This window comes from Cephus cinctus, unplaced genomic scaffold (genome assembly GCF_000341935.2).
Source record: "Cephus cinctus unplaced genomic scaffold, Ccin1 Ccin1_scaffold0007, whole genome shotgun sequence".
In the NCBI taxonomy this organism is placed as follows: domain Eukaryota; kingdom Metazoa; phylum Arthropoda; class Insecta; order Hymenoptera; family Cephidae; genus Cephus; species Cephus cinctus.
The window spans coordinates 19,975-92,063 of NW_014332758.1; the positions used below are offsets into that span (position 1 = coordinate 19,975).

General features: G+C 34.6%; 4 protein-coding genes and 1 non-coding gene across 12 annotated transcripts in view; 2 read left to right on the forward strand and 3 right to left on the reverse strand.

Moving 5' to 3' along the window:
• The first annotated feature begins 12,953 nt into the window (after positions 1-12,953).
• On the forward strand, positions 12,954-21,308 carry LOC107267857. Its single transcript, XM_025085005.1, has 6 exons — positions 12,954-13,900; positions 16,305-16,437; positions 17,414-17,603; positions 17,661-17,827; positions 20,411-21,094; positions 21,166-21,308. The coding sequence occupies exons 1-6, from the start codon at positions 12,954-12,956 to the stop codon at positions 21,277-21,279; spliced, it is 2,235 nt and encodes a 744-aa protein (XP_024940773.1). The 3' UTR covers positions 21,280-21,308.
• A 168-nt stretch (positions 21,309-21,476) lies between these two features.
• On the reverse strand, positions 21,477-24,290 carry LOC107267922 (MAPK regulated corepressor interacting protein 2). Of its 2 annotated transcripts, none has more exons than XM_015740166.2 (4): positions 24,065-24,290; positions 23,346-23,458; positions 23,143-23,268; positions 21,477-22,865 (listed from the first exon to the last, which is right to left on the reverse strand). In XM_015740166.2, exons 1-4 carry the CDS (start codon positions 24,067-24,069, stop codon positions 22,789-22,791), a joined length of 321 nt encoding a protein of 106 aa, XP_015595652.1. In that variant the 5' UTR covers positions 24,070-24,290; the 3' UTR covers positions 21,477-22,788. The 2 variants fall into 2 exon arrangements, with proteins under 2 accessions (XP_015595652.1, XP_015595737.1); XM_015740251.2 differs by lacking the exon at positions 24,065-24,290 and adding an exon at positions 23,663-23,842.
• Positions 24,291-29,014: 4,724 nt separating this feature from the next.
• On the reverse strand, positions 29,015-52,538 carry LOC107268367. 6 transcript variants are annotated; one of them, XM_025084761.1, is made up of 6 exons: positions 52,255-52,538; positions 51,735-52,046; positions 40,799-41,095; positions 32,064-32,164; positions 31,335-31,483; positions 29,015-30,964 (listed from the first exon to the last, which is right to left on the reverse strand). In XM_025084761.1, the coding sequence occupies exons 3-6, from the start codon at positions 40,881-40,883 to the stop codon at positions 29,029-29,031; spliced, it is 2,271 nt and encodes a 756-aa protein (XP_024940529.1). In that variant the 5' UTR covers positions 40,884-41,095; positions 51,735-52,046; positions 52,255-52,538; the 3' UTR covers positions 29,015-29,028. The 6 variants fall into 6 exon arrangements, with proteins under 6 accessions (XP_024940529.1, XP_024940603.1, XP_015596600.1 ...); XM_025084835.1 differs by having other exon boundaries at positions 29,015-30,367; positions 30,473-30,964; positions 51,735-52,538; XM_015741114.2 differs by having other exon boundaries at positions 51,735-52,538.
• On the reverse strand, positions 36,001-36,072 carry Trnam-cau. The gene has a single exon. It is a non-coding gene; the product is annotated as a tRNA-Met (tRNA).
• A 19,356-nt stretch (positions 52,539-71,894) lies between the features above and the next one.
• The window catches only part of LOC107268017 (poly(A)-specific ribonuclease PARN), a 20,835-nt gene continuing 20,640 nt past the window's right edge, over positions 71,895-72,089 (forward strand). The window contains exon 1 of one of the 2 annotated variants that reach the window (XM_015740389.2): positions 71,895-72,030. In XM_015740389.2, coding sequence (XP_015595875.2) covers positions 72,012-72,030 — 19 coding nt within the window. In that variant the 5' untranslated portion in view covers positions 71,895-72,011. Of the gene's footprint in view, positions 72,031-72,066 lie in introns of those variants that run through there. The other variant, XM_025084056.1, reaches the window with a different exon arrangement.

A 72,089-nucleotide genomic window follows, 5' to 3' on the forward strand; every position in this document is an offset into this window, starting at 1 on the left:
CAAGAGATACGCAATTTTGAGAATTAAATAACTCTTCTAAAAATTATTACTTAATAACATACTTTTTCTCACGATCGTGCATAGAAAATATATATTATACAAATTTAATGAAAAGTATGTCGATACAAAATTATTACGCATTCTCCGCAACGTTATATTTGATAATTTACTAATCTGTGTGACGCAGGAACGGTCTTGATGTGAGTTTAAAAATAGAAGAGTTTTTAGTTCCTACAATTTACTAGCGAATAGAGAATACTAGAGTTAATTTGGTTTACATAACAAAGATGCTTACATACTTCCACAATTTAAATCGTCAGCATCGAGTATTAAAATATAAGTTGAAGCGTTCTTACGTTACATCAAACAACGTTGAAACAAAAGCATGGAGGCAGAAGTTTAAATATTTGACGCGAAAATAGAAACAAAACGAGAGGCTTACAGTGGAAAGATACATAGAATATAAGCAACTACTAAACAACTCTATAAATAGATGGGCGCTGAGATTGTTGAGATACAAAAGTAAGTAGATAAAAGATTCGTCAACTCCCGCGAGCCGTTGCCATGAAAACATCCATTTTATCGTTCATCATCGTGCCTGAAGCTATCGGTTATCAGATACTTCCTCGCCATGAATTGCTTTCGTTACGAGCGCCCCGGTGTCGCATTATGTAAACCCATTCTGAGAACTACGTAACCGTAACAGCATCGATAAAGGGAAGGAAATACTAGAGCTAACATAAGACGTAGACATATAGTACGATCACTGCAACATGTCTCGTTAGGTCATATAAAACCGTAAAAGTTTTGCGTCTATCCTATATGACTATTACGAATTCTTGAAATCTACGTAAAACTTCATCCAATTCTTACCAAATACATGCGGGATTAATTTCGGTTCGATCATGCGGTTATTGCAACGTCAAGAACGTCAGTCGGGAGCCGTTTGTGAGATAACCATTTGCGAGAAAGGAAGTAAATAGAAGCCATAATCCTCTGTAATTTAATTTCAAATTGGGTTACAGCAGAACCTACATGATTTAGTGAAAAAGCAAAAGAACAGTTAAGAAAACGCTTATTAATATTATGCTTAACAAAAGATTACTAACGTTCACTAAACAAATTATTAAGTTTGAGAATAATAAATGTATTTTTGGTACGTCGTTATCTTGCGAAGACAAAGGTGGTTTTTGCAGGGTACAGCATAGTTAACGCGAAAATCTCATTAATATGTATAGACTTTACGGAACCATAAAATAATTGTTCATTAGATATACAACAGGTTGCGTAGAGTTTTGGAAGCACAATGTATTATTAATGCCAGTTTGGGTACACCTGGTTATGAGAAATAATAGTTTGCGAACAATCTGATATCACCTCATGCACGCCCTTTGACTCGTATTATCGAATTCTTTAATTATTCGAATTTCACACACCTGTGTTTCACAATTTATCTGTCGATATTGATATTGAAACTACGAGCGGGAACAGCTTGACCTATTTTTTCTGAAATTTTCTCGGTTGGTAGAATGCCTCACAATTCCTGTAATTTTTAATTAAAAAGTAACGTTGACATTTAACCAAAGCACTAATGATACAGCTATTCTTTTTATAACGTAACGCTATCGCACAGTAATCTATTTTTTAATTTCTTATAGTAATCTAAATTTTTGACGAGTTTAATCCAAGGTAATTAGTTACAAACCAGTATATCTGCATTAAGGTCAACTAATAATTTTATAAATCTGCACGATCATAAAGTAGTTTAATTAAATTATATTAACACGTGTTTTGTATATACCTGGAAGTAGAATTCCGTGATTACAAATCAATTGGTAAAAAATAAATACTTCCGCGTATGCTAGGAAATAAACATAACATATCTTTCGATGACAGTAACTGTAATTATAATGATTTAATGCAAATCATTTATAAGACAATGGACGTAGAGACAAGACCAATTTAATAAAAAACAAGCAAACTAAGCTGAACCAACTTTATTGTTGCTGATTTAACATACACACCTATCTAATTATTATTTAACCTTTTTCCTGAAGACTCATACTGATCCAATATTTTATTCAAACTAATTTACCAAATTGTTTAAACATATTTATAACATATGTATATAAATATATTTCCACGGAACGTGGCTACGTATTGGTGATTAATAGAATAAAAAAGTTCTTAAAGTAAAAACAGATTACCTACAAGAAGAATTCGCCAACGGAATCCAATATGGTTGCCAATATTGATCTCCTTTTTTATAACTCATGGGAACAATTCCTCAACGTGAAGTTTGATAAAAGGGATCTTTGCCGTTTTTGGCATTTTCAATAGTAAAAAAGTAGAAAACTGAAATACACGTAGGTATACTGCTCTGAGGGTAATTCATTTATCTAATAGACGGAGGAACATGATTTATTAATATTATCTTGCGTTGTTTTATGTGAAAAAAAGCTTGAATATTCGTCTTTCAATTTATAGCTTTTTATCAAGATCAATCGAGCATGTACCTTGCATTTTGTACACTTCAGAATTCAGTGCTTGAATTCGATTCGTACTCGAACTAAAAGTAAGAATGTATTTTAAGTTTTCCACTGAATTTGTCGTGTATCGTTTGTCTCACTGCACACAGTTCTAAAAAGATACATGATAACAATATAATATTTATGTCACATTTCGGAACTTTATATACTTGCAAAAACAAATTTATAATAAGTATGTTTTAACAAAAGTTTGAACATTTAAATCAATTTCCAATTAGCCATTAAATCCAATTTTGACAATTGAAAGTGTTCAACTCGCTATGCACGAATCACAAGTTAATACCATGCAGAATTCAGACTATAGTTTCGTGACATATCTATAGTTAACCCTAGAACGGTGAGACAGAATTTCTGTACGTGTAATTACAATGTACGTAGCTGACGTTCCCGCTGACGTCATCTCATCGTATTAGTCTTAATATTACTGTAGTATTATCATTTGACTAATAGCAAAGTATGTTAACTGTTATACAGGCATGACTGCTCGTTACATTAACGAATATCCAAACAAATTAAACCTTTCAACGCCTGAACGCCATCGCTCGCTACAGAGGGTGTTGCTTAGAGCTGATAGCATATTAGGTACCTTATGGTACTGAGACTGTGTTCGTGCGTTATTGAGAGTTTAGATACTGCTACTTTATGCTTTCAACGAACCCGTAGTGTGCCAAGCGATAGTGTAACACGAAGTAGTTACATAGGTGAAAATGGGGAAAAGCTTATTTCGAAACTAATTGTAAATAGTGTAGCACTCTAGAATGTTCAGGCCCATGTAATAACCTTCTCGCAGCCTTGTGCGTAAGCTTATCATTTTTCCTTTGCTCTGCCTTGCCGCAAAGTGGGAAAAATGCCCAGGTATCAAAGAGTTAATGACGCAACTCAACTTAAATACTACGAAAACCAGAGGTAAAATACCAGAAGTTGAAGAAAAAATCGTAAATATTATTTATTCCTCTTATAAAATAGTGAAATACATTTTTCCTTTGCTAGTAAGACATTATCACCACGTAGAAGTCAATATGCTCCATGTTTCCACATGATATTTACATTGTTTCGTTCGAAATGAAAAATTTCGTGTATTTAAGTTATAATTTTTTCATCGACCTTACCATACATTATCGTTGTGAAATTTTCTTTGATCTGTCTTAGATATTTAATAGTACATTAAGGCATAATTCATAAACACATTAAAATTCTGACCTTTATCTTTTGTACTCACGCTCGGAATATCTTTGAATATATGCAAGAACACACTCTGCACACATTTGTACACTAAGATATGGGAAACGCAACAAACATACGATGGGTTACAGAAGACGCTCACTTCAATTAATTACAATCTCTCAACGGTCAGTTTATAATATGATACTAGGCATACCTTAAGATTTATTAAAAATGATAAGTCAATACGTATAGGTATTGTTACACAATTCATACCTGACAATTTTCTGTGACAGAATTTCAGAGGGCATACCTAACACCTACGTACCTAAGAATGGTCAACCTTGGAATATGTTCTTTACTATAAATTCTCACTTAAAATACATATCTTTTTTACCGTTTAATAATATATATTCTGAGGTAAATAAGCAAATTTAAATAATAAGTAAATAAATAAGCAAATTTCTATCGAAAAATATTAAGAAATAACAAAGTTATTGTTGTTTCCGTCGGAGTATCTTTAATTAGCTTGTTAGCAGTGGACGAAATTCTGAAGAAGTGACTGATCTGAAATCAAATAATCAAGCAAATTTTAAATATATTAATTGATTTAAATACTACAGTGGCAAAAATAATGTTGTTTTAATAAAATGGCGATCATTTAAACTCAAACTTCAGTAATCCGCAATTACTATCTTCAGTTTTTTGACGACAAAAATATTTAAAAAATTGAAAATCACAAGCAGATACGACAATTTCAAATAAATCCGTCTAGTGATTCTCGAGAAATCGTGTCCACAGATTTCAAAGACGTGGTATCGAGAGAAACGCGTTTAAAGTTTCAGACCGCACGTTCGAGTGCATCGGAGTCGTTACACATAAAAGAATTATAACTTCGTTATTTTTGCGAATTTTATCTAAATATTTTAGGGAAGTTTCTTTTAAGAAGTAGAAATTCAAGAAAATGGAAAAACAAAAAAATCGAATTTTTGTTGTGGGTAGGTAGAGATAGCCCCTTAATTCATTGTATCTCGAGTCAAAAATAAATTCTGTTTCCGGATCAAAAGAACGAGATCAGACTCATCAAAATTTATAATGGTCCGGTTATTACAATCCCGCTTATGACGATCGATCGCATATTGCATCCTACTTGCTCCCCTTAAGTTTGGTTAGAATATAAATACATCCCTACCAATTTTCATTTTGTTTATTACTTCGTCCATGTAGTACGACGTCATTCCTTTGTCCCTTAAATGTCTTTATAAACGAACTCCACTGTATTTATTGAACGACCAGACCTAGATCCGTGTGAGGAAAACGAAATTAGATGCATAAGGACCGAAGTAGTATTTATTTTTGACTCGGGTATATTAGAAATACAAATTAACTCGAGACCATTTTTGCATAGATTTGAAGTTTGTTTACAAAAAAACGAGCAATTATGTAACCTTCAAAACAATCCCCATTATTTTCTACATATTTCCGCCATCTCTCAGGCAACTGTCGAATCTCGCTTCGGAAAGAAGGTGGTTTTTTTTCTGAAGATTGACATTTTTATCCTTTAAAGCTGTGGAAGCATTTTTGACACGTACTATAAGACACAGCATTTCACTTAACAGAGGTGAAACAAATCAGTTTCTTAGCCCCTGCAGCGTGTTTCTTCAGTTGGAATATGAAAAGGAGGCAGTGCTTAAAATGTTGCTTTTTGAATGATATCGCTTTCATTACTGTTTCTTGACGTTATATCAGAAACACTGTCAACTAATTATACCTCATTTCAAAGCTTAAGGATGACGTCATTTATTAAATTTTAAGGCTGAAAATTAATTTGTACACCTAATAGTCCGCTGTATAGCGTAATTAAAGTAGTAGTAGAGTTTGACTGAAGTCAAATCAATAGCAAATCAATAATTCGTTAAATTCAATTAAATAATTTAAAAATATATTTAAAAATCTGAATTTAACGCTAGCAAATCATAATTATTCTTATAAATAAATCATAATGCTCACTGATCGCGAAAATCTGCATCGTTAATTTTTCCCTATCTTTTACAGATGGAAAAAAAGAGGACGCGAAAGAGAGAGAGACAGCTGCCGCATGCCTTTCGCTTAACAGTAATTTCTTTATAAGTGTATGGTAAATGATGTTTCTCTTTTTATCGCAAACGCCTTGGATATCAAGGTTTCCGTATATATATTTTAAAGAATAGGTTAACTTGCTAATTTTTCCGAAAACTAAGACATCTGGCTAAAACGGACGATTTCTCCCCTACCACCTCAATTTCCCCAACTATAGTCTATCGTACCGAATATATAATATCTCTTTAACTGGACGGTAAGCAAATTTCGGTTTGAGCCAACAGACGCAGCGGATTAAGCTTTTTCAATTAGGCATTAAAGAATGTAGGATCAATAGGGTAGCATGATCCTATCATACTACTTCAATATCTTGTTATGTCAACCTGTGTCTAGGATTCTTGAATTTGTTTTCATAATTCTCGAGGTATACAAAAATTGTATTACAGAAATCTACGTGATCACAATTTTTCCTTAATTTTTAATCACCACATGAAAACACAACATATTTTGTTCACATCTCCTATAACAAGAGTTATGGGTGATTTAATTAGTGGAGTTATGTATTTTCAAAATCAAAATTAATTTAATCGAAAAAAGAAGACATTCATTTTTAATGTCTTGAAAAGGTCACGTAATAAAATAGACCAAACAATTGTCTTAGTAATGTTGTCCCGTCGAAACAATCCATCTCTTGCTCGTAGCTGTTACTAAACCTGTACTCTCAGGCGTTATATTTAAAGAAAAGTGACAACGTGGTACAAGGGTTGACAGCGACGACAAAGATGTCAGAAACTTAGTGATCGGTAACAGGACAGCAGATTCTTGTATCCGACGCGAATGGGACATAAATTTAACCTAAAAGTAGTGAAACGTTTCCATCAGTCCTTTTTGGGTCAAAGTTTCGTAACCGCGTCATTACTCGCAACATCCTTTAATTTCATGATACACATAAACTTTTATTAGTATTCAGTAAAAGTACGGCCAACTGCATATACATATGAATAATAAGCTCTATATGAAAATTTCGACTGTCTCTACTCTAATTCCTTACGTCTGGTCATATTATTATTACACGTAATTTTTATTAGTGAGCCCTCTGGAACAAGTACCAAATTACTACGTTATTCATGGGGCAGTCTATTATGGGAACGAAATCTAGCGCGTATATGTAACCGTTGTAACTCATTTTTACCCATTGTTGAAGGATAAATTGTTTTACTTGTACAGAAGATACAAATACAAGGTGAGTCGTTTAACTTGGCACCAACGAATACCTCAGAAAGGAAGCGTTTTACGAAACAAAATTTTCAAACAAATTTCATTTGGTTTCGAGGGGGAAAGAAAGTGCTGTGCCGTTTTTGCTTCCTCATAGAGAAAGCTATGTGATGGTGGAAAATTTGCTTGTCGAGATTTTCATGTGACCATGTTCAGAATGTGTCAAAACGTCGAGAAAACACGTTTGGAGAAAATGTCCGGATGTGTGAGTGGGTGTGTAATGCCTCCTAAAATTCAAACGTGTATAACTCGAGAACGGTTTCAGCTGCAGCCTCCAAATTTGCAGGCATGTGCAGCTCTATAATCCCTTCATTGACTATAATTTTCGTCGTGATTCAAACTGCGGCTCGGATTTTATGACGTTTTCGAATTCCCAAAAAAAGGACGTTATCACTCTAGCGATCGAAAATTTGGTGATAATCGTCTAAATAGTTCTTGACAAAGAGATCTGTATCCAAGGTTGGTTGGTATTACATTTGAGTCGAATCCATCGAGAAGTTTTGATTTTATAATATTTTGAATTTTACGAAAAATTAAATTTATTAATATAACTCACGCCAACTTTGACCAATTGAGCTCCAATTTTCCAAAAGTATAGAATATCCTTTAGCCGTGATATGTATCCAATTTAGCGAAGATCGGCTAAACGGATCTGATTATACATATCTTTAAGTTTTTTAATTTCAGCCAATTCAAAAATATTAGGCCCGAAGAGATCATGCAAGAGATTTATCCTTAGATGCGTTCTCTACAGTATGAAGCACCCCAAGTTGTGAGAGGCATGGGGACTCACGTTAAACAAGCTGCAAGTTGAAACTTGCAATTTGCTTCCTCCGAATCGTAAGTAGTGTACGAAGCCCCTATACGAGGATGCCAAGAATTTTAATTGTGCAATTTGCTTCCTCTGAATCGTCGGTAGTAAATGGAGATTCATCTATGAGGAAGCCAGAGATTAAAAAAAATGAAAATGCTTCCTCATATAGGAACTTTGACACTACTTACGATTTGGAGGAACCAAATTGCAAGTTTCAACTTGCAGCTTGCTTTAATTGTGGCGGTTTTCAAGGTCTTTCGAAGGTCAACTTGACTTTCTTAAATGGGAACCTATGGTTTTTATTGCAGATTGTTATGCTGTACAAACAATCAATTAACTTTTGTCTGAAACATTTGTTAATAGGATCAGTATTTTCAACAAGAGAAGAAAAAAATTAACTAAGGCTTTCTTCTATTGTAGCTCAAGAGAGTTCGAAAATGCATTGATGTTAAAGGACACCATTTTGAATACTTATTATAATATTATTTAGCAATATTAACAATAAATAGGATATTTACGCAAGAAAAAAACATTAATTAACTTTTTTCGTCTCTTCCGATTTTCATATCTACAAAATCGTTATACTTATTAATAATCCCGGCGTCCACGCTTGATGTTCAAATAACATTGAAAATACTGGTCCTAGTAAAGAATGTTTCAGACAAAAATTAATTGGTTTTTTATATATCATAACAGTCTGCAATAAAAAATATGGGTTCCCATATACAAAACAAAGTTGACCTTTGAAAAATCTTGAAAACTGCAGCGAATAAAAAATAACGGTACAGCATTTTTTACCCCCTCGAAACCAAACGAAATTTGTTCGAACAATTTTTTCGTAAAATGTTTCCTTTCTGAGATATTCGTTTGTGCCAAGTTAAACGACTCACCCTATATAACTCACTAGACTCCGTATTTGTTAAGTACTGATAAAAAGGCAAGGGCACTTAACAAAGAACAAAGGGAAGTACTTACTAATAACATTACAGATCATCTGTACGTAATGAAAAGATTAAATAAATAAACATGTTCATATGTACTCGAATTAAGGAATGAGAAGTAAAAGATACGTCATATAGTATAAAGAATATACCTGTGTATAGTAATTATACTGATGTATCAATAATCATAGGGGGCGGGTATAGAGTTGCGCCAATAATGAGTCACAGGTTTCTATGTAATTATTTGCTAGCAAATTTTGCGACATCAAGTTCTCATGGAAGTTCAGATTGAAGAGATCTTATCCGAATTAATTTAGATAATTAAAGGTATATAATTACATATCATAGCGAACACCATGCAATCCTTTTCAATCCAACCATTGTCAATGGCAACGCTTCAATAGAGCCTTACAAAACTTCAATTGAAAATTACAATATCTGTTGTATTCGGTATTATTAACAAGTTTCGTGCTAGATCGATTTTTGGTTACTTTCCGTTATGGCCGCGCGGGTCATATAAACCCCAGGCGACACGGAACGTGTTCAAATTTTCCCATGGATTTTTAATTCAACATCAACTGATATTCATATTTATCAAGGAAAAGTAATTCATACGAACAATTCTTCAAATTAGCAATATTTTATAATTTTTTGATATTTGTGATAACATTCAAGATGGGGAATCAAAAGTTTTAAATCTTTCCATATATGTAAAACTGAATGTCACAAAGCTTTAGGGTTATATTAAAAAAAAAGTGATGTGATTTGTTTCGATTTTTTTCTAACGAAAGATTACGCAGCATTGACGAGTTTCAGGAAAAGCGATACTGATAATTCAAAACTAAAAATATTAAGTACTTCAATTCAATGACATCAAAAACTTTATGAAACTGATTTTCACACAAATTGCAGCGTCTGTTATGAAAATGAAAGAAATCACATCGCTTTTTGTAATATGGTCCGCCATATTGGACTCGCCATTTCGAATATCAAAATTGTAAGGTTATATTCAAATTCAGCGATCTTTAAAACTTCAGTATATCAATTTTTATGAAAATTGGATGAATAGTTTCCAAAATTAAAAAAAGAATGTTATGATCCCCGTAATTGCCACCCATCCGAAAAGTGTTCCGTCCCAAAAGTTCGAACACTATTAATTTTTCTATGAATCATCATCATCATCAATTCTTAAACAGATTCAAAACAGATTCAAAACTAACCCAAAACGAACTGTTGTCTTATACATATGTTTCGAAAAGAATGTCTTTTTCCATATGAAATCTCGATATATAATTATCTTGCGTTTTTCAAAAACTATAAGTATGGAACAATTAAAACTGGAAACAAAAACGGAGATCGAAAAGTTTGGATACAATTTCGTGAATTGTTCCTTATAATATTAAAAAATAAGATTTTATAACAGTTACGGTAGTACTAAAAAAAATAATGGTCTTAGAAAGCAGACATTTTTAAAAATGTATTATAATCTCACTCTTCACTGATCGCGAAAATCAACAAGTCTATTGAAAGAGTACTATATATGTATAATACAATAGCTATGAATTATGCATAGACACGTGCACAAAACTATGCACAAAGCCATGCATCAGAGTTTGCATAAGAATATTGAAGTATCGTCCCTTTTCTCATGATTAAAATCAGATTGGATACTAAGGAAGTTGCTTCCAGGATTATAAAACTGTCCAACGAATTATATCTACGAAGTGTTTTGAAATACAGTACACTGAAAGATTTTTTACGTTATTAAATTCTGCAATTAACTCTCTGGTCTGCAGCATTTTTCATCTCCACGTGGAAGTAGATCCGGGTCACCATTGACTCAGAAATTTGTATCCTGTATAAGGATAGTTCAAATTTGGTATTTTTATATTGTATATAGTAAAATGAAATAGTCAGAATGTCCAGTAAAAGGATATGTATGTTAGAACATGATATGTTTATTCTAAAAGAAGTCATTAGGAAAAGAAGAGGAAAAGGCGCACAAAATAACTTTTCTGGGTTTCTTAACCCTTTTGTCACGGGTGCCGACTGTAGTCGACTATATGTAGTCGGCACCCGTTCGACGACCTGTGTGTATGTACAGTCACGCGCATTAATGGTGACTACGGTAGACGCCGTGCGACGAGGTAAGAGAGGAGATTTGGGAGGTGCCTGCTCGCGTATCTTGGCCTGTGCGTGCGATGCAGAAAGCGCTACGGTGCGAGCGAGACGCCAGAGCTTCGCACGGTGCGTCTTTGTTGCACAGCACTAGTGTAAGTGAGAAGGCAACAAGGCCCCTCATGCGCAATAGGGAGGTTGGTTGGGGACCGCTCGTTTTTGGTGGCACGCTTTCCCTCTCTCTCTCAGACTAATGCTCTATGACGAGGAGAACAGCTACTACCCCGATAAGAAACGAGAAGGAGCTATGGGACTTTCGGTAGTGGGAATGAGATAGACTTTTCGATTATCCATCCTCGTCAAACAGCGTTAGTAAGACAAAGACAGATATAAGCGACGTGGTGGCTAGGACCAAGTATCCCAGCGTCTAACGCATTTGTGAATAGGTGCGACTCAGGGACCTATGGTCGACTCGCTTACACTAGTGCTGTGCAACAAGGACGCATCGAGCGAAGCTCTGGCGTCTTGCTCGCACCGTAGCGCTTTCTGCGTCGCACGCACAGGCGAAGATACGCGAGCAGGCACCTCCCAAATCTCCTCTCTTACCTCACCGCACGACATCTACCGTTGTCACCATTAATGCGGATGACTATACATACAAGAGAATCCCGAGGTACCCCGTTCAGTGGCGTCACTCTAGCGGAGGGGACCGCCGTAACGAAAAGGTTAACGATATCTCTGTTATTTTTCATGCAACTAAAAAAAGTTATATTATATTATATTTCTCTTAGACTGAGTTTTTTGTTAACATATAATAGTTGTAATAGAATGTTTGATGTGTAAGGATTAGAAGTACAATCCGTAAAAAAAATTACAAGTTAAAATATATTTTAATAAACGAAAATGGTAAAAAGAACGAAACAAACGTGTTTTCTTATAAGATTTATATGCATTTATTGATTATAAATTTTATAAAACTTGAAAAAATAATAGTAGAAATATAAAACTTTCAAAGCAATGAAAGATTAAACTAACTTTTAGAACAATTAACAGTGAAACAGTGATTATTATATTCGTAAGTCAAAGCCCAACTGTGGAGGCCATTATACCAATTAGGAGGTTCCTTTTTTTCTTCTAATTTCCAGTATAGTGCCTCCTTCCCTTGGAACTATCTCTCAGCGGGAATGCTACTTATATAGTGCGTTTGGATCACTGGTGACCCAGATATAGACTAGAGAGTTTAATGGGCAGCCAAAAACTATTTACGTACATAATACAATGAAACGAAATCGAGAAATTCATATATAAAAACGTGATTATGAGAGACATAATTCGAAAAGTATTAGGGTATTCTCCATTATGCAACCAAATGAGACCTTCATTTATGTAACGTCAATGTACTAGTTTACTTTATATAAATAAGAGACAGATTGCAACTGATGTCTGCATTAAATGTAATATTGTGTTTATTAGATACTTATGCTGATTCAAATGAGTAAAGCATAAGTTATAAGCAAGAAAGTATACGTATGTGTCGCGTGCCTTAAGGCCCAAAGGGGTTCGTGATTGGTGCGTTTGGGCTAGAGCGCTCGAGGCACTTAGGAAGTAGTGGGGAGCCGCCGTCTCACGACAGTTTGCCCAAGGAACGTGTCCGAGCGTGTGTTTGAACATAAGTGTGGAACAATCGGTACTTTCTTGGGAACAATAGATTCATCAAAGTTGCAGTGATGTGGTATCGTGGGATGTAAAAAGTTGACGAAATAAACTTAGAATTTGAAGATGCTACAGTACTATGGTATCAAAATATAGTAAAAGTGCTGAAATATTTGTCAATAAGTGGCTGATCAAAATGTAGACTGGAAAACTAAATTTTTCGTGTCATATAATAAATTACGTCGTGGCGTGGATTCTGTGATATTATTTATGATATTGATACCTAAGTGTCTCGAAGGAGGAGGAATACGAAGTGAGAAATTTCAAGGGTGAATTATTACGTCACATTTCGAAAGATCAACAATGGAAACCAACGAAGGCAGTCAATTCTCAAATAAAAAACCGATGGGAATGAGGGTTGAGGCGAATGTTGAACATTTAAGTATGCACGTAGATAGACTTGTGATCGACGATCAACATACGTTAAAAGTATTTTTTTTGCCTAATAATGAAGTAACACCGATATCAAAGGATTCGACAGGAAATGTGAAGAAAGACGTTCCACAGACCTTGACGAAACCTCACCTTGCCGATCCTTTGGTCAACTTTTCCGGCAAAAATCATAATTTTCTAAAGGACTCTCTCAATCAACAAAACTTTAATATCGTGCAGAAAGATTTTGATAGAGCACCAAAGAAACCTAGTTCTGTTCAAAGAAGTTACTCAAAGAGTAACTTCCTTTGGCCAGAACAAGTTAGAAATAACAAGAAAAGCTACCTAGAAGAGCAATGGGAAAAAATTTTAAATCGGAGGCAGATGGATGGCGAATTAACCATATCCTATTTCTTTGACAAGTTAGCCTTATGTCAAACCGTTAATCTTGATTTTGAAGAGACAAGAAAACAGATTCTCTTTGGACTAACATCCAATCTTGTGTTTGTTCAGACGATATCAAAGTCATATAATAATGAACAGGATCTTCTTTATGACATTTTGAAAACGGAAGAATTAATCGAAAAAAGAATACGGATACGTAATCAGCAGTATAGATTCACGAATAACGAAACCTGCTATAAAAAGACGTTGCATTTACAAAAGGATAAAGTATCATTTAAACAAGAGAGTTGCGACGAAATGGAGAAAAAGGGTGAAGTACGTTTTCGATGTGGAGGTACGGGACGTTTTGCAAAAGAGTGTCAAAATCAAAGACGTATCGTTTGTTACCGGTGCCAAGAAGAAGGGCATATAGCATCCGGATGTTCAAAGAAGAACAAGCATAATAAGAAAAAGCGACAAGACATTAAACAAGAGTAATAGAGGGCGTGATTGAAAAAAAATTCACAAGTATTAGAGAGATTACGTGAAATAAAAAACAGTTGCCATCGATTACCGAGCTGATGTTTCGCGGAAAGGAGGAAACAAATGGCATGATTGATGAGAAAATGGTTGAAAAGATCATTCCGAAAATAACCGAATACTATCGATTAACGATTGCGGATCACTTAGCAATATCAAGAAGTTTACCGATATTTCGTATAGAATGAAAACGTTATAAATTCGTGATAACACAGTATATATTTACTTATAATATCAGGAAAGGAGTAAAATGTATAATTATTAACGATTGTTCAAATGATAGGTAATAAACAATCTAATAAAGTAACTGGCTATCTAACAATAACTTGGCTTGAAAATATTCTCATAGACATTACATGTTATCTGAAGTTACAAAAGCATTTTGATTGAATCGCTATTGCAAATCGCGCAAATCTGTGTACAATTTTTGATGTTATATTTTACACCAATTTTTGTTTCGTTTACTGTTGCCTCACGAGTTCTGTTGCATGATACATTGGGCGAAGCAAATATCGATTATTGTAAACTTGATTGAAAAGCAATTACAAAGCGTATAGTTTTATCATATATATTTCCACAAGAACTGTAGGAGTTACTATATGTTTACCTTTATAGATATAAATATATGATTCATGCATGCTTACATGAAAAATGTAATTTAGATCACTGCAAGGATAGCGTTCCTGCTTGAATCTCGCAATAATTATAAACATTCACATTTTTAGAAAATCAAGATCTCTTTTGTTTGTTTTTTTAACAGCGACTGAATATGCATGTGCTATTTGTATTCCACTATATTATGTACTCGTTTACATTTCTGAAGAATATATTCGTAATTTTTTTTTTATAATTTAAAGTTATATAGCTTCATGTTCAACATCTGCAGATCAAAGTATTTGAAAAGTAGTTGTTGAAATCACTTTAAAAAAAATTATCAATGCATACTGTTGAATAGAAATTTTCGTAGATGATACAAAATTTTTATATATCCAATTTTGATCATGACGCAATTATCGGAAAAACATTTATATTTAGTGATGTCATAGATTATTTCTCATTGTAAAGTTTCAATTTCAATAACAACTTTGCAGATTACTACTGAAACTTCGTCTCGTTAGTTAATTTTCCGTTTTTTATTTTGTAAAATTACACAATTTTTTGCGCATTTTACGTTTATAATAATTACTATCGAGATAATTTATATAGGAGATTTCCGTCGTACCTACAAAATAAATATGTATTTTCACAAATAAATATTTTTACGTACGTTTGGTCGCACATGGAACTCATATCATATTCGATTTCTTGTTTTTGATTTTCAACAAATTCATTTAATGCGTACCTACTCAAATTTTGTTTAATAAAATTATTTAAATATATTTTTTTGGAATCTTTAATTTGATTTGTTGAAGGAGGTTGGAATCAAATCAGTGCTAAATTTTAGTAATTGTTTTTGTAAAGTTTTATGCATTAAATAACATTGATTGAGTGTCATTTGTGTTACATCGTGTGTCCCTAATCCGGAGAAACATTATTACTGATGAATTTGTAAAAAACATTAACTAATTAATGTTAATGTATGTTTTTGTTGAGTTTTTTTCCAAGAATAGTCCGTAATTCTTTATCCTTTTTAATGCGGCACTGCTTACCCTGTTTTTCGAAAAACCCTCTACAAATGTACTGTCTAGATATTTCACAGTACTAACCATTTAAAAATGACAGCCTGTTGTTTGCCCAGCGAGAAATTTCTTCGTAGAAAAAGCTGCTTAATTATTAAGGGTTAACACTATCAAATATCTACACGGTGAATCCGTAGAGGATTATTTAAAAAATAGAATGAGCCATGAAAAAAATACAGCAAAATTTTCGGAAATTGCCATTAATCAGGTAATATTGTAAATTTATCGCTATGAATGTTTTTCTAAGTTATTAAGGGCATGTGTTATAATATATATCACCCTTCACTGCGATCAATAAATCCATAAAACTTTGTAACACCAATAAAAAGTATTTAGTATTGGCTTGTGTAGTGTGAATCGTTCCAACCTCCTTGACTGACTAGAAATGCAAACATTACGATATGTTAGAAAAAGCCAATATTAGAAAAAGATAATTTTCCAAGCACATTTATACTGTCGACGGAACAAATGAGTTAAAGTGAGGTCAGTTTTATTCCATTATATTCTGACCCTTCATAAATTTTCATTAACTTATCATTAACTTTCATTAATATTAACAAGAAGGTACATACATACATACATTATGCATTAGTAGATTTTTAACATTGTGAAATTAGATCTATTTGTTTTGTCAAGTGTACGTGCTTTTCCCAATTATCTGTTACGTTTTTATTTCTAGGATGATGAAAGAGTATGATTTATTACAAGCTCGAAAAAAAGAGGAATACCACAGGGATTTAGAGATGATTGGTTCGACAGCCGACAAACATATCGCTCAACTTCGTATCCTATTCGAAAAAGATCTTAGGAAGGTGTGTATACATGAGTAATCATAAATTTTAGATCCGCACGATATCCCCAAAGTCAATAAAGTATTACGCACAATTTACCTTCTATGAAAACCCTCGATTCCCCGTGTTTCGTGTACTGACACCGGAGGAATTTAAAAACAAATATTAACAAAATATTTTGCTGAATTTTTCTATGATACATTATCAAGAATTAGAAATCTTAAATGGTTTCTGGCTTTATGGGGTGCCATTCATGACATCTGTACAAGACGACTCAAAATTTTTTTAATTCTTGTATTTCACATAATCCAAAAAGTATTCTTGTGCATAAATATCAGTTTCTCACCAACCTACTTTTTCATTTAAAAAATTGTGTGTACGAGTCAGGTATAATTATTACAAATTTCTCCTTTATTTGAATGTAATCCAGCGAGAACAATATAAACAATAATATGGCAAAGGGTATATTAAATGATAAAATCTTTGTATCTATTGTCCAAATCTAATCTTGTGGGCATAATATCACAAAATTGATAATAATCTATATGATTCCGTACAAGGTATTGAAGATTATTTGATTCTTCAACTATTCACATATGTCAAAAGTCAAATGCACGCGACAACCAGGTTTATTGAGCTTCTATGTATGCACGTAAATCCAGGTCTCTTAATTCCATTCATTCTAGAACAGTAATTGCTGTACTGATATATTACGTGAATATACGATTTTGATGGATGAGCCAATTTAATGAACGGAAGAGGTACACCCGTCATCATCGAACATTAAACTGTAGATTGGATTCCCTTTTTAATTATAGTCTCTGTCCCTTTTTCCAATAAGGCACGTAACTCTATGATTATTGAACTTTTCACCCTAGTTAAAACTTTTTCAAACTTTTCGTCGCGCACGGGTGGTAGTTACAAAAGACGTTTCTACGAGCGAATGAGAACTTTAGGACTTAAATTCTTTTATTACGATACGAAAATGTTCCGATAGGAACTTTTAGTATCACCTTGTTTCGTTTTGCTGGTTACCTTGCAGGCAGAATCTATGGAAGGACTGCTGAGAATCTGTCGCAAAAATGACGAGACTATGGAATATCGAATTTTCGAGTTAACTAATCTGCTCGAAACTTTAGGACATTTTGATCTCAACGTGGCTTCTTTATGTCAATGTCTCTCAGACGGTAGGTCTATATACCATTATGACGTTATGGTGTTCTTAAACCACTCAATCGTTTCAGCATTGAAAAGCTTAACAGGACCCAGTGTCGTTCTTCGTGAGAAGATGGAGGTATTAAAAAGGTTGTCGTGGCAAGTTGATCGAAAAATTACCGAGAACTCATCCTTGGATACTATACGTACACAAAATCATATTTTGCGGGAAATCATAAAAAAGCTTAAGAGACAGGTACGTATCTCAATTCATTATCATTAAACATACCGACAGTTTTTATAAACCTAATTTTGGCTTTAAATCGGTCAAATGACTGGTCGATGGTACGTTTAGTATTAAGATTATATGATTAATATAACACTTAAATGAAAGCCGTACAAACACTATAATTTTATGTACTCTTAATTATAATACCTACTCAAATTCTAACAATACCTGAGGTATTATAATAGTACTTTGCGATACAAGTGCGAGAAAGCGAACTTTATAGGCAGGCGGTGAAGTTGGTCGCAGGAGCCGCACACGAGTAACAAAACGGCACGAGCCGAAGGCGAGTGCTGTTTGTTTTACGAGTGCGGCGGGTGTGACAAACTTCACAAAATGCGTATAATGTTCGCTTTATTGTACCAGTATCGCATAATATTTTCTGTAACGAATGCATGAAAAACGCTACTTTTTGTGCCTCCAAAGTGACTGGAACATCTCTTCGTTGGAGGAGGCAGCCATAAGAAGAGCAAGGAAGGCTTCCAAAGTGAATGCATTTCATGACAGCGCGCGAGAACAAAGTGTACTTTATCACACTAGTTGCGAGAAGAAAGCACTAGTGCGATAATGTAAAATTGGGCCGATTTGCGCATGCGCAGCATTTTTATCGTATCCATAGATATAAAGTGCCACTTTCGCCACACTTCGGAGGCACGAAAAGTAGTGTTTTTCATGCATGAGTTACATAAAATATTAAATGTCGTATCTACATATCCATGCTTGAATATTAAAACCATAGTATTAATTGTGTTTCTACAAAGTTGACTTTCACTCTGTAGAATTGTACTGTCGTATACAATAGAAAGTATATAAAATACTTGTATTTTGAAACGTGATAACGTATTCGATTCGTAATATAAATTTTTACTCAATTATTTCCACTGTACGTTATGGTTTGTATATATGTTTTACGCGTCTAAATTTGTAGCCAATAATAAAATCTAGTAGATAGTCTAATATTAACGTTGTCCATGTTTCCATTTATGAACTGTATATATTCATATTGAAGAACTCTAGATATAAGTAAACTCGTTATACGTTTTCATGGAATTTTTTATAGGCGAAGTTAGGTAAATATTTAAATAAATATATTAGACATAGTTTAGTATATCAAAGGTTATGTTTAAAATATTTGTGTTATTCTATTACCCAAAATTTCTAGGAAAAATAAGAACAATACATCAATTTCTGTTACCTCGGAAAGTTTTAAATTTGCACCAAGGTGCTGTTGAGTTTCCCAGTTTGTTTAATTGTTTCCTTGAGGATATTTAGGAATAAATGTACGAAGTTTGTTTCCTTGCAATAGAAGACTGTCTTCTGCAAGCCCGTCAAAATTATTTTATTTTGTATTTCAAACTTTTAGAGCCTTGTGGATTTACACGTGAAAGAGTTAAACATAGATTTTGTAGACCAAACATTTTATTTTCACTATCGTCAACTCATTGATTTAGAAAGCTTTCACCAAAACCCGAAGCCTTATCGAAGCATGCCTGAAAAAAATGGATCCTCGTTTTACAACTCGGACGAAAAAAAACAGGCCGTAAATCTTAGATTTTGTCATTCCCATCCACATCATAAGTTAAGGAGTTTCTCGATGTTCACAGTAACTTATTATTGATTTATGTTATCAGCACTAAATTCGAGAAATATCTTCCACTAAATTTCACGAAGTTATATTAGCTATTTTTTTTTACTGAATGATGTATTATCCTCATTAGGATTTCAAATATAACATACAGGGATTACTCTATGAAACGAATTATAAGTAAGAAAGAAAGATTAATATCGGTGTAATAAATATCACGGTTGTAATACGAGGAGCGAACGTTATACCTGATTAAAATTGATGTAAGCGATACTAATTATTATCCTAGATGTGTGGTGTACAAGCAGTTTTAGTAGACTATAATGCCTTATGAAAACGCATGCGATTTTCGTATATAGTATGTAAGCCGCATTTAGAAAAAAGTCTTTATACCTATGTTTATTAAATGAAAAATTACTTTAACGGTCCTGAAAATGTCAATTTTATGGATCATTAAAGTATTATAGACAATTGGTCATCGTCTTTCGTCCATTATAATCTTATAAAAACATTTAATGTTCTTCTCCCTGTTCATAAAGGTGCTTCTAATGTGTAAAGCATAGAACTTGTCGCAGGCGATACGTGCCAACGTGTATTGTAGAACGAATCAATACAGTAGTCCGTTAAGCGCAGTGTATCTGCACATATGCGCGCATAGCGGCATGTACTTTTGCGAAATTAGAAGTTCACACGATTTGCATATAAATTATTTGATAAAGAACATGGCACATAAATGGTATATTGTAATGCTTAAGTTGTATTTAGAAGGATAATGATTCATAACATTGCATGAAACAAATCATATCCTATGTATGTTAAAGGTCGATGCTATTATGATTATTTTATAATTAAGAAAAGACTCGTAAACTTTATACCTTCTAGTTTCGTTAGTCTTCTATTTAACTTATTCACTAGTTTTATGAATCAACCTTTCATATATTAAAATGCTTTTTCTTACTTGATTGTAGCTGTGCGCTGCAAATATTCCAAGAGACTTTCAGAGGGAAGAAGCTGAAAGAGAATTCAACATGCCGGAAAGTTTTATTAGAAAAATAAACGAGAAGCACAATGTAGACCTTAAGCCTGCCAAAGATATGAATCATGACTTGAATACGGGATTCGCACCCGAAACACAGAATTCGAAAAGAATTTTAGTTACAAAATTTGAAGAGCAAATGGAAATGAAAAATACAGAAATCGTAAAGTTAGATTGTTCTGATAAAGATCAGAGATCAAATAATTTACATCAGAACGAGGTTGAAAGTACTGAGAGCGACCCTCTGTTTAAGAAAAACGACAAATCGGAATGTTTCGGCATCGAGTTAATAAACTCCCACTTAAACGGATTTCAATTTAAAGAATACTTAATACGTCTTTCGAAAAATCATGAAATAAGAATCAAGCATTGCCTAACTCAACTTGCAGAATTCGATCCAATTAAAGTGGAATTCGTTGAAAGTGAAGAGGAATATCAGGAAGCTTCACTCGACAGAATGATTATTTATGTAAGAAATATTGAGCAAATTGTACGCGTTAAAACAAACGGAATCAATTGTGCAACTCAAACAACTAGAATCAAAATCTCGCATCATTCTACTCAAACTCCAATCACGGGATTGAGCAATCTTTCACGCGTAAATGTTGGTTTCTTTGTAAGTATATAAAATTTCAATCTCAGTGTTCCAATTTTTATGTAAAATTTAAATGTACTTTTCATAAACAGATGCTAAACTCCGAAAGACGTGCCATTGAACGCTGTCTCTGCAATTTAGAAACCGCTGTGAGCGAAATGCAACTGAATGTGGTTGACCAGGCACGTTTATTAATTGATAAGTAATGCATATTCCTCAATAATGAAAAGTGCCTTAAATACACTCATTTATCGTGCGACTGGATTAACTTCTTCTATCGTGAAAGTTAAAAAAATATTATTTGTCAACTTATAACAAATGAAATACTATACAAAAGAAAGTGTTTTGCTTTACTTGAAGAAAACATTACAATGTTGCTGTGAGGTAAAAAAAGTGCTTGCGATTATGGAAAGGTATTACTCATTATTGTTGTTCATTGTTAGAAACATTATCTCGTTATCTAATTAATCTTACATAATATTTTCACACGTATGCGTGTACATACATGTATGCATACATACACACATACATGCATACAACATATATACACATATACAAGTTATACATAATCGTATATATTAATCGTACTTAATCTCGCAGTAATAATCGCCAGTGCTATACAGATAGATATTAATGTACACTTGTGAAACGCACTAGTTTGTACCTGCTACGAATTTTTACGTGAAAACTTGAAAAAAGATCATTTGCAAAGCGAACGTCGAAAGTCCAAATAAGACTATCGTGCTCTGTGGAATCGAATGTAAAAATTGGTAACATCGCGCCAATTCCCTAAGTGACAAGTCAGTGGAATATTCTTATAATGGATGTGCAAATGCTTCACGTATACGACTCGCGGTTCATGCATGCAAGCGTACGCGCATAACATAATATATACGGAATACTTTTTTCATATTTGCAATAAAAGCATGGATGTTCAGGAAATTATGTAACAATTTTTTATCTCACCAACTCCTCCCGTTACTTTCTCAATTTACTTAACACACTGAATTATATTAAATATATAAATGATTTTCAAATGGAATCAAAGTACTTCATTTATCGAAAATAACATGCGGTTTAATAAATCCAGAATAAATTATGTTTTCGCTTAGGTTCTCTAGATTTCGTCAGAACTGAGTATTCACTCTGTGCACAATAAATAATCTTGTATCTTATATCATCTATAGTAATTGTATGCTTCCTTCGCACGTGATTTTCTCTTACGTACCTCAAACACCACAGAAAATACTCACTGACAGGCTTCCGCGAAAGCAAAGAAGTAAGAATGAACGAAAAAATTCGATAATGAACAAGGACAGCTCTTCATTTAGATAATATTTCATACAATATCCAATTTTCTTTGAAGAAAATTAAAAAATTTAGAAAAATAATAAAATTATATTTTTTAAAATGTCAAAAGTGTAAAAGGAATGTTGGGTTATGACAGTTCATGCAATTGGCCTGCTTCATTCTTCCATTTTCCTTCTTGATTTCAGCTATTTTTTGTAAATGTCCAAACGTCAAACATTACATACCGGCATATGTATGTGTCTGCATTTTTTAAATATCCCTTTAACTTCAATTGGAGATGGCTCGTAGAACCGTCGCGAACATACTAAAGGGAAAATCGGACTCTGCTTAGTTAGAATTTATCTCTTTTGCTTTTTATGCCTATGTGAGAATGTTCGATTGTGGTCGATACAGGGGGCCTGGCACTAGGAGCTTGCATTTCTAGTTATGCTTTGGACGACACGTTGTCCCCACCATGCTTCCAAATTGAATGGTTCAAAATCTGCGGCATAAAGGCATTGAGTGTTTAAAATGTCATATTAAATAATGCAATATGCATTGGTTCCCTTAACAAATAAAAAATAGTTAAAATTATATTATCCATGAAATTTCTGCATATACAAATGATTATTAATTACTTTAAGGTTATCTCGATTGATATGACTTATCAATTATTATCTAAAAAAAGTTCAATGCTTCTTGAAAATTTTATCTCCATGAGACAAACGCATGTTATCGATTGATATCCTGATAGGAATAATTACGAAAATTAATGGTACCTTTAAGTTGTGGATTTGGCTCACGTTCTTGATAGTATGTGACCGATGCTCCATTTCTATAATTTGAGGAGTTACCATGCTGTTGATTGTGACACATATCCAACTCTCTGGACACAGAATTCCAAGCTATAATTAGATGAAAACTGCTAATTAAATTCCATTGTTTGTAGTCTAGAATAATCAGTAAACGCGTATAATCTTACATTCGCAAATGTACTTAATCAAATCAAAATGTTGGGCTGATGATTCAGGCTGAAGTCTAGCAGGAATGGAGGATGGCCTCTTTCCATTCATCGCCGTCATTTGTGATCTCCCACTATAAAAATCATAATATGTATTCATTAATCAAGAAAAAAATAAGATTAGAATGCATTGAAATAATTTCATCATCCTTGTGAACACAATTATATTAAATTGTTAAAAAAGTTCTAATAAAATAGGAAGAATTTTAAGACACGTGGAACACAGACTTACAAAAAGATATCAACATAAAAACAATAGAGAAATGAATGTTACCTACATATTGCAAGATAAAGTCTTTTAGGATCACTTTTCGAACAGGAACAGTTGATCGAATTAACTAAAATTTCTAATTCTTGGTATAGTGATATATATTTAATGTTTTCAAGATTTCTGAAAGACACATTTAAAACTCGATAAAATTTTATACGAAGATCCAAAGGAAACCTTTCAAGCTAAACGCCATTCTGACAAGAAACGTCAGTGATAAAAATGGCGGCGGTTTCGACGTGACATTTCAGCGAGGGAATTCATTTCATATGATTTTCTATGTATTTCATCGTCTTAGTCATGCAGAACATTAAAAAAATCGTAATAAGTAGAATTAAAGTTATATTGCTCTATAACTGTCAGCGATCTTTTTACAGTCTCTAAGAGATGAATGAAAAGTATGATTTGATACCTCATTTTTCTATTTTCACACTTTCTTCCAATGATTCTCGGCTACCCTTCACAGATCTCCAGATGGAAGTTGTTTCTGGCCACTACAACTTTATGTACACGCACTTTAACCAAAATTAATTGGATAAGGCGTTTACTTAACACAACCGCAGGCCACCTCTTCTGAAGTAAAGCTTGTCAACAATCACTGAATCACACTGAATGCTGGGAAGACTTATTTGAGAGTCAGGCAGCTCGGCTATTCGTTTGATGATACTGCCACCTGCAGACGTTTCAAGGTAGCGCCACTTGATATCATTTGTTACGTCCTTCTGGTTACCTTGAAGTCCCTCGCTGATTGGCCGTTCAGGACCGTGAGTTTCGTCAGGGATTCGCTGCTGTATTGGCTATAGAAATAGAGCGCAAGGGGACCGGGAAGTTTGAAATTATATAAACACGAGAATATTCTCTTTTACCTATTTCAACTCTTTAATGATACGCGAAAAAATGAATTAATTCAACAAAGGAGTTAACTTATACTGGATTAGAATAAAGTTTATATTACACTAATGTGCGGACAAGAAAAAGACTGACTGTGCACGTATTGGATGATAAAACAAACTAAAGCAGTGCCGTGAGTATACAAGTTCATTCTTTTGAAGCTAAGTCAGCACTGCCTAAAGGGGAAGGGTCTTGAAGCGTCGTGAGTCGTTTTCTTGTCGCGGGTAATTTTTTGGGGAGAAAGGTGAAAGCGTGGAAAAATTTCTTGAGAGATTCCTGCGGAAAAGACAAGTCAGCGGAAGGGCCCACTTGATTGCCAAATGTGGTTGACAAAAACAGGCCCCGCTAGTTCCTGCTAACCAGCGCACGAGCATGTACTCTGGGTCAGCATGACCCTTGAGTCTTATTGCGAAGGACCTCCAAAAGTATTTCCTTTATTTATGGCTGCTTACAAAGAGAAGGGTCTTTAGTACAAAAGGAGAAGATATACAAAGTATTAGGATGCTGATGTATAAGGGAACTAGGGTCTGTATATTACTGTGGCTGTATATTACTTCGAATATTAAGGGTTACTACTAATTGCGCCTTGAATTTCGCGGTATCAAATCAGGAAACAAGGAGCTCTAACATACCGAGCAACTGTGAGGCAATAGTGACGGCGCTCATTCGAACTGAGTTCGTCACACATTTACAAATAATTTAAATACTATTTAGAAATATATAAGTATCACGTTTACTTACAGAGCAGCAATAGTTATTTAAATTATTAAATGAGGATAAATAATATTCATATTAGATTGTAGTTGCAGGATTTATAATTTAAAAAATAATAAAGATAATCATACATACATTATATATTTACACTATGCTCTGGTTTTCGCATATTATTTTTTATTTACTTTAAATTACATATTTATGCGCTAGACTCTGTCACACGAAGGTGCTAAATTTTTACAAAAATACGTCTCGTGCTCAGAATATATAAAGTATTTTTAAGAATGGACTAAAAAATCGGATTATACAACTTAATAAACTCATTGCCGTGGAACTAATTGATAATGAATATAACATTAATTTTTTCTGCTCAGTATATTCTAAAACAATGAAGATTTTTAATAATACAATTTCAAAAGCGACCAAATATACATCATGCGAGAAATAATTTATGAAAGTCTTTTAAGCGATGTTTATAAGATTGATGTTTAAGATAGATTAAGTTGATGTATGTATGTATGTACACAGCAAGTATAATACGGCAGGGAATAAATGTACATGATTTTGATCATTCGTATAAGATAAATTACAATTATATTATATTATTGGGATACTTTGTGTGATTTGAAGTTATTCCGTCATAAGTCATAACTATCTTATATTAATTATAATTGGCACAATAAATATGATGATCAACATACGATACAGCTTAGTGTATAGAATTTGTAACAGTTGCATAGTAATTGCCTAAATGCTTTAGTGCCTTTTAGTCAAAGTTACATAAATGCGATAAAAGCATTTACTGTCAGAATCTGCAAAGTTCCAAATTTTGAACTAATCGTAGATATAGTACTGTCCTTTTGCACATACGAGCTGTGTTTAACCAATAGGACTTGGTTCCTATGACGATTTGCAGACAGATGAAAAGATACATGCTGATAAATATATTTTTAACACATGTTGGATGCGTATATGCATACATTGGGAGTTATTCAAAGTAAAATAAAACTAAGGATTATCATCTGTCGGACATTAATGTCGTGTGGTTTATTGATTTGTATTCGAAATCACATTTGACTTCAATAAATTTACATGCTAGTGCTAAGATATGTTATTACGTCGCTATATACAGGGTGTCCCACGACTTATTCCCCAACGGGCACTGGCATATTCTCCGTTGAAAATAGAACAAAATGCAATTTGTCCGAATGAAATCGGTTGCAGCGTTCTCGAGAAAATATACATATTCAAAATTTAGAAATATCATCATTTTAAGTAAGTTCCAATCATCACCAAAAGAAAACAATAGCAGTAGAAAAGGAAAGTGGCGGGCATTTGCTTCTGTGAACACATTAACTCAAGTAGAAACTGTAATATTATCATTAGACTATGAATTATCGAACATGAGACATGGTGATATTTCTAAAATTTTTAATATTTATTTTTTCGAGAACGCTGCAACCGATGTCATTCGGACAAATTGCATTTTGTTCTATTTTCAACGGAGAATATGCCAGTGCCCGTTGGGGAATAAGTCGTGAGACACCCTGTATAATTATAATTACAAACGATTCATTTTTAAATAAAATTATAAAATACGCCAAGTTTTCTGCATAGTTTTCTGCACGTATAACAGGGTGATGTAAAATAAGTAAATAAATAAAATAAAATGTAAAAGAGGGTTGCAATAATTTTTTCTCGTAATAGATGAAATGTCATCTTTTTAAATACAAGTGAATTTTATAATAAGTTTAAAATGAAGTTTCAAACAATTAAATAAATCTTAATATTGTCGAAGAATTGATACTACGTAATATGATATGTATAACAATGGAGATATTGATTGGAGATTCGAATATATAAAACCATAAATGAAATAAGTTAACGATATTTTGTTTTTTAATTATAATATAAATTAATATTTGCAGTGCTTTGTATAAATAATTTTTTTTTTGTATATGAAGCTCCCATTAAGTAATGGTCAGCACTCTGGACTTTGAATTCAACGATCCGAGTTCAAATCTCGATGAGACCTAATTTTTTTTTTGAACTCGCTTATGGTCGATCATCTTATCCAAGATGCTAAATACATTATTTTACTTTTCTATTATATGAGTAAAATAGAAACTTATACTATCGTGCATATACTTCAATTTTCATACAGTGAAAGATCGCATGAGTAGCATTTCTCGAAAAGCATATAAACAGAATGAAAATAATTCTTCTGGTACATTTACTTTTTCTGGAAATCTAAAATTATCTTTGCTTTTGCAATATTATCTAAAAAATTCAAACACAAACGTATTTTCCTTATGTTGACAATAAAAGTAACTACTACACCCACATAGAAATATATATCTATGAAATTAGATTAAATCTATTAAATTAAGCTATACACGTCATATATATTTTAGAGTTATTATATTTAGAATTTGCTATATGAGCAAGTATATGTATATGAAGTACATGCATGTATGAATGTAATGCATAAAATGGATTAAAGTATAAACATAATAAAATTGTTTTATAAATAACACATGATACATGAAACAACTAATGTTGTGGTAAATGAAACAATTGCTACGCATCTATGATCAATTAATCTTGTAGCACGTAACTTCTTATGTACACATGAATTCAATTTCCTCCTATAATAAAATATTGAACATGTTTAATCAGTTTACTGCAACAAGTTCTATTTTCATTGAGTTTCTTCAATCATTCTGGAATAAGTATGAATATTTATAAGTTTTTGCCTTTGTCACCGACTGAGCAGAATGTTAAAAATATATCTATGTGTACCATACAGCCCAAAATGTTCAGATATGTTGAATAGACGTTAAAAATAATGTAAAATAGAAATGGATTTTTATACGGTGTATGGATATTCTTGACGACACTTCGCGAAATTTTTGATAGAAACGCGTGAGAGCAAATATATCAATTAGTATATCCAATTTCATTTTTATAAATTTAAGTACGTATAGTCTACATACATACATATATGGAGATCTTGTTGGACGGATCGCATTCTTATAATATCAGTGTTTGACAATCAAGATTATGTTTCAATAGAGATGCAATAAAAATATTTGGAATATCGTCTCGGGGATCATTATATCGAGAGATTCTAAGTGTTCGCTTGGATTTCAAGTAGAGATATCAACAATAACAACAGCAATAGCCTTTGGGTATAAAGAAAGGATAAATCAATTCTTTATTCTTATGTACTTGCGAGATTCGTGTTTGGTTAATAGAAATCCGTGTAGTTTTCCTGGGAAGACAAATCATCGCGTTACTAAATCTTCATTAACATTGTTCAATTTAACTAATTATGTTTGTGTAAGTGCGACTTCTTTGTTTATGGAACATGATTGTCAATGTTGATATCTATGTTACATGATGTTTTTGCGTATAACGGATGAAAATTATTTAAAGATTCTTTATCACTACAGTAATTGTTGCTTAGAATCCTAGTTCTATTCGCATCCTATATAGTTATTGCGATCCCTACTTATAATTATATCTACTTATATCCCTCAGTCGGCCGTGTATCAATCATCTCTATTATTAATAATTGAGTTCAGCTCTTAAGATATTTCATGGTATTATTACTGTACGGTTTTTCGTAATCAAATTTAGAATATTCGAGTGCTTTCGATCCACGCAGCAAAAGCACCCTAAAAGTGTCTTTCGAACGTTCTGTGGAGGATTTGTGAATTTTTTAAGCACATAAAATAAATAATGAAAAAATTTCTCAAATTTATATATTTATTGTTTTGCGGTTTGCAACATTTTTTTTTCTATCGATCTCACTTTCATACATTTCGTCAAGAGAGTAACTATGGTAAGAACGGCACCGGAAAATGAAATTACTCCAAGAACCACAAGAACCATGAACCAACTTTTAAATGCCCCAATTCTATTGGAAATATCACAATTACAATTTTCGTGATCGGTTAAATTAAGCGCGGAAAAGTTCACAGGCCTTAATGAAATAACCTTAGGATCATTAAAAAGAGCCGACTTCTTTCTAGTACCAGTTTGTAATTTCTTCATGAATTTATACGAAATTGTATAAGTGAACTCCTGACCGCTGAACGAGCCTTTTGCACTGTAATATTGAATAAGAAGGGAATTTCCAATTGAGGTAACTGGAACTTGAATGTTGTTAATGTCAGAATGAGAAATATCACAGTAGGACCACATTAAGCTGTCATTAGAATTTAGACCACTGTAAATAGCAATCTCATTTCCGGAGCAATACTTCAGACTTACATTTTTTCTATGGTCAATTTCTAAGTCATCATTTAATTCATTCCTTACGATTTTCAATTGAATAAAAACCTTTTCCGAAGTCTTTCCGAGGAACCTATAGCTGCATAAAGTATTTGGTGGATACCAACTTTGAAGAGATTTCACATTGTCCCTTGGACGATCAAAGCTTCTGTAAAAAAACTCACAGCTCTTTTTGTAATTCACTTCCGCAGGTTCCGTCTCTTGCAAGGTCAATTGGAAACCATCATGCATGATCGTGCCGTCCCGCTCGGTAAAAAACTCAATAATAACATTTCCACCGCGAGATACTATATGAGGAAAATGACCTTCTCCACAAAACTTTGAAATTTCAAAAATTTTGCCATTTACATTTTCGTGCAAAGCAAGGTAATCTCCGATGCAGGCAGGCATCTCCAATTTTTCATGCATGTTATGTCTGCGTAGAAATCTCTGTTCGAACAAAGGATTCATTCTTTCATGATTGAGGCCTTTGTGTGCCCTTTCCATCCCATTTTTCAACCTGACGCTATCTTCACTCCTGTCATCGAGGTAGGTATTCAGAGCTCTTGAGTTACCTTCACTTTGAAAACTTAATTTTTCATAAGTATCCTCATTATCAAAAATGTTTTCATCAAGAAACTTCATTGTCGTACTTTCATGATGATTATCAGAATCCTTATGGCGTTGAGAGTGTATCGAATGGCGAACATCACCGGATTGAATTTGAGACATTCCATTACTATTAAAACGATCAAATTCCAAATCGCCTCCCCGCCAATTGGAATTATCAGCGTCACTTGTTCTCTTGTGTCCCATTCGCTTGGACTGTGTTCTGCCATAAGATTTACGCATTTTTAATTCGGACAATTTCTTTCTATGTCGTATACCCTTTACATTCTTTTTATGATTTCTAATTCTTAATGGCCGTTGTACTTGCCTAACATCCTGTCCAATAATAATCTCATCTTCCTCGTCTTGATCAAGGCTCTTTAAACTTCTAATAAGTCTTGGTTCTTCTTTATTTGATAAAATAGATTTGTGAGCCGAATTGACTTCGACGTGTTGTTCACAATTTTCGGTATGGCAACCGTCCTGGGACGTGTAATTCATCAAGTTAAATGAATCTTCTAAAACGCCGCCAATCTTGAACCTTCCTGTAACGGACTCCAGCGACATTCTGCAGGTGATACCGCGAGGATAGACTCCTGGGTAACCTGGAGACACAAGTTTGCACGTTCTTCGGTCATTTCTGCTAGAGCAGTTGAGTAGACACTCGTCTGACGATGGAGGCGGCCCATGATGCCTGTCTAATGCAAGACGTGTTGGTAAAATGGAAAATTGAGCAGAAAATATAACCGGATTCGCTGCAGCGAACTTCACCTCTGAATCCATTACGATAGCCAACTCTGGTCCTCGTCTTAAAAAAAGCCTGGAATGGAGATATAAATTAGATTCGTAAATTTATTTAAGGATTAATGATGCACACGTCTAATAACATGTAGTAAAAAGATACCGATATCATAGGAATATATATATTGTATATGTTTACATATATAACATTCATATAGATCATCGTGTATGTAACATAGTTTATGTCTATAAAAATTTACAAGCTAAAATAATTTTTTTCCGTGTATCAACATTTTTTGCACTATTTTATTGTATATTGTGTTGTTTGTACCATTTATATGTGTATTCTATATGGTGTATCCCATTTGGAATTCGTATTATCGGGCCTATCCCTATCAATTAAAACGATATCAGCTACTGACAATATATAACTACAGCTGTTTTTATACCTTGTTGAATTAGTAGTGACATGTCCACAGTATCGTCCTAGATCGCTACTTCGATCTTCTACGCTGTCAGATAACTGAATATAGGCACCCTCACACCTTGCGTTTTTCAGTACACCCACTTGTAGTCTCCGGATTCTCAGCTCAATAACCTAAAATAGGAAATTAAACATCATATTATTGGCAATATAGTACTTATATACATAAGTAACCATACATTACTAAGACGGAATGAATCAGCACTGTATATTTAACATTTCGTTAATGTCCCTGCCTATACCCGGGTACAAATTTTAGATAAGGGACGGCTCTCTGATTTATCATTTTACACGGTCCATAAAAGATCCCACATAAGAATCCACTTTTAGTAGTAATAGTATGGTAGCTCTTTTATTTCTTTCTTTGAAACATGGTTGCACACGTTGCTGAGAACCAGGAATTGGAAATTGAAAAGGCATTTGTAGCGTAAAAGTTATATGATAAACGGCTACAAATTAAACGTATAAATTGTTATTTATAAATTAATTAATAAATTGTTATTCGTTATATTACTTACAATGACTAAAATAATGTATTTTATATTAGTTATTTCTAGTCTCACTCTCACATTAAGGTTATACAAGCAAAACTTGGATATTCTATGATTAATCATACTATAGAAACGTGGTAGAAATACGATATTCTAATTATAATTATTAATTACAAATCTATTAATCCATAAAGAACTCTCACCTGAAGATCCCCGAGAGGTGCTCGAATTCTTACAACACATTTCCCCATTCGTCCTGTCCACCTTATCCATCCAACAGAATTTCTGATCGTGCGATTGCATCCTGAAAAGAGAGAAAAGTTTCCATAACAATTTCACACAGGGATTATACTATAACTAACGTTTCAGTTGACCTTTTTGAAAATCAAGGGTCTTCATGATTTATTCACCTTTAATCTACGGCATTATGCCGGATTAGTCACTTGGCACGTTTTGCTCATGCTAGTTAGTGTCCTGCATACCCCGCTAATCCGACAATTTCGCGGTCTATATCACCCTGTCTCCCAAAAGGGACTGACTCTTACCCATAAAGCTACCCCGCATTTATTCTGATAAATTGCCGTAAGAGATTTTGTTAAATGTTTACTAGTAATAATCCCCATACGTCCCTTCCTACCCATGACCAGGGTTTGGCTTGTTTTGCTGGTCTGTGCTGTGTAACATTGCAAGACTTTTTTGCAATCAAAATAATTTTCTCCACATGATCGAGAGATGATCTAAATCTAATTTTGTCTATTGTCTTTTGGCACATTGTTATACGTTATTATAACAAATAACAGGAATTTTTTTAATATTTAACAGGATTCTTTGAGTTTGAAAAAAAATCACAGTTATTCTTTACATTGAGAGACTTATTATTAGGTCTAACAATAGTCTAATTAATAACTAACTAATAATCTTATTAGTTGTATATCTAATTATTAAGTAATAGTCTTACATTAGAATTGATGATGTTAAAAATCGGAATAATTTCAAATTCCTGTTAGGTGATGATATAAAAGTTTCAGATTAAAATGGGAAATATTAAATAATTACTTACAGTTGAAAATTGCAAAATAAATATTTTGGCACGAGGCGAGTGATATAGTGCAAGCCACAGTCTGATAAAAATTCGCTTGCTATTCAAGAAGCAAGCATATTTGCTCATTGACGAATTACTTGCTAATGTAATTTCACAGTATCTGGGAAATTTTCCAGATTTACTGAACAAACAACTGGCAATGATACAATCAATTCCATTGAATTAAACTTCCATTCTGAAGTATCTTCTGACGGATTTTTTAAGGAATCTTAATTAGTTCCTGCTATATATTTGACTCTCGTAATATTTTTCTATACTTAATTAGAAGCTATAGATTTGGAAGTAAGTAAGTAATAGTTTCAATATTACCTATTTCAAAGTTAAACTGGAAAATCGGCATGTTTGAGTAAAAAAATTTCTCTACGTATAGCAGAGTAAATGTAAGTATAATGTGGCATTAAGTTCTTTTCATTGCGTATAGTAACTTTATATGTATATTCAGTTGCTCTAGAGATAGGGATTCTCACAAAGTTTCACTTTACACGAACTTTTTAGTGGTTCGTTTGTACGAAGGATTCTTCATAACTCTATCAACTCTTCACGGGAAAAGCTTTACTAGGACAATTAATGTAGATACAGTATTTTACGAGGATTTCGTCGGCTGCTTTTAAACTTATGTATGTAAAGTATATATTTGCCACATGGCCTGCATATCCCCCACAGATAATTACATCTGTATTTATGGTATCCGCATGGGACACTACAGGCTAAGGCGTTGACATAATCCATTGCTCACTTGCTGGTTGAAAGGGGACAGAAAGATAACGGTGAATATTTACCAACGAGATAATTACAATTACAGACTGCTGTCTTATTTTACTTTTCAATTTTAACATCTTCTTGTAGAAGGCAATTTTTGCGTTTAACTTACTTTTAGTGTACGCGATAAACACGAAAATGAATGAACCAATTTTAATGACATCGGTACCAACACAACCATTGGGATCTTCAGATGGTTTGAGCGAAAACAAATGATGAATGCAGGTTGTTCAGAAGATAGAGAGAAATAATTGTTGATCTATATAAACCCATACCGAGCAACGTCGTAGGCACCGCAAGAAACCGTAGGTGATTTTTTTAATCAGCTTGTATCGTAGACAACTCGTGTGTTCACTATAGATATTTATTATGTGTAGACCCTACGATTGCAAATTTTGTTATATGCCATGAAAATGATAAGTCATATAATACGTAATATATAATTATAATATAATATTTGTAGATTCCAGTGAGATTTCGAATAAATCATATCAATACTACATACATTCACTTTACATAATATCATGCTTGACAGAATACATATCCATTAATACTTATTAGGCATGTCAATTTGGCTATCAACGTCCCAATACATCAACAATTAAGAAGGTAGAAACTGTCGATACTCGTACAACCAGTTTGTATCCTGAATGGGAGGCCAAGTTAAAATTATAATAAATTCATAGCGTATGATAAATATTTATTGAAAAAAAAAAAAAACGGAGATTATTCTTCTTGTTAGTATAATGGAAATGATTTTCAATATTGTGCATCGGACTAAATGAATCAAGCATTGCATATCAGACACATATTATTGATATTGAAATGAAGTCTACAAAACGTGTTAACATCTGCAAACATGTTTGACTACAATATTGACCATTATGCAATGATATACAAAATCTTATTCGCCAGCAGCAATTTAAGAATTTAAGACCGGATTGTAATTTATCGTGCCTTTTCTCCTTTGCGAGAGCAACCAGCCAGCCACCGTCCAACGATTGGTTTCGCTAGATCGAAGTTTTCGTGGAAGGAGTTGGAAGGAGTTAAGTCAGGAAGGTTTTTCAGTGAAACGGGCTGCTAATGGACTTTTCGTTTCGAGTCGAAGAACTTTCGGCTCCGCCATGTGGCACGGTTGTCCCGCGCAAGATCTTAAATGCCGATAGCACGATAGAAGACCTCGTAAAATCGATCACGCCACATTAAAAACTGCCTTCCGTTAGTTTATTATAAAATCAGAGCCGTGTTTGTGGTGAGTCTTTCTAAGGAAGTTACGAGAAGTAGATTAGATAAACGAATTGACACTACACGGAATGCAATTAACAGGACTTAATTAGAATTTTATGATCTTACCGATCGGATAGATCATATGGAATTAAGTTTCCTATAAAATTCAAGCGAATCGTCTTTCGATGAATGCGTGCTCAATGTTTTATTGGGTATCGGATTAATCCCACAATTCTTTGAGAATAGGTTTTAACAATCTCGAATTTCTATGCTGTAATTGGAATTTATCATCTATAATCGATTCTAAATGTTATGTAACCATTACTTTTTCACTGCGCTGAAAGGGCCGTAATTTCATTATTTCCTTCAAATCGCACGTTGATGTGAATTGTTGTGAAATAGCGAATTCAGCTGGCATCATTTCTGGTTTATAGATAAATTAAAAACGAACTGATTTTGTCGCGATATTATGAGATACTTATATGATTAGAATAATACAAATTTTCTCTATCTTATAGTCATTTGGACATAATAATTCTAAATAAGGAATATTTTTGCGAAAAACAGCTATATCATCTGTGTGAAATGATCAACGCACAAGATCATGCACAATTACACATGATCATATTAATGTAGGTGTGTTTATTTCTATTCTATTGGATTACTGGCAAACGAAGTCCCTATGGAATTTCTGGTTATCGTTGCGAAAAGAAGTATGGCTGCCGGTAGCATGGCATTTATTATTTCTGAATATTCAATACGAAAGTCGTGAAATAAAATTTGAAGTTTTAAACACTTCTTATCTATTAATTGTCTATCCAAAAGTTCAATTTCATTAATCATACATATTCTTCATACACAACGATTGCTTAATCAAGAAAATAAGACAAATATTATATCGTCATTATTATGCGTTTATTTTCAACATGCTGTTTGCACGATACTTTTCTGCTATACTTTATTAGTAATTTTCACTCACATTCACTTTATTTTTAGAAAATGCATATAATCACTGGCCACTTTTAGCAAATAAAAAGTATCTTTCTCTCGTCTAGCAGAGCGTGGTTTCGATCCACGGACCTCTGGGTTATGGGCCCAGCACGCTTCCACTGCGCCACTCTGCTTCAGTGATATAAAAAAATAATATGAGTTAATAATAGATAATAAAAAAGAATATTCAAATAATAAGACTTACATGTACTCTATTTATTTATCGCGCCATAGAATGTTTATAGAGTACTTGTTAATTATGAAATTCTAAAGTATCACGTCACAACAACAAAAATTAATAAAGAAAGAATTTATGCAAAAGGATAAGTATATTTTAAAAAAACATGAAATCAGACTCTATGCATGGTGCAGTGGAAAAGTGGTGATAAAGTTGGCTCGCAACGTATATTTTACCCATAGAAATCTTATCAACATGTTTGAATGTACGTATTATAATCATATACATATTTTGCATAACTGGTCCTGCTAGTAATTCGTCGTATAATCGCATGTATCACCTCATTTTCAGTATATTAGTAACATTTAATATCACTAGTAATTGCATTTCGCTTGATATTGACGTGGTACGTGCTTAATTATATTGTCGTCTAGTCATGCATAATGTTATTATGTTTGTACATTATACTCTAGTTTAATGAATCCCGGTATAATTATCCTTGCATCCAAACATCTATGGATCACTATTCGATGACAGTATCAGGTATACTGAACAATATAGTATATGTAAGTTCGGAATAAGCAAAAGCAGCTGAAGGCGGTTATCAGATAAAAAGCTTAAATAATCATGTATTAAAATTTCTGATAATTCCAACTGAGCAATCATGAAGTTGATTTTGATTCCTTATACAGGGTAAATCAAAATGCGTAGCACAACCAGGAATGGTCTAGTTTCTCAAAAAAAGTCAGTTGGAACGACTGAATTAAATTTTTTCACATAATGTGTCACTTTCGAGCAAATAGTCAGTTTATCTGCATAGATGCACTGTGATCAAACAGCGTGAAGTAAAATTCTTGTTAAAAGTACCTATGGTTTCATGTACAATGTTACATGCATTTATGGGCAGCATCAATTAAATTGAAATACTTCTTTAGAATATTGTTTTTAATTAGTTATAATTGACAAATTAAAAATACGCTCCTAAAATGTATTAGCAAGAGAAAAATTCATTTAGAGAAAAGGTTAATTAATATGTTGGTTTAAAAAGATCAAATTAGTATAGCTTTAGTTTGAATATCGGTATACTTATCATTTTTATTTTGACTCTCAGTTATATCAAACTTTTGAAATGATATTTTTACTGAAATCTATAAAATTATTATGGATTTAAATATTACGATGTTGGAAATGTGTTGTTCAGTCGTAAATGCAAATGTATTCATCAAATATGTAACAATGAGACAATGTTTTTTATGCATTTCGGTTATTAAATTATTCGACAGACGTTTATAGAACATTATCACACGATATCGAATTATCGATATTTCAACTTACGTTTGCGGAACCATAAGGATATAAATTCGAGTTCGAGAGGTCATTATTACAAAAAAACCACTCCTTCGTTCACAGAGGTCCTACGTCCACGTGATACTTTGACAGCTATCTCGTTATCACGTAATCTTGTGTGTAGTTAAAGTAACTTAGATGAATCCCGTACACACAGTATACGCACATATAATCAAATGTATGTCCATACAATAGAAATAAAACTTAATCCTTAGAAAATTTAAAACCAAATAATATACCCAACTTGAAAATAGTCCGTTTTAATTGGCTTTATCGCCAAATAGTAATGAAAGCTATAAATCAGCTTGAATCTCCAATCGTACCTGGACTGAATCGAACGAAATTGGAACCTTTCGTAATCTGCGATCTTTGGAAATTTCGCGACTTACGATCGGACATGAATGATTGCGCCAAAAGCGGAAAACGACGATAACCCACAACTTCCTGAGATCAGATGGAACTGGAATATGTAACTTTAGACTTTCAAAGATTGGAAAGGGGACACTAATTTACCAATTCCAAGTCACAATCCACTAATGAATGCAGTAGATACATAACCTATGGATTTAGAACTTCATGCAGTATTAGTTTTAGTTACTTCCTATTAGACGTGTCGAATAATCGTAATTTTTTTTGTTGAAAATTTATATTTATTTTGACGTTGCAAAATTTGCCGTCACATTTCTAGGGTTAGCTCTCGCGTTTTTAGGCGTGACGCATTACCGCCACGCACTCTAAACACCATCACGGCAACACATTCCATGGGTCCTAACATAAATTCGTATATTTTGTTAAACTAACTCTTTTCGTATCTTAACTTCTCTTATAACGCGACATTGCGGACGGAGCGGAGAGCAGACAGAACACCCAGCAAACACCAGGCACCGCCGAACAGACGCCATGAGGGAACGTGGACGATCGCCGGGAAAGAATCCCGGGTCCAGCCATACCGAGACGACTGCGACTAGTGGAGGACGCGCCTTCGCACCCGTAAAGCCAAGGCAGCGAGGAGGATGATCCCGTGGACCCTACCGAAGGGACAGCCAGGAGGCTGTCTTAATATTACGATCCAGGGAAGAAGAGTTACCGTCGAGAACCGGTCCCGTAGATGGGGAAACGTGCACCTCGATGGAGTAACAGCATCCGCATCTTGAGGCAGAGCCAAGGAACCTCGTCGGGGATAATCGCTATCGTCTAATATAGTATCGATAATGTAATGTTAATTATCTGCTAACGTTATATTTGCCATATCGTCCTATCGTGATGTAAGGGGACTCCTAACCAAGTTTAAATTATGGCGCGCGAATAAGTTCGGCAGAGGGCCCAACGCGTTAGAATAAGGGTGGGGATGTCACCACCTACCGAGCGTACGCGAGCCTATAGATCGCTCTCTGGCTGGTTGTCCGTGGTGGTGAATAGACGTCCTAGAAATTGGGTTAATACCATTGAGTTCTAAGGTTCGATTAACGTGAAATTTTCCTAGCAATCTTGCCGTTTACTACCGCTCTCGAATCCTTTTGATTCGGGACTATTTTCGTAATCGGGAAAACTCCGTGGTTATCGTCTCCCTTACTATTGTATCGAAAAAGTTTATAATTTAAATTAGTATTATTGCGTTCTAATTAATAGAGTGATTTTCTGGATCCTGGAGTGTGGCCACTGAGCCTACGCATCGTTACTGCTTCTTAATATCGGGACGTACGTTAGTCTATATTTGCTATCGTCTTACTTTGTTTCGATTCCTTGAAAGAATTACGCCTCTGTAAATTTACCTGTTTCTTATTTATTTCATTCTCGCGAATATTAGTTTTATTCACCATTGCCGTATTACTGTTATATCTGTGCTTTCTTCTGTTCAAATTCCGATGTACGGTGATATGCCATTGCTTAGCGTTCTTTAGGAATAGTGCTATCGTAATACTCAAACCTTAGGGCTATCGGTCCATGAAGGGTGCGCTATTAGCTACGCCAGTGTAATAAAGTTGTTAGGGCTATCGTACGACTCTTACACGACACGTACTGTACCTTTTGTAATCTATACTCGACCGATTTTCGGCATATCACTATCGTTATTAATATTGTCCATATTGTAGTACACCACTTTGTTCTTTCGTGCCCGAGTATCTCACGTAATTGGGGACCTAGCTATCGAGCGGTCCAACCTACTGCACTTATTGTTTTATTGATGTCCTAATAAAAAGGGCTTTATTATAATTTGTTGAAATCCTATTTGATTACTTTCGTGATTTCGCTAGCTCCCAATCCAAGAACCCTGCCCCTCTATCATTGTGTTCCACGGTGAACAGGCTGAGCTAGTGTGTTGTCGACCGAATTTTCGTGAGAGAGGTTACCGGTTACCTTGTCTCGTGAAATCGGTATTCCTAGAGAATACCTGGCGCCCAGGTCTTCTATCGGGTATAGTCTCGATTGGTGCTCTCTCGAGAATTCGTGTACTTGTGACGGGATATTTTAATTCTTCCGCAATCAAGGTTTTCACGTTTTCTATTACCGAACAAAATTTACCGTTACAGTATGTTGCGAAGTATAAGAGAAAAACAAACATTTGAGATTGATTCTAGCACGAATTCGACTTGAGTAGTCGAGAGTTTTGCGCTGTAGAAGCCCTTGACCCCCCGGACCCTCGCGATACTTAAGCACGTTTCACTGCACCACGCTATGCTTTTAAAATATGTCGCTCTTAAGCGTTGTATTCTCTTACTAGAAAAATTAACAGTCAACATACTACTACTTAACTCAGAGTGTACTATATATATACATATCTACTTTACATTGCGATTATAAAAAATATTGGGATAACAATTTACGCAATAATAAAAAATTGAAGTGACCTTTCAAGTACGTAAATTGCATTTGACAAGATTACATTACAAACTGTATAATACGTGTGGATATTGACGTGAGAATTATGAATATTCAAGACTACTTTTCAAGACGAAAAATTGCTCCAGTTAGTGGAGAACACTGTAGCACTTGAAATAATTAATCAACGCGTATGTATGCTACATCACGAAACCTGTATAGGCTCTTATCGCGGGAGTTCCTGTTGCGTAACAATCGACATGTGAATCTAAAGAAACTAGACACTAATGGAATACCAGCTTGAGAGCAATACACATCATTGCGTTATGTTATACCTTATTAATTCTTATATCTAATATACCGTTCATTAAAAATAAGAATGATTATACTGATTATAATTAATGACGATAGGTACTTGGACTAATGACGTATTATTACGTTTCTTGTACAGTCGCTGTAAAAATTAAATGTTTTACTGTCTTTAATACAATTAAATGATCATTCGTGAAACGTACCTTTCGCATCCATGAATGCCCAGCAAATATCTGTCAACGGGATAGACAGCATTGCGCAAAAGTACAGTACAACGTTCCATTTCATTTTCGTTATTCGAAAATTGTCCTTGGCAACACGTCCTGAAGTCCGTTTCTCCTCCGTTTAAGTTGGCTCAGCAGCCTCTCTCATCTTTTCCCCGCACTTCTCTCCTCTTGCTGGTCTCGCTCGAGTTCTCCTCGTATTGTGGACACCCTCTACCAGAGGGAAGGGTACGTTGGTAGCACAAGAAGGACGAGGGCTTATCACGCAGATAACACCTATAAAACAAGCAGCCGCACGGTAAACACCAGCACTTTTGTGTAATTAACCGGCCGCTAATCTTCAGCCGCGATACCACTTGATACCGAATGAAAGCGCACGGACCATTCGCCATGGCCAACAAGAGTTTCATGATTTCCTAAACTATGCAGACATGCTTAATCGAATACAAATGGCCGGTGCGTAAATTTGTTTATGAAAAAAAAAAACAAATTTCAACAAAATATCTTGCAGTTTCATCTGACTGATCTGGTACAGTAGCCAACATTAACATACTATATATATACATATATTCCTTGCTTTATACATATTGTACTGATGGAAATAATGCAAGGTAACATTTAAAGGATCATAATTTAAAAATGTTAATGTTAATATAATATTATTTCCATCTAAATATTGTTGTTTAAAGTAAAAAAACAACATTACGTATGGGATGTCCTGGTATGTCGGTCAGTATTTAGAAATATGGGTATTTTAGTTTGCTACTAAACAATTGAAATATTTGCTCACCGCTTGTTAGAAAATAAACCTTCTTTCATCAACTACAATGATGCAAGTCTCTCCCATATTGTAAATGATAGTTTCAAAAATGTTTATAGGACGTTTATGTAACGTTTATAAAACTTATAACATCCGTTAGACTATTAATGGGCATCATTGATACTTCTGTGCTGTATACGACAACAAGGAGAAGCGACCATAAGACTATAGGATAGACAGAATTCATGTTTCTTTTATTTCCATTCCTGTTGTAACGTACTCGCACGTATCGCGTGATATAAAAAGGTTTCTTCCGGTTCGAGAAGGTCATCCGGAATGATAAGAATGAGCACCCATATCGCACGTATGGATCGAGGAATAGGTCGCCTTTCGAATTCTATTCAGCTATATGTGTATACGTGGTACAACAAGAGTATTCTCAGGTTCCGTTAAGAAACGTGCGCGAACCGATGAGCTTAGAAAAACAGCTCACGGTCGAACAACGCGCGAGAGCGATGGGCTTTAAAAAGTTTTTCCCACAGGATCCACGACGAAACTCTGGACCTGCCGGCATTACCCTGAAGAATACTGAAGGATAAAACAACAGATAATCATGATGCTCCTTATTCTCGTGGCAAAGCGCAATTGACAAGACCACAGGAGAATTACGGAGTTCTCTGGTTTCCCACCACCTATTCTTCCTCACTGTTCAACCCGATATTCAACATTACATTTTATCTATCACATATTTTCCCTTCCACAGTAAACTTCCTTAACAATCGCAACTGTCTTTGCGACTTCCTTGGCTTCTACGTCTATAGCTTCAACAGTTCGTATTTCTAAATTGTACCGCAATAACACTTAAGCACTCTGCCGAACGTCTAATTTCTTCTCTGCAAATGGCACCCTTAACCCCCTCCTAAGACTTCATTAGGTCGTTTTAATTAGCCTAGAATCTCTTGGCATCCTTTAATTAGTCGCCTGACGATCTTAGAATCCTAATCAAGGCACGATTCAAACACTTTTCTTCTTTACTCTTTCACTTTGACATTTCCACATGTTTAACCACCATAATCATCGCATCTTCTTTTTTTTCACGTATTTTTGGTTCTTTTTTGTATCGCACAGCTTCCACCCACACATGATTGTGAGAGATAATGCGGTTATTCTACCAAGGCTATTAGGAACATCAGACTCCCCATTTAGAACTTTGGAAACCGACACAATAGGGCCAAATTACGGACGTTGTAAAGTTTGCGTCCGAAGGAACATAGGCTGAGTGAAAAAGCAGCGACCTGTCACGTAGCTACTAATTCCGTCGCAAAAAAGTCAATCACGATTGGAAGGAGTGATAGGGATGAAAGGAGGGGGGGGGGTGCGGGACAGGGAGTAGCAAAAGCGAAGAGGCGGGTTCTCTCGAGACACGGGACGGGTAATTTTAACGGCAATTACCAGATCCAATTGGGAGTTGAATAGACGGAGAAGGGCTTACACGACAACGTGACAGAGAATTGGCTAGACCGAGAGGTCAGAACTCTCAGGGTGAGACACAAAGTTCAACGTTGCGGTGGCCAAAGGACGCCAGTCACCGAATTAGAACCTGTTCGAGAGAATCTCGATGGAAATGGCACCGAAGCAAGAGGTCAGTACCTCTGGTTCATATACACTGCGCCACCGTTATACTTGTCTTACCCTTTATTATATACATATTAAAATTGACCGAAAAAGTTGAAAATTCTTGCTTGTTTAAGCAATAGATTAAATAAACTGGTGGTCTATCTATTAGTATATCTGTTCGGAAATGAACTGTGTCAAGAAAAATTCACTTATTATTTATCCCCGGACAAGAAAGACCTTTATTAATTGGGCTTTAGCGACACTAGAAATGCTATTGGCTCGGTCCTTTGGGACTCTACGTTAAAATAACAGACAAACTGGTCTTCCTTTTGCTCCGAAACAGCCTACTTCACTTAAGAGTTATTGCCTTTTTTTACCGAGTTAACAGGAGCCGATTCTCTCAAGTTTACCGCCATGCGTGGCCTTACTTACGAACGGATATGCAGTGGTGCATAACGCATTTACTATACATATACAGAATTTGTGAAACTCGTTGGGTCTCTGCAGAATAATATTTCATAAGAATGGAAACAATTTCTGAGTTTGTAATTCATATTAAGCCGTTGGTACAAGTTAACACTTTGAGAATTAACAGTTAGCAGATCTACTATGATCCTGCACTATATGTATACTTAGGATATCAATTATATTGTTAAACGGAAAAAAAATTGTATTTTAAATATAATAAAAATAATTGAAAAAGTCGGTAAGCGAGATTCTAAAGAATTTCGTTTTAATGCTTTGAAGTATATTATACATATTTCCCTACCATCGAGATATTAGAAATATGGTACTCGGGGGTTTTTGGGATCACTAATTACGAATCTGGAATCAAAACCCAGAAATTGAAAATAGCGGATCCAATATGGCTGACCAAAATACAAAAAGGAGCTTCATGTAGATGAAACTCGGTACTCAGGGATACTCAATACAAATTAAAACTCGTTTTTGAATTTAGGCCGCCATATTAAATCCGACAATTTGAATTTCTGAATTTCGATCGCGGACTCGTTATCACTGTTATCAGCAATCCAAAAAACCCTGAGTATCGAGTTTTACCTTGAATGAAGGTATTTTTTCTATTTCTATCGCCATGTTGGAACCGCCATTTTGAATCTGAAGATTTTTACTTCAGATCCGAATTCAGTGAATCTTAAAACCTCCGGGTATCAATTTTCGCTTGAATCGGACGTAAATTACTATGTTTCTTTATAGAGTTGCCAGGTGGTACTACTGACTAGCACCATGCTTCAAAGGCTTGATACTATACTATTTCCTTACTGACCTACCATTCGTATGAATACATTATAGGGCTTGTTATAGTATAGTGTGTGCAATGTATAGTAGTAGAAATGTAAGTAACAGATACGTATTGACTTGGATGAATGCAAGAAGAAAGCCACCAAGTATTTTTTACTTACAGTTAGACCTGGACTTTATACATATACATATGTATACTGTCAAAACTAAGTTCTGTAAGAACAGCAATGGAACTAAAAGTGAATGCGACATATTCTAAATGATAATCATATCAAAAGTACTTACTCCCCTATCGATAACAACGCTTTGATTAAATTTACTGCCGTTTTGTACAAACCCGAGGAAAAATGATTAGATATAATCAGAGTTATGATCAGATCTTACTTACCAGATCCGAAAAACGACCTGATCTGATCATCTAGTCATAGGTGTATGTACATACAATAACTTAATAATATATGATTAGGCCGGGTCAGTTTTTAAAACTGATTATATCTGGTGGATTAAATACGATCAAGTCTGATCTTACAGATAATTTTTTCTGAGAAAGTGGAGAGATTATCAAAGTCTCAGAAAAATATTGAATTTTGTTATATAGAAACATAAGAATATCGTAAGATTTAACATGCATAACAATTTCGTTATATTGTTTATTACATTATTTCTTCGCTTATTGTATAATTTTTATTAATTAGATTGATATGCAAATATTTAATATCAAAAATATATTTGGAACGGCTCTTCAAATTTTGTTCAATCAATATAATACTTTTCCAATGCTTGTATTATTTCTTTTTTTGTTTTTAAATATGTTCTTCATTGTATTTTATTGTAAAGAATCTCGAGAGTTAAGAAACTAAAAATTTACACACTATCAACAAAAGTATTCGGAATTAAAATGCTATAATTTAGTCGGGAATTTAAGATTTAATAACAATAATTCCATCTTAAGTAAAACACGTCATCTAAATGAAATATTGAAATGAAAAAATTGCATATGCATACCAAATGCTAATGTTATCTTGCTATGACAATAACAACACAGCCTCTAATCCATCTGAACAACACTTTCAATTATGTCAACAATACACGCGTTATCCAAAATATTTTTAGTCAAAGTGTGCTACCATTTTTCAGTGTATTGGCAAACATATTCCTAAAGTATATATTATCATTGAAGATGAAATAGCTTCAAGCTATGGACTAAATTTAAATTAAATTTATGTTAGCGGCGCGATAATAGTAGAAGGCATAGAGAAGAATTTGACACCAAAAAAGAAATTTAAAAAAATATAATTTTTTCGGAATTAAGAAAGTGGATCCCATTGAAAAAACCCATTGAATCTTCTATATAGTACAGATATACGCAAATCGTTCGGTCATCTGTTCTATCCCGTGAGAGTAGGTATCGTTAGATATCGCAGTCCATCTACGAAGGGTCATTTGAAGACCCCTCTGATCCCATATTCCTTTTGCATGATATATTGAATATAGTGCGGTTGAAGAACATAAATGAAATTCCAATATTGGAAAACATATGTACGGTTATTCAAGATAAGATCACCAAATAAAGTCAGCCTGCCCATTTGATACTTGTGATACGAACAACTTCAGTTTATGCATTTGCCCTAAATAAACTAAATAACTAAATATACTTAAAAAGTACGTAATATATAAATTGTGAAAAAATCAAATCTCTATCTCTGTATTGCACTATACACATTTTATGTAGTATGTTGCCGCCTGAAAGGCGAAGCTTCGTGTTATTAACTATTATTTATTACTGTTTTTATACTAGTGATGAAGCAGTGACAACTGTGCGACATAACGATACGCGTAGCTATAATATTTATTATACCTACAGTGTGTCTCGTTAGAAATAAAAAAAACTATCGTATATAGGACATTTGTCTAGAATTTTTTTTACAGTCCATCATTCATTGTCATCGTCAAGAAGGAGAAAGAAAAACATTCGAAGCGAATCCTACCTAATGCGAAGTAAAAAGGCACTGGCGTGGAAAAGCGGAAAACAATTACAGGAAGCCTTTATGAGCGGTGAAGTGTGCGGAGTGTCTATGGAGGGGACAGGGAAGAGGAAATAGGGTGAGAAAAGGATAACAGTGGGGGATGAGCTGAAACGACCAAAGGAAACAATGAAGGATACCGACAAGCTCGTAAGAAGCGAAGTTCAAGTTCCGTGCAGAAGCGGCAAAGACGGAATAATGCTTGGACGAGCAGCGGTGTAGGAAAAATCCAAAAACTGGAAAAAAATTCGATAGAGGAAAACTCACAATAGCTGAGAATCCTAGGTTCAAAAATAATAAGAATACTTTCTGGAACGATCGAAATTCGTATGTTTTTCTTCTGTATGTCTGAACACTGATAGTTATTGGGAGGATCTGTACTCGTACTTTATTTACAGGGACAGAGGAAATTTTGGGTTATTTGATGGATAAAGTCTTTCTACGTTAATCTACTTGTAACTTCTTATTCCTAGATAATGTATGTATTTCTGTAAGTTTCTGTGGTTTTGGCAACTTCTTGCGAAGTTTCTCAAGCGGAGTATCATGTGCTTTCCAAGTTTGGATCGTGTGGAGGAATCGTAAACGCGCAGATGTCCTTCCTATTAAATTCGAGACATTAGTGGAAGCCCTTAAAGCCTGTTTCTGGATGCACTTCATGATTTGCAATTGGAGAGAATTTCCCGCGTGTTTGTAATACAAGATTGGATGTGGGTCTTGCTGTAGTTCTTGGCCAACAGGAATCGTAGGGGTGGTCGTGAGAGGTTAAGGCAAAACTTTTCATATCGCGAAGAGACTCTCGGCAGATCATCTGTCGGCAGGAAATTGACGATTTCGTATAATAAATTGTCCAATTTACATCGGCGAGGGGCCGAATAATAAGTTTGAATGGTGCCGCCAATTGAATTCCTGCGACTCGTAATTAATCGAATTATTAGATTGGTCGGCTCCTTGATACTTCGCTTATAGGACGAAGATCTTGGACGATTTGGGTCGCCGTATTAAGGATGCTTAATTGTTTCACTTTTAGGAAAATTATCTACTACGTAACATTACTCGCAATCCCCCTTATCATCTTTGACAGTTTGATTCAATTCTTCCGAAGCGCGAAATACGAAATCATCCAGTGATGAAATTAGTTCCTTCGAATCTTAAATTAAATATGCAGCTATATATATATATATTCACTTCAATTTCTATCCGATATAAAAATCAATATCACTTCAAAATAAAAGTATTAATCAAAAGGCAATACTTCAACGTAATATGTATTAACGTAGCGTTCATTGAGTCTTTATATCAATCTTGAGAGTTTCTTCTTTCATTGTTTGCGAGCTCGACACGTGATAGACATATCAGTCGGTTACACTCGAGAATCAAACACACTTGAATACAGCTCGAAATCTCACTTGAGATGTTCAAGACATTTGAGACATTCGAGATGATTTCTATTGTCGCCTCGATAAAAGCATATAAAAGTATACAGTAAGGAGTGGAGTGTCGTTCGCCGAGTGCGAAATGATCAAAATTTCTTCAGACTTCAAGATTCCGGCTATTTTAAGCAATTGTTAAGTGGCTTCTCCAGCTCAACCGGACGCATTTACACACGAGTATCTCATCACGCGAGCTTTCACAAACCTGGACACGCGTCGGTTAACTCAAGTCTATCAATGACTACTTAGTCGCCGGTTACGTCGGGTTATCGGTATTCTTGTATACTGTGTACGTATATGTATATGCACCACTTAGATGGCGCCAGTGTCTGAATGATTGAGCGTTCAATAAATCAATCGTATGAGAATAATTAACGGGTGGGAAATTACATTGACTTTTAGAAGAGTCCGATCAACGCAAACAAAAGTGTTGAAATACTTCTTTGTGTATCCTGGGAAATGACATCGACGCGCAGTGGGACTTTCTCTGAGTCTTTTCTTTTCTCGTTTAGCCGAGCACTTCTTGCATGCACTCGGGCGTCTATCGAGTCACACTCGTTTCTTTGTTGTGGAATGCACTCGCGTAAAATTCTCCTTTTGTCCGAGTGCTATTCCCGTTCGCTCTTACCGAAAATGCCTCGACGTGTATAAATAACGATATTTGCTTTTGGTTGATTAATGCTCGCGCTTGGCACCCATTAACGGCTACCGAAGCTGGATCGATTGATTGCCTTCGTTTCTTCTGTGTACTAGGTAGGAATTAATTTTGAGGATGTTAATGAGGCAATAGTAGCAGCGACCACGAAGTTGGAACAGAACGAATATTTATGAAATCGTTACTTGTTTTTCAATCTTGGTATTTGTAGTTTGGTAACAAGATCTATCCCGTTTTGAATTTCTTTTGTGATTATTTAGTGTCAATGAGTCCTCCGAACTCAGATTTGATATCATGACTGAACCTTGTACGAGAACTTTTTTATTGATATATCTTTCTGTTAGGGAATAAATGCAGCAAGTGAATTAACATTAAAATCCTTACTTTTTACATCCTTACTTTCGGTACGTACAGATACAATTTATTATCAATATTGTGGATGGAACAGGTTTCAAATTCGGGGGACCACGTTCGACTATTCATTGTCGAATCGCAGCGTCAACGGTTACTGTCAGTATCGCTTTTGAAAATGGTCGATTCGGTGCGTCCCTTAGGTATACTTTCCACTCTTTGAAAGTGTTCTGGGATTCTTGACTCAGAGGAAGATAAATGCAGTGTATCCTGTCGTCTATTAAGAGTTTTTCGTGACCGCATGTACAATGGTCAGCCATCCCACGCAAGATAAATTCTGAATGAGGCCAGTTACGAGAAGACCTTTCGACTAACATAAAATTTAGAAACCACCGAATCCCCATTGCACGGCAATCGTTATAGCGATTTATTTCGACAAAATTCTTAGGCAGGTGATCACCTTCGATATTTAGTAGTCCTGATAAATTCATGCGCAAGCGTAATATGACATAATAAATAACGAGCGATAAGGGACTTTCTCATAATCGGTTGCCATAACGGAATGTATCTATAAGCGGTAAAAAAATGTATATAGCGTAGAAAAATTTACCAAGACGAGTGGGTAGGCTGTGTGAAGCTCGAGTTTAATAGTCCGAAAGATAGGGAGAGCACGTAATAAGAACGATAACAAACGAGTGAACGAAGATGATAATGACGGTTATGATGATTACGATAAACCGATAGAACCAAAAGCGCCGCGCCGCGATTACGTGGGCGCGTCTGAACAATTTGCCCAACTACCTGTTTCAGATAAGCTTCAAAACATCACTTGAGTTTGTATCAAAACTACAATCCTTTTTACATGGTTCCTCTTTAACGGTAATCCTTCCATTCTATTTCTTGCCGTATAGTGCGGCACTTCCATGACGCAGTTGCTGTCATTCGTCAGACCTATCAAAATCAGTGTAACATACGGTGGGCGTAATGGTCACAGTGCTCACCAAGTTATTTGTAATTTGGACGTGTACTAATAAGCGCAACGCCAACAAGCGCGACGCTGTCAAGAGCTACGTATGGCATTTTATTAATAACTTATCGGCTTGGGTAACTAGCCGACGGATTACTCGATTCTTCTAAAATTGTAAAATATATGTCATCCAGTGGCATTCACATAAAAAATATGATAGGTGTGAGCCATGTAAATTGAAATCTTTTTAAATTATCTTTACTAGTGCGAGTAGTACTATACACCGAATATGAGTACAGATATGAATTACCTTGTGGGAAAGTTATTGCGTAATATGAGTGCATTAGTAAATATAAAAAATTGTTAATTATACATACGGACATGATGATGCTTCATGTAACGGGTATGCAAATGACGTACATTATATTTGTGAGAAAAAAATGTGTTATTGTTAGTATACAGGGTGGGGCATTTATAATGACCAGGTTAATTTTTTTGGAAACGGAGCCAGATATAAAAAAATATTTCAGACAGAAGTTATAGGGTTTCAAGGAGGACGGATGATTTCATTATTGAACTCCTTCCTGAGTGCTGGTGTTAAGATAATTCGAAGGTCAACTTTTATTTTTTCAATGGGACGATGCAATACTTCTTCCGGAAATCAAAAGAGCATTCAATTTTGAATCTAAAAGTAGAAGTACACTAATCATCCAAAATCTACAGGTGATGAGATATTTTTAAAATATGAAAAAATATCCGTTCTAGGTAGCCGCCGTGTTTACCTGGGAAATACTGTGTACGCGGCTTAAAGCGTGATTCTACAAGAGCCATTAGCTGGCGCTCCACTAGGATTCGAACTCCTTGTGGAATAGCGCGAAGGGGAGATGAGGGAGAGGGGATAGTAGATAGTAGATCCCAGGTAATGTAGAAAACGGATATTTTCCCTTATTTTTGAAACATCTTATCACTTGTCAATTTTGGGTCATTAGTATACTTGTACTTTTAGACTCAAAATTGAAGGTTCTTTTGATCTCCGGAAGAAGAATTACATCCACCCCTTTGAAAAAATTAAAATTGATCTTCGAATTATTTTAACGCCTGCACTCAGGAATAAATACAACAGAATCTTTCGTCCCTATTGAAACTATATAACTTTAGTCTGAAATATTTTTTTATATCTGGCTTCGTTTAAAAAAAATCGACCTGCTCACTATATATGCCCCACCCTGTATACTTTAATGTTGTCAGGAAATTTGGTTTTAAGCAAATAAATGATATTGTCAAGTTTTCGAGATGTGTTACAAAGAGAGACTTGAGCTCATGGTAGGATCAACACGGCACTGTGTTTACCATGATTAATTGGCAGTCAAGTGAGCTTCAATTGAGATAATCGGTTTGTTCGAGTGTAACGATACCGTAAAGCCTGATTTACGCATTGTTGTCTTGAATGGCGAATAGAATCTACGTACATTTAGCATTGAAAATGTTCTTGATATGCAAATTAAGGCGAAGACTCAAAACTATATTCGTTGAAATACGTAAAAGGGAGAGCTATGGAAACAGTTCAAGAGAATACGGATTAGAGTTGTATTAAAGTTAGATAATAAATTGTGCAGTTTAGTAACGATAAGAACAATAAAAATATACGAATACTTATTAGTATAATTATCACAGTCTTTGCTGTTAAGCGTTAAGTAGCTTATGTTTTTCGTAAATTTAATAAAAAACATTTATATATTGTATTATATATTGTGGACTAGAATTAGTTTGCGTCAATTAAATATGCATTTAAGAAAATTAATCAGGATTTAATAAAGAGAAAGTTTATGCTAATGTAATAGCGAGACTTACCTCTTCTAATTGTATCGTATCGATTTTCATAAATTTTTTGTTTCATTTAATATTCACGGTTTTGTTATTGTCAGGCCCTTATCATTAATACATTTACAATATTTGCGCAAACCTAATGCACATTAATTATGAGTTGTCTTTTTTTAAATACAATATCTTCCTTCACTTCAGTTCTTTGTGGTCCTGACATATATTCCGTATATTCGCTCAATATTATTTTTCCCCTCATTTATTTTCGCAGTCGTTTTATCGACCGTCTGAACGTTTCTCCAAAGAATTCTCACGCAAGAAAAGATATTCGTTCACGCGATCCTTATCCACAAAAAAAAAACAAACGTATTCTATTACAAATTAAAGAAATTCATGGCAAAGTAAGAAAATTGGAGCGTAATCGCTTATTCGTTCCCAAGAAAAATACTATTAAATACTATTTAAATTGGTAGCTACCAAAACTTCTCAACTAATAAATGTATCGTTATAGCCAAAAAGTAAAAAGTACAGTGTTCACAAATATTCATACGGTATGCCTTCACAAATACACAGTTTCGAATTTCGGTGCATTTCGCGCGCGCCCCTTTGTCACAGAAAGTTCGAAATTAGCACGATCCCGTACGCAGCCAGTCACTGCTACTGAATTCGCAGTATGACGCTACTCTCTCCTTTCGACGTAGGAAAAAGTTTCTGGGTGGTGGCAGAGTTCATGAGGGGTTCGTGCACGTGACACTTTTTATCGGGAAATCACACGTGTCATGCGAGATTATTGGCCTTTGTGAAAGATTTGACAAATGGTCCACCGCATATGGCGCGTCGCGCTCGACTGAGGGCACATTTTGCTCCACCATCCTCTCTTTCCGATCTACCCCCACCATTCAGGCCTGGTCTACCATTCTCAACATCATGCTACAGTACAAACGCACTACGCAAGCTCTGTACGAGTTTTCCGCACTTTTCACCGAAACTTTTTCTTCAGTCTCACTCATGCACGAGGATGATCTAATTCATACTTGAATTATGACTTTTTTAAATTTTTTTATTAAAACGAAGTGAGACTAAATAACTGAGACTTGTGAAATTATATTTTCACCGATATTTGTAATTATTAATTATATTATGCATTTTGTTAGCCAATAATACTATCTGTATAGCGGTGACTTCCATGTTTACCCAAAATTACCCTGGAATTGTAACTTGTTTAAATAATATATGGAATAGCAGTTTCTCTTGGCATTAAAATTAATCTTGTTTCGATTTATATTTGTCACTAATATAAAACAATAATTAGGAATACGATAATCCGTGCACGATCTGGTAATACAACTGTTCTGGTAATGTAATGCCGAGATGTGATTGGAATAATACTGCGTGCCTCATAACTTCTGCATGGCATACATACTTCGACGTAATTTATGAATCGAATTTTCAAAAAAAAATTAATTTCTGAAATCAATTTTATCAGCATGAAGAAAATAATGAGTGCCTCTCAAAACTATTTTAACTCCTCGAATTACCTTTAATTGCATGCTTGGCCCATGTAATATCCTACCGAAAATTGATTTATGAATACGGTCTTGAAACCTTCCACTAAACTGTTATATTATCTTGTGAAATCATCGATATTCCGTCAATAGCTTCAGCGGAGTATTGCACGTAAATTTTAACGATTTAGTGGCGAATGGGATTATCTTATATAAAGAAGGATCATGAGATACAGAGTTCACGAGATTGAATAAGAGATTTCCTTTTGAAAATCGATATTTACTCAAATAATCTGAAAGATAGCATCCGTCGGATTAACTGGGACACGTGCGCAGTGACGAGTAGGCAGTAGGTACCAGGCCGTATCTCAAAATTCCGGCAATAAATCAGCCGGCGCTCTATATTTAGACCTTTTAAACCCAGGAAAGATTCCTCTGTGAATTCCCGCATAATTACATAAGTGTTATTTTAGACAGTTATACATTGGAACTGAAAGCGGCAAAGATTTATCGCAAAATTGAGCGACTGCTGATCTTCACTGATTTGCAAGATCTACTTACAAACAGGTTCACTTTGTTAGGGCAACGAAAGTCCTTTTACTCGCTCTTTTTTCTTAGGACTCGTTCTTGTATGATCACGTTCTGCGTGATAAATATTAGACCTCAAATTGTACGTCGATCTAGCGATAGATATTTTGGACTTTTGTAGTATCTATATTTGGCGTTGCGGAAACGTCGGTCATATAGAAACTTTATGCATGCCTGCACGTGGACCAGAGTTTACAATGCTGGCTTGCAAAATGTAGAAGACTGCTCTAGTTTTCACTCTTTGCATCATGACAGTCGATGAGTTGGCTCTTTTCACTTCAACACGTCACACTTCTAGGATATTGAATATGTCACTGTCATGCCTGGAGTTACTTGAGCATTTTACCAATAATTTTTTCTTCATATCTTTTTCATTTAAATTCGGTACATTGTTGCTCGCATATCCAAACCCTAATATAGTATCGGAACCGGTTTATACCAATTAACATGTAGCTATGATGTCGTAGCAATGAAACTTAGGAAAGAAGCTTCACCTGAAGATAGTTTTGTTGTAGGAATCAAATGGATACATTAATTTCAGGTGCTGCAGTAGTCCTGAATATTTGTATATATTATTTATATTCGATGACAAAAGGTGTGGGCGCCAGTGGGACATGAATTAAATGGAATAAACATGTGGATATATGTTGGACACTGTATTTCTCTATATGGAGATAAGAACAATAAAAAACAATAAAGGTATACCATGTAAGGCTAATTTCTAGATTTCTCTCAGTCTCTTTGGCGATCAGATACTTCGATATCGACAGTAGCTGCTGAGGTTGAGAGTTTGTAAGATGGAAAACTGTTTGACATACGCAGGGGTTAAAAGCAAGCAGGGATGGAAACTCTTGAGGGTTGGTAACGCGGCCTGTACTTCAGAGCCACCCTAGACTTCCTGAAACCCCAACAAAATTCCAACTGCTATCAATTATATTCAAAGCACGGACCAGTACTAAGGGCGAATGGCGTATGTGCTGCAGCAAATGGTACTTTCATTGCACAAGCCTCTCAGCTTTGCATCGCAGCCAGATTTACGGCGGGAATTTATTACCTGCTTTCCTTCTGTCGAAATTCACCGAAGCCAGTTCGATTTTCCTTCGAAATTTTTAGTAATGTACTGAAAATAACTCTGTGAAGCTTACGTACACCGAACGATGGATAAGTGATCGTCGGAAAGAGTGGAAACAAAGGAAAGGACGAGAAAATAACGAATTTCTCTGTACGTCCTTTGCGAATGTGAAAACTATGGTTTGTCAATATACAATTGGAAACTCCGTTGCATTTACAGTCTCCGACCTTGAGTAATTCAATAATAAAGAAAATAAAGTAGCACTCATATCATATTATAGTGAGATATAAATTAGTCTATAATATGTAATACTAATTGGTATAAATGAATTGGAATATTACAGTGATTTATTTATACTATCTATATATTCTGATGGTTCTGAAAGTGGTCCAAGTCTCAATTATAGAAAAGTTAAGTTAATTTATAATGAATATTTTTTTTAACACGTATGATTGTATGATTAATTTCGCGATTGATCGCGGAATTTGTGTTGTTTCAACAAACAAAATTGACTTAAACCACATTCATAATCACTAGTCTGGAAATCAGTCATATCTATTTTGTTATAATAAAAAGACGATTCTTAAATTATTTCCCAAATATACGGGTAGACCTATGTATGAGAGTGCTGCGCTTTTTGGACATATCATCAGCCATTGGGTACGTGTCGAACCTCGAAATCGGTGCAATTTGAAGAGTATCGATAATCCTGATTTCGTATTTTTGTGGAAAAGACCCTTCTTTGTCCCCCAACAATTGCATTCTGAACGTGACTCGATTGCATACAAGTATGTACAGTCTATAGCAGGAGTCTGACAAGAGGAAAGTTGACAATGCGTTGGGGAAACAAACTTTCAGCATATGACGTATCTTAAACAAAAAATGTAATACGCAAGAGTCGTGTACCTTTTGATATTGATGCAGATTTTACTACATTTAAGAGGAAAGACAGTCTCTGCCAAAAAAAAAATGGCAGTGGTCCTACGAAACTGGAAATACTTATTCAATTGTAATTAGTTAAGGTCGTCTCGATACTCGAGATTACGGGAAGCAGCAGCTGCATCCTGAACACACCCCTTCTACATTTATCTTAATTTTACGCGGTGGCAGTACAAGGGTGTGATTTCTACGTTGTGAGTTTGGCCTCAAGATCAGACACAAACAATCAAATGACGTTACTAATGCGACCTAGTACCAGTTTGATGACTGAGCTCTTTCTTAATAGGAGGGGTTGACGATCCTTGACCCTCGGGAGGGTAGTCGGTTAGACAAGCAGGGCGGTTCGTGAGAAATGACTTCTTTGGGATTAGTTCGAGAATTATGGTCGAGATATTGTGCCTCGTGAAAGATGGGACTTCCTAATCGTTCGCTTTATTAAGTAAGACCGACGTCATAAAGAGAATAACTTTTCCCAATTTGCCAAAACAATAACACTATATATTGGCAGGTAGGCTAGCGTACCATGTACTCGTACAGCTCTGTTTCCTCATTCTAAAGAAATTAATGATAATTATCAAAACGAGTGCTACGATAACTCGGCAAACGCAAATTGATTTGTTAATTTTGTAAAACGAAAATGCAGCAAGGGTTGCAGAGTGCAGCAGGACCAATCATCGACGTGCGCTTGTTTCTGCCCGGAGCAGACTTTCCCATGAGACCGTTGGAGCAGTTTAACATGTTGCAACGTTCAATTAAATTGTGTGTCTGGACGCGGTTTTGGCTTGTGTGTTTTGACGTCACCTTTACAGCCCTCGATGGATAAAGTATTCCATATTGCGTACCCTGCGCGTATGCCAGTTGTTTGCACGACTAGGATCAAATTTACACAGCTATTGGGAAGCAAATAAACATGGTAGTTATCATATGAAACAAAACAAAATTCTCTCCGGCATCTTTCTCAAGTTACTTCGATATTCGTTGGGAACGATGTCATTAATTACTTCAGTATTTGCTTGAGAGAATATGAAATTCTTCTGATAAGCGTCGACCTGAATGATATTAATAAATGTACGCTAAAATAAAATGATGATGACTTTTTATACTAAATTTTCTTTTCAAGACTTTAAATATTTTTAAAGCTTTATGATGTTACTCAATTTTCCTGTTTCGTGCTAAGCTTGGAAATATTACAAAGTCATTGGCGCCTGGTGATAAAGAAAAAATAAGAAATGCAAACATTTTCGACCTGCAGGTATTTTCGAACGTCGCGGAGCTCTTCCGCGCGATAGTAATCGCCGGCTGATTCCCAATCTCAATAAAGCCAGTAATAGACCAGTTACAACCTAACAGGATCCCATCCCTCCGTTCCTCTACTCTCTATCCTTTCCTTCGTTCGTTAAATACAAACAACACAGTATCGAAGGTATTACAGGCGCAAGTGCCATTGAAAAATGGCATGAGCCCCTACCCGTCGAATGAACCAAAGTGGCCGTGCTGAAACTGAACAAATATTCTGAACATTTTCCTGAAAATATATTGAAGCATATATTCAGTAACCAAACAGCCTACATGGGGTCTCTATTAAAGCTTATAGCCCATACAAATAATTTCAATTTAATTGTCCATAGCGTTTGGATTACAACCCAGAAAAAAGAAAAACAAGTACGAAATGTTATTAATATCATACAATTTATATAATTTTAATAGTGTGCAGGATAACCGACAGTATTTGATGGTTTGTAGAAGTAAATTTTTTGTGCATGCATGATTGGTAGGATCGTGCATCCCTTTTTTCAGAATATGAAAGTGTGGTTGGGTGCAAGGTGGTGGCTGGGGTTTGTAGGGTTGTCCCCTAGTCCTAGCAGCATAAGAGGGTAAGGGACACTGAGCCGCCCTGCACTAAATTAGAATGGAGAGCGGGTATACAAATCACGCGCAAAGTCGGGGCTTCAGGAATGCCTTGTTATTCAAGAACAAGACGTTAATTCCGTTTCGTCTTTCGTGCGGTTCACGTTAATCCTGCGTCTCGTGTCTTTTGGCTCGACGTAGCCCTTGCTTACTTAAGTTAACCGTCTCTAAACCCATATATCTTTGAAAACTCGGCGCTTCTGTCAGCCGTCGTTAACGCTCAATTAATGCAGAAAGTAATTCCTCGCAAAGTATTCGATGACAATATGTCCTTATACACACACATATTCCGCGTTAGTATATATGTATACATATGTATATATAAAAAGATCCTACAGACGTCCTTTGGAAGTTCCATGGACGTCTCAACAATAGTATTTGCTATATGCATAAAGTTTTTTACAAAATTATAATTTGATTGTTCCATTCTCAATTTACCTTTACTTTATGCCTTATGATGAATTATCTTGGAGGCTACGAGAAAGCTCCATAGTAATTATGTAACTTTTTCTAGGATATACACAGTTACCTGCGGTGTTACTCGCAAATTTGGATAACGCTTTCATGACCGTAACTGCCGGTACGGAACACAACACAGATTCTCCATTCTGAAAATTTATGTGCACGCACGTGCGTGGGAATAAAATGGTTGGTTGACCATTAAATCGAAGGGGGTAGTTTTTCGCGTTTAGTTGGTAGCCTGAAATGTATTTTCGTTGACAATGGCCAGCTGAATGCAAATCGCAAATCTTTCTGGAAATTTCGCGAGAGAATAAAATACCAAATAAAATGTCTCGAATTTTTGGTTGCTCGTTGGGTACGCGGATCAGTGACTTTAACAAGTTTTGAGGATTCGACGGTGTTCTGCTTAACTTGCCCGACACGGTGTAGCTCGTAACGGATTTCCATGTAGACTCCCTACCTGGCGTAATGTACGCGATGGGGAAAGTGGCAAATAGCTAGTGCAAAACAAAGAGGACTCCCTATGGACTCATCCCCGTGAACGAGCGCCTGCAAAAACATTAATCACAAGCTGCTTGTTAGCCTAGCTGCATGTTAAGCTGGCAGTACACGCACAATTATGAGATACAACAGTGCCTACGGTGAACTATTGCTGCTGAATCTATCTTGAATCAGCCCTTTAAAAGTAGCTTTTTTATTTTTCATATTGTTAAAAGTCATATTGCGAATGATTAAAAACAGTCTATAATAATTATAGATTAATAATCTTTGATTTAAATATTGAGTGCATCTTATAATGAACACCTGCCATGACACTTTTATTATTATATAACAAACGTTAAAACTTTTTCATAATTTCTAAAAGTAATGTCTAACGAATGCATCACGATATAATCATACCGACAAAGTATATCTTTGCTTGAATGAAAACCTTTTCTATATAACAAGTAGGCATCGCGACGCGTACGAATTCTACATTAGCCACCTCGCCCATATTTTTTAAGGTATACATATAAACGGTATTGAATTTGGACTCGGAACATTCTACCATTTGCGACTAGTTCGATAGAGTAAGTATGAAGGTCGCAATACGACATCTCAAAGTTTCTGTTGTGCATTTATGTTGAAAAGTCACATTTTTGCATTAGCGCCGCTTATACCACTCCCTCCAGTATATGCCGCTAAATCCGTAAATAATTTCTTTTTCTGTTTCTTCATTACTTATAGCAATTTACTTTCAGCAAGTTGACCTTTCAACCATATTCTTGGAACTAGATACTGTTCTTTGGTGCTACTTTCCTCCTAAATAAAAATCCCTCTTAACCAAAATTCCATATTGGAAGCTGGATTTAGTGTATTTAACTAACTCGTAATTCTCTTTATAACGCGACTAGTAACGTAGGCGTTCTACGTTTCTTTCTTCCCGCCCTTAGAAATATTGAGATTCTAAAATCAAGTTAATTTTCTATGCTTCCCCCTTAGCTTCCTTTCACTTGTTACTAATATCCAGCATACTTTAGGTTGACCCTGCATTACCCTTGTAGCAGTGTCGTTCGGTCTGACGAAAACGCAACAGATGTATTTTTTTACCACGAGAAAACAGACGCCATCACTAGAAGGGTAACTTCCTCTGTAGAGCGTTTAGGACAATCTATTTCTTTTTTGATTATCTTGTAAAACAGAATCTCACTTTCATGTCAATTTTTCCGCCTATTATGTTTCCAAAAATTCCTTAAAGTAGATTCTGGTTCGAATCCACTTATTCCACGTGATCTGAAGGAGCATCTTGTACGGTGATATACGTTATAATGATGAGTTTATTAATCCACGTGCAGAATTTTTTTAAGTGGTATTTGAATACACATTACTTGTAGAGATATTATTGTTTATAAACATAATGAACATAGCTCAGTTAAAATATAACTAAGAATGTATCACATAGACGTGAAGGAAGTTGTACGTCATGATACCTAAGGGATTTTTCATTTATGTTATCCATGCATAGCACACTGGTATTAGATAAGGAAACTATGTTTATATAAGATTCAAAATACTTTAGAATATAGCTGTTTTCTAATTTTACGCGTGATCCTCGAGGTTTTTTTTAATACAGGGCCTTCGTTTTTGTCTGGAGCTCGATCATATTCTCTTTATTTTTAATAGAGTATACATATACTATTAATAATCTCATATTTCAAATTAACCTTTATTCCGTACTGATGGGTCATGTTTGTCCGTACAATTTCTAACAGTATTAATTCGTCGGAAACTAATGGTCGTGAGGTCGCCGCGCCCCTCCTTAAAAACTTTTTCTCAAATCTGTTATTCCAGTCATTATTAACACTTTCACTAATTGAAAAACGGGTCGGACAGAACTGACCCATCTGTACGGTTAAGAGGTTCCAAAAAATAACAGTACGTAGAAAGAGTTAAATTTATTATTTTTTAGAAATTTAAAAAAAAAAGTTTACATTCAGAAGTATAAATTAACGTATACATTTTATTTTGTGATACAAATATGGACCATTACAATATTATTAATTTGGCTTGAAATAGAATGTTTTCCTGTATCAAGTGAAATTAACATTGCATCATATCGAAATAGGTACTTACTCCAATACGTAGGTAATCCTTAGTTAATCCAATTATTAACTCCAGCACGGTCCGCATTTACTAATATAACTTCAGTACTTGTGAAAGTTTCATTAATTCATATCTATATAGTAGACCTCTATTTTTATTCAAACTTTGCTTTTGACTGGGGATTATTCTGCAAACGCCAGAAAATCGTCAAGTTTGTTAACGTAGTGACCTTTCCTTTAGTAATTTTAACGAGGCATCCAGACAACAATCGACTTTCACAATATTTACTGAGTGCATCAGTTTAATTTACGAGCCCATGACATGCTGTGCGCTCAATAAATTTTATCGTGCGCACTCTAAAAATGTGGAAAGCCGAATGTTGTTCCATGATTAGAGGAGAAGGGAGTAACAAGGCTCAGCGGGTAATCTGGCTTACCCTATTATTTAAAGAATGAATTCATTTCTATAAAAAAAGCTTGTTTCTTTAATTCTTAGATCATTCAACAATAATTTCTGACGCTGGCGCCTTTTTTCCCTCTTCAAAAAATGGCAAGCGAAAGTATTGTTATGCTGTTTTTAATGTAGGAAACCCGGTCTAATAAATAAGACCGATTTTTATTTATCTAATTTCAATGTCATGTACAATTAAAAATTCAACGGAATCGTGTTTATTGACATTTGTTACAAAATAAATTACTGAGCCCCATAAATCGCACAAGAAAGCAATATTAATCATTTCCACATTTTTCTCAATCAACCGAAATTGCAGATATTTATAGTTTTTATGGAGAATTATCATTTCATTTCTTAAGTGGAGACATCGAAGGTTCTATTTAGAGAATTATTGAACGAATTCTCTAAGTGAGCGCCATTCACCCATTCTCCCCTGATTGAGTTTTGCGTAAATTTAAACCCAAAATTCTACGTGTATTATTTAATAATAATAATGGTAATATATTTTATCATTTAAATGAAGTATTAAATAATAATATAGTAACAATAATACAAATATTACAAGAACTAAATTTTTCGAACAATTTTATTCCTTTTTATTACTTTTTATTATTTGCAAAAATTTCTATACAGTTAACTCTTTCATAACGTAGTGGTTTTGTTAAAATTGAGTAGAAGTTGATTTCTTAATGCATATAAGGTACCAGTGTGAAAGGTAAGTGTTTTGAATTTGCATTTAAAAGGTAAATAATCGACATCTCTCAAAGAAATCTCCTTCGCTCATATACCATCTTCAACCTAGTTAGAAATCATAGGTCATTTCCTTTCGCATAGCAGGCAAGAAAATCGTTCAGTGGAGAAAATGTAGCATGAAATTTAGGGGTGCAGGCGTGTGCTTGGGCGAAATCTGTCAACTGGGAATCTGCACGCGGGGTTGCTTTCTTGTGGTATATTCCCAAGTGAACGTTTTAAAACAGCAATATGCATACAAAGGGTCTTTGCCGTTTTACGGGACGCTGTTCAACTTCCGAGATTGTAATCTACTCGATGGCTTCAGTAGGTTAGGCCGATTTCGATTGTGAAACTTTTCGTGGGGTCTATTTAAAACTTTTCTCGCTTTTTCTGAAACGAACCCTCTTTACTTACGTTGATATTTAAAACGTCGTGGTGCAGCCATACGCATTGGTTCGTACCATACACAGTACACTCTTGTATAACACGATTAATCCGTTACGCGCTATAGGAATTCGCGTTATATGAAATCGTGCTGTACGGGAATTTTTCTCACATAACGCGTGTAATCTAAAGTAACATGTTTGAAATGATTATTGCTATGCTAACTTTTATTTTCAATATTTTATCATAGGATAGTATTTTAAAAATAAATGGCATATATGTATAAAGTTGATTAAAACAAACATATAATTAATTTATATAAAAAATCTTTTATTTCATGGAAATTTTAAGATTTTTTAAATTGAATAATACTTTTACAATCTTGATTATTAGTCACTGTCCGAATCGTCCAAAATGATGTTCCAACGTCTTCGTTTTGGTGGAAATACATATTGATTTTCAATTGTTAAATTGGTTTCACTTACAGATTTAATCTTTTCAATGAATCTATTATCTTTATTACATTTGCTGTATTTATTTCTAGTTCTTTTTGAAGTTTTAAATACATACACTTGTTATAAATTTTAACTATTCAAAATTTTTTAATTTAAAAAGAAAACAATCCAATGCTTATCTAAAGCAGAGTCAATTCTTAAATCAGGTAATTCCTGTATTTTATTATTTGGCGCATTATAGGAATTCGCGTTATAAGAACTCGCGTATGGGAGTCTGATGTGCTTCAGTGTAATGTTCCTCTTATGTCTAAACGTCGACAACATTTTATAATCCATTTCTTACACTTTTTCTTGCACTGTGCTCTTTTTTAATAATTTTCTTCTTTTTTGTGAAGTTTATGTCAATAATAACGAAATTATTTATTATTATCGCTAATCGATGGCCCAGCTAGTCTTGGACTGGTTCAGTTGAGACCCAGAGAAGCCTTTGTACTAATTAAAGAAAAATTTTGTTTTTAAGCATGAAATATGCCTAACAATATGTGCAATTGTATCGAAAAAAAAACATGCATACACGTTAAATACGTATGTACAACCTATCATAAATGTTTGTATCTAAGATTTTGAATCGCTAAAACAATTGGATTAAAATTTCTAGAATGGATCATGGTCCCGACTTGGATGGTACATAAACATCTGCAGATATTCAAATTTAAGACATTTGAGGTAGCTCATGTACAAAATTATATTTCTTACAATAGAGAATTCATAAAATATTACGGCATGGTTCTTATACAATTAGGCCTCAGAGCAAACCCGTTTCGCCTGATATGCTCATTATGTATACAAATTTAAAAATATTTTTTTTTAATATAAAATGAACTATAAAGTATTTGTTTCTATGTACACCGCTTATACAGTATAAGCGTGTATATAGAAATTATAAAAATCATTATCGTCTGCATTTAGCGTTATGTACAATACCTATAGTATAAAAATATTTTACAACTCAAAATCAATTTTTTTCAATTGTTCTGTAATAACTCTAGATAAATTAAAAGGCGGGATCCTTCCGCAGTGCCAGAGCTCTCGGCCCCAAGGCGGCTTAATTGTATAGGTTTTCCGATCTCACGGGAATGGCTTGAATCGGGGACTCAAGAGTGCCCCTATAAATTCAGCTAATCTGATTTCGGAAATAGCGAACTCACCCTAACAGACGTCGACGAACGCACACAAATCGAATGTCAAGATGACCGGTCAAATAATAGATTTCTGCAATTTCCACTAACTTTTTTCTGGCTTCTTGCCTATTTAGTAGACAGTGACAGAAATATAAACACAGTACACATTGATTTTCCGCTCTAGAAGACACTAGGGTCATTTGCAACTTCGAATACATTTATTTTACCAGTACAAATTTGCATTACCAGTACAAGTATGCATAATCTTCCACAACATACGTAATGTAATGTTGAGTGTTAATTGTCACTATAATTCATGCATTAGTAACGTGTATCTTACAATTAGGTGGGTTAACTTCGCATGGGTTTCATAATAAACGAATTTCTTAGACTTTATATTTCTTTTGCTGATACTATATGCCTAAATTATATACATATATAAGTATTTAGTTATATTCTTTAATTTTTCTAAGGCAAAGAATTTCTTCAACAGTTTCAAATATCTGTTTCGTTCCGTAGGATCAAAAGTGAATAGAGTATAGTAATAATGAGTGAAAAATAAAGATGTTTCAAAACGTGCAAAAGACCCAAAAAAGTACATTTATCGACTAGCACATTACTCGAAATCCAGGCCAACAGTTGTACGTCTCAAAAGTGTATAAATGTCTCTGTGTGAGTATGTGAAAAAGGTTCACCCCAGCAATTGAGCAAAACACCGCATGTGACCCCACCCCCACATTATGAGCTCCATTCAGACACCCCTGCCATTTCCTATCGGTCAAAACGGTTTGGCACACTCTTAATAGACTTAATAAATCGTTGAGGGTGGAGATCGTTGGAACTATAAAAAAAAGTTCTCTAAACTCTCGGGGAGAAAATGGTGTAGCTGCGACTGACCTGAGTACAGCCTTCGCACTGGGGGGTGAAAAAAGGCAAATGGAAAGAAAGAAAATAAAATTACTCAGATAATGCAGTCGCGGCACGTGCTTCGGAAATTATCCTTGGCACGTTGCTAAGTTGTGTGGTCGCAAAAGTTGGAGTCCAGGCTACGAACAATTCACCGACATACAACACGGAATTGTATATGAGTATATCTTGTGATTGGAAATTATACTTATGTTAGATGTGGAGCGTTGTTTGTAATGGCGCGACGCAAGTAATAGAAATCAATAGTCGGTGCGTTCGATATTTCAGTAAAATTGAAAGGGGAGAAACTAACATCCAGCAATTGCTTTTAAAGGCTGACGCTGACTTTTGAGGGTGTGTCCTTTATCGTTAGCATCCCCGCGTTAACATGGCACGACTGGCTTTCGTCCATTCCTTATCGTTTGCGGCTTTGCCTCAGACTCCTTCTTTCTCCTTTCAATGCGCGACCGAAGAAAATAGTGAACAGATGTCCAATGGGAATCTTAGCTCTACGAGGAAGGAAGATTACGTGGGTACACTTGTTCCCAAGAATATATATCAAGAAAATGACTAGTCGTAACGGGAAAAAATAACAGGTCCAGGGGTGCCACGGTGTTGACACCCCTTGTATGCGCTGCCACCCTTGATTCCAAATTTTCTTACTGTTTGGATTGAATTCTTGTGACGCTCACGTTCTTAAGATCTTGTTCACACAAGAGTGCGCGTTAAAACAGAAAACAGACCTGTTATAATAATAATGATAATATATTTCCCAGACGGTGCCCAATGCCCAATGGACACAATATGAGGGTACTCGTGATTATTTGTACTATCGATTTTCTGATTTTGATAATAGCCATTTACCTTCCTGCCGATGCCAGAAAATTAATCAAAATTATTTGGACCTTTAGACGTTTATTTTTTTGAATTTTCTATTCGATGGAATGCAAATTGTTTGTTAACGTTGAAAGTATTGGAGTGGTGTACTTTAGTGTGTTCAAAATTGTCCAGAAAAACAGAATATATTTTTAATCCATCTATCGGTTAATCGAATATTGGTTTTGGTTGAACTTTCAGGTTTTATATAATATATGTTACAACTGCTACAAAGTTTTCGTAAACATTTTATGGGGATACAGGTACTGCAAGTAATGTTTGTGAACTGCGCTGTAGCACCCCACGAAGCGGAATACGATCCCTATTTGTGGAGATAATTAATAATGAATAGCAAACAGAGACCTGGGGCCGATCAGAAATTGTAACTGCAGTCCTCTGGGAAAAGAAATATTGATATTGTCTATGTTGCCATGTCGGTAGGTCATTATTATTATTTTATCTAGACGTGCTACTCCATAAGTTCACGTACCAATACACTACCTTTTGTTTTTCAAGTAATGCAAAAAACGTGCTACTTGGTACTTGGAAATTTCCTTTCTGTAATTATAATTGTAGAAATATTGTAGAAAGCATCGATATTTGCTTGTGAGTCTATGCTCTTAACTACCAAATAATAATTCGAAGTAATAAAATCGTAGAACACAATAAAAACACAATAATTCTAAATCGAACAGAAAAGTATTTAATTTTATGTAGTACATGTTATTACAATAAAATATAGTAAGTGTACTATAATATAGTGTTATAAAAGTATACAATTAAAAAATTCAAGTGAAACAAGAAATACTTTCTAAATATTCTTTATAACACGTCACAATATTACTGTTACATAGTATCGATCGTTTATGCCATTTTATACACCTATGTTAGTTTAAAAAATAAAAAAAAATTCTTTACTGCGTCACGCTATCGCGTTTTAGTTTTAACGTCTACCAGTTTTAATTTTAACTTATTCCATTGGATATTTGTCTTATTTACTATAGAGCTGATTCGATTTGAACCATCGATCGGGGAAAAAGGCAGGTCACTACTTACCACTTAGACTATAAGCAGAATACATTGGCCTTGTAACGTATACGGAATCCTATGTAGCGGGAGTTACAGCAACATTCTCTTAAGATGTCGATTATTTAAAGAAAAGAAAATTTGTAAAAATTGTACAAAATCAAACAAGGTCTCTTTACTTTATAGATATACATATCGTAACGAACGACAACGTCCAAGATTTGCATTCCGTCATGGCGGAATGATTATCGGTTAAGACAACTGTCAAATGTTTGTTTCGAACTGTAAGGATCATATTTCAAAATGCAAAGATTTTGGAACAGGTAATAAATAAAATAAATTTCCTTAAATAGTACGGAATATGGTTGTTTCATACGTTATCCGTAAATTGGTAGAAAATTGTGTTTCTTATTCCTTAATCTTATCGTTGTGTTTTGTATGAATTTTTATTGCATTGAAAATCATATATGTAACATGTAAAGTATAGAATGTTTTTACTTTATTTATTTTTTCCATGCTTATCTAATAATTAGACAAAATTTCGTTTACTATTTCATTAAAGTATGTACTCAATTGAAAATTTTAAATATGAATCAAGGGCTGCGATTAGAATTCTTATTTAGGGTGGTAGAGAATGAAGTATTTATTCTATCAATTTATCCATAGCGATGAGCATTATCCGAATATGTGCCACTGTCAGAAAGTTCGATAGCAGAAGGATATTGGGCGGTGTGCAGAGGGCATGCGTTTTCGGATAGTTTGAGACGACCAATCGTTAAAAGTTTTCCATTTTACTGAATTACAGTTTGAACGATTCTTTTCGGTTGGGTTCGGCGGGGAAAACGAAATTTCTCAAGCTTAACATCGAAGCACAAGAGCCCAGTCTGGTTTAAGTCCCACCGGAACAATTTATCTGGTTATTTCGCAGGTGAAACGATAGGAAACAATTTATCTTAAATTTATCTGCGTAAAAGTGGCTACGAACATATCTACCACACATTCTTCACGTATAGGAAAAGGGGCTGCAGATAAATCGTTTTTTTTTCTAAAATTATTATTATGATATTATTTTTGTAATTGGTTTTGCAAAATTTATTTTATGTATCGTAAATATGTTCTTAGAAACAAAAGTTGTTTCAATTGCATTACAATTTACAAATGTATGGATTATTTTGTTGACATGTAATTAATTATAGCCAATTAAATAGTAACAGCATATTTGATTATTATTATTCCAATATATTAGAAGAATATTTTTCATCTGCACTGCTCAAGCATTTGCCCCTGAAAGTATGTTACACGTGTAACCAATAGCATACGTACTCTCAGAATATTGATGGAATTTATGTTTAACAATGATTACGCGAAAGAAGTGATATGTTAAAAAATTAGAAGTGGTAAAAAATGTATTTATTTTTTATTCCCTGTAGATTCTTTGTAAATTAAGTAGTATACATTAATTGATATTGAACATTATGCTCTAGCTGATCTTTCTCGCAAGTGCTGCTTGGTGAGTTTTCACAGTATATATATGAGCGCCACATTTTCCGAATATCAATTAGGAGGTGAGGAAAGATTTTGCAGGATTCACTGTGACTGCAAGCTATATAAGCTATTTGGGACGTAATTCTGATCCTAATGTATCGTTAACGTTTTATAATTTATTTTGTTCGATATAAGAACATTATATTATATTCTCCCTTGTAAATATAAGATATAAAAAAATTTTTAAATTAGTATATTTTAATATTATACCATTGCTTATCCATATTACTCACATATTTATCCACATTACTTGTACTTGTTGTTTCGATCGATAATGCGGCATGTAATCTCAAAACGTTTGGAAATTAAGTTTCTAAATATTATAATCGGCTTTTTGATTTAAAATAGATTTTATTTAATGTGAACGAGAGTGGAGTAAAAAAGAGAGGACTAGTTAGCAAGCTATATGATATTCTCTTTGCTCTAAAAGAATATATCAATCTATAACCAATTATTTATTTTGATTTTGTATTTGCCTGCAAATATTAATTATTAAAATTTGATGCATAGACCCCTCCCCCCCCCTTCCGGGTGATAAAGCCATAAAGAAAAGGAAGGACGGAAATTATAATTCAATTTCTTTATATAAGCCTGATCGTTCTAACGTTTTTAACCCTTATGTCAATACCTAGAATCTTTCGAGCTGTTTCATACCCTGAGTTGTCTAGTATGCAGACCTAGATTCGGTTTCCTGCCGACCTATATCATAAAGCGATAGTCACACAAAGGTTTTAGGTTATTCAAACAATAAAAAAAAATGGAATAGTAGTCACGAGATGAATACGCGAGGTAATTATCTATACAATTTCAATAATAGAATTGTTACAGTTCTTGATGCCATAAGTTCCGATTAAGTAGATATAAAATAATATTTTTACAGATTGAGTGTTTTCAAAAGAGCAGTTTATTTGCGAGAATTTTTCGTCGAAAAAACATTAATTACATCAATGATGTAAATATGAGATATGTAATATGAAAAAAATACATCAATGAATTGAATAAAATTTTTCATATTTTTCATATTTTTCATATTTTTCATATTTTTCATATTTGAATAAAATTTCGTCTCAGACATTTTCTTTGACAGTGAAGTAGAAAATTCGATGTTCTTACGAGATAAGCAAAGAGAATATTCCGATGAAGATTGTGATGGTAATATTGATGTATTTTATGTTTTATGTTATCGAGAACGAATAATTTAATTTTTTGCTTTCATAGTATTATATTGTTAATAAAAAGATGACGATCCAGTGGCAGATTCAGACGAAATTGACGCAGATCGAAGTCTGGATGAAACACAAAATAACGAGGAAGCGTAGACAGAGGTTGATACAAATAAATCATCTGTCTCTACTCAGGATCATTTTCGGTCTAAAAATGGGACAATATGAAGTAAAGTACCACCTACTCAACATCAAGCTCCATTCGGTAATATTGTTAGACATCGAAGTGGCCCACACAGATCTACATCAACACTATCGACATGTGATATATTCAAATGTGTTTTTACTTCGGAAATGGTTGACGTTATCGTCTGTCATACAAATAGAAAGGCCAGGAGTGTTTACCAAAAACACTATGAAGAAAACCCTAGTCTCTTGGAAAGATCTAATTGCAAGTGATTTTTATACGTTCCTTGGAGTTTTGATTACATCCGGAGCAAACAATTCAAATACGTTATGTGGAAATATACTTGCTATCCATTGTATCGAGCGATAATAGGAGTAAACACATTTTCGACATTCTCAGATTTTTACGCTTTGACGATGCAAACACGAGAACGTAGCGTTCACAAGACGACATAAACGAGATATGGACGATACTGAACTCCAATCTCATGAAAATGTATAGACCCACAGGAAACCTAACGATCGATAAACAATTATTCCCTTAGGAAGAAAACGATTTACGCAATACATTCCATCGAAGCCTGCTAAATACAGGATAAAAGTGTGATGGATCTACGACGCAGAAAATTATGACCTACTTGCTGGTAAAATTTACACCGAAAATCAGCATCGAAACGAGAAACCAGCCAAGAAGAACGAGTAGCAAAATGTTAAGCCGCTCCATTTAAGGGATCTGGGCGTAATATTGCCATGGACAAGTTCTTTGTAAGTTTACCTTTAACAGAGACTCTTTTATGCTGGAGTTTGACCATCGTTGGGACGATGAAACGAAATAAAAAATATATTCCTCGAGAAATTACGATGATAAAATCTCGAGAAATATTTACATCGTTGTTTGGTTATAATGAAAACATAACAATATGCTAATATGTGCTCCAAAGGGAAAAACAGTCTTATTGTTATCGTTAATGCACTATGATAATGTAACGTCGGAATCCAAGAACAAACCAGACATGATTCATTTTTAAAGTAAAAGTAAATCTGATGTTGATATTATGGACAAGTTGATTCGACGATATAGTATAAAAAGGCGGACGAACAGGTGGCCATTTGCTTTTTTCTTCAATATCGTCGACATTGCAGCTCTTGCAGCATATATTATTTATTAGGAAAATAGTTACATGCTAAATAAGAATACAAATCACCGTCGAATACTTTTTAGACAATTGGGAGAAGAACTGAATCTGCCGGTAATTCAGGCTCGATCCCTAAATCCACAGGTCACAAGGAATTTATCTACTAAATTAGTAATCAAAAGAGTCTTGAATACACTTATCATTATAGCTGACAGTAACTCTACTTCGGCATTAACTCCATCAACTTAACGCGATGCAAGTGGACAGAAAGTAGTCGTCGATTCTTGCCACATTTGTTATGCAGTTCCCCAAAAGAAGTTCCCCAAACTCGAAAATCATGCAAGAAACCTATATGTATGTGACGAACATTCAAAAACATTTACAGTATGTAAGAGTTGTCTGGTAGCATAATAACATTGATTAAAATAAGTTATCACTATTTATAAATATGTATATTAATATATTTATATTAAAATTATGGTTCAACGTATGTATTTATTTTTTGTTTTTTAAGCCTTTATTAGATAAAATATTCTTTTATTTTCATATCTCTAATGAAAAACATGTATGTATAGGTGCTCGGATACCCCGGCTTTTAAATAGATAACTAATCATGTTGATTTTCATTTTAAGTAACTTTTTATTCTACAAATAAAAAAAAAGACGTCAATCGTCTCAAAATCGCTCAAATTGTTAAAATGTGACAGGCAAAATGATTCGTTTTTTCTAAATTTTTTTCAATGCAATATTCAAAAAAGGGTTCTCGGGTATTAATATAAAGGCTAAATGCTCCATAGCGCTATAGGTGTATTGGAAAATGAGTCGAGAGTGCAGAGAGGACCATTATTTCTCAGTTTATTGAATGCAATTGATCGAGACACCATGACGCTTTCAGCACATGTTCAAACACACCTATAGAGTTTTTCGGCGTGGTTGATAATGTTACTACGAACAAGCCTTATGGATAATTTCTTTCTTTATAAAATATTTTACTCGGAATGTGTTGGAGCGCTGGTGTCACTGCGGCTGACACGAGAAGCCACAAACGCCAGTGCTGCCCATCAATAGCTGTGCCAGTCGGTATAAGTACGTTTAGAATAGACAAATCCCGTTAGTTTCCGTGTTGTACTTTAGTTCCAAGTTTTAAGCAAAAATCAGAAATGTCCGCTTTGCGCTAAGTGCGGATAAACAACATACAAGAAATATCATGGAAGTAACCCGTACGAGTGAGTAATCGGTCCAAATGGACGCCGATAGTACCCTTTTGTTAACACGCGATTGATCA

Excerpts from the sequence above, each read along its gene's own strand:
- LOC107267857 (XM_025085005.1), top strand. The coding sequence starts at position 12,954 with ATGGAAACCAACGAAGGCAGTCAATTCTCAAATAAAAAACCGATGGGA. Across the intron at positions 17,604-17,660 it reads ATGTCAATGTCTCTCAGACG|CATTGAAAAGCTTAACAGGA; the intron begins GTAGGTCTATAT and ends CAATCGTTTCAG. Across the intron at positions 17,828-20,410 it reads TAAAAAAGCTTAAGAGACAG|CTGTGCGCTGCAAATATTCC; the intron begins GTACGTATCTCA and ends ACTTGATTGTAG.
- LOC107267922 (XM_015740166.2), bottom strand. Across the intron at positions 23,269-23,345 it reads GATTAAGTACATTTGCGAAT|CTTGGAATTCTGTGTCCAGA; the intron begins GTAAGATTATAC and ends ATCTAATTATAG. Across the intron at positions 22,866-23,142 it reads GCCAAATCCACAACTTAAAG|ATTTTGAACCATTCAATTTG; the intron begins GTACCATTAATT and ends TTTATGCCGCAG.
- LOC107268367 (XM_025084761.1), bottom strand. The coding sequence starts at position 40,883 with ATGAAATGGAACGTTGTACTGTACTTTTGCGCAATGCTGTCTATCCCG. Across the intron at positions 31,484-32,063 it reads CACCTCTCGGGGATCTTCAG|GTTATTGAGCTGAGAATCCG; the intron begins GTGAGAGTTCTT and ends TTCCTATTTTAG. Across the intron at positions 30,965-31,334 it reads GTCACTACTAATTCAACAAG|GCTTTTTTTAAGACGAGGAC; the intron begins GTATAAAAACAG and ends TCTCCATTCCAG.